Genomic DNA, 62,408 nt, shown 5'->3' on the forward strand with positions numbered 1-62,408 from the left:
ATAAATGTTACAGCAGAAAAATATCCTTTTTTCAGTTCTGTCTGACAAGGACCTAAAGAACCATATACTGATTTTATTGCTCAGCTCCATGAGGCTGTGAATAAGGCCATAACTGACAAAATAGCTCAAGATGTTGTAATACAGCTTCTTGCATATGAAAATGCTAATACAGAGTGTCAAAATGCTATTAGACCTATGAGAGGGAAGGCTCATTTGGCTGAATATATTAAGGCTTGTGATGGCATTGGGGGTAACTTACACAAGTCTACTCTTTTAGCTCAAGCTATGGCTGGACTAAAGGTGGAAAAAAAATGCCCCATCTTTCAGGCTTTTGCTTTAATTGTGGGCAATTTGGACACACAAAAAAGGAATGTAGAAAAGGAAATCAAAAGGCAAAAACTATTACCATCAATCAACAGAAAAGTCCCGATGTATACCCCCGGTATAAGAAAGGCAATCACTGGACAAAAGAGTGCCATTCTAAATTTAGTAAAGATGGACAACCTCTTTTGGGAAAAGGGAAGAGGGGCCCACCTCAGGTCCCTCAACAAACCAAGGCATATCCACACAGTCAGTGCCCTTACAAACATACAATTGTCCCCCACCACAGCAGGCAGTGCTGCCGTATATCTCTGCAGCACAATTCCCATCTGCCTACTTCCTGGGGAGCCACCAAAGAAAGTCCCCATGGGTGTTAGGGGCCCTTTACCCTCAGAAAAAGTTGGTTTATTGCTTGGAAGGTCTAGCTTAAATGTAAAAGGTGTCACTGTACATAGAGGAATAATTGATTCTGATTATGCCAGAGAGATTCAACTAGTTGTTAGTTCCTCAACACTGTGGTCTGTTTCCCCAGGAGAAAGAATTGCTCAGTTGTTGCTGTTACCTTATACAAAACTGGGAAACAGCACTGTAAAAAGAACAGGAGGCTTTGGTAGTACTAACCCAGCAGGAAAAGCTGTATATTGGGTTAATTGAATGTCTGATAACAGACCTATTTATACAGTAACCATCCAAGGAAAGGACTTTGAAGGGTTAGTAGATACTGGAGCTGATGTTTCTATTATTGCTTTAAATCAATGGCCCTGACACTGGCCCAAACAAAAGGCATCCATTGGTATTGTTGGAGTAGGAGCTGCTTCAGAAGTTTTTCAAAGTTCCTTAATTTTGCCATGTCTAGGGCCGGATGGCCAAGAAGGGACAATTCAACCTATTATTACACCTATTCCTGTCAATTTATGGGGAAAGGGCATATTGCAACAATGGGGTGCTGAAATATCTATTCCTATGGATCAGTATAGTAATAACAGTAAACAAATGATGAGAAAAGTGGGATATCTCCCAGGAAAAGGATTAGGAAAGAATGAAAGTGACCAACCAGAATCTTTAGAACTAAAAGGGCAAACAGATCGAGCAGCATTAGGGTATCATTTTTAGGAGTGGCTATTGCTGAGCCTCCAGCTCCCATTCCTCTTGTTTGGTTAACTGCCAAACCAGTTTGGGTGGAGCAATGGCTGCTGAAACAGGAAAAAAACTGGAGGCTTTAAAAGAATTAGTACAGGAACAATTGCAAAAGGGACACGTAGAGCCTACTTTCTCTCCTTGGAATTCTCCTGTTTGTTATTAAGAAAAAAATCAGCCTGATGCGGTGGCTCATGCCTGTAATCCCAGCACTTGGGAGGCTGAGGCGGGTGGATCACAAGGTCAGGAGATTGACCTGTTATCCTGGCTAACACAGTGAAACCCTGTCTCTACTAAAAATACAAACATTAGCCAGGTGTGGCGGCATGTGCCTGTAGTCCCAGCTGCTGGGGAGGCTGAGACAGCAGAATGGCTGACCCAGGGAGGCAGAGCTTACAGTGAGCTGAGATCATGCCACTGCACTCCAGCCTGGGTGACAGAGCGAGACTCTGTCTCAAAAAAAAGAAAATAAAAAAAGAAAAAAAGAAAAAATCAGGTAAAGGGAGAATGTTAACAGATTTAAGGGCTGTTAATGCTGTAATTCAACCCATGGGTGCACTGCAACAAGGGCTGCCCTCTCCAACAATGATCCCAAAATACTGGCCTCTAATATTGCTTATTTACCATTCCTTTAGCTACCCAAGATTATGAAAAATTTGCTTTTACTGTTCCCGCTATAAATAACAAAGAACCAGCAGATACCATTGGAAAGTACTCCCACAAGGCATGTTAAGTAGTCCAACTATTTGTCAAACTTATGTTGGAAAAGCTATTAAGCCAGTTAGAGAACAATTTTAAAAATGTTATATTATCCATTGCATGGGTGATATTTTATGTGCAGCTGAAACTAGGGAGGAATTAACACTATGCTACAAACAGAAAAGTCTATAACTGCAACAGGATTAGTCATAGCCCCCCATAAAATCCAAACTTCTACTCCCTTTCAATATTTAGGAATGAAGGTAGAACAAAGTGCTACTAAGCCTCAAAAGGTTCAAATTTGAAGAGATAATTTAAAAACTTTAAATGACTTTCAAAAATTATTAGGAGACATTAATTGGATTTGTCCAACTTTAGGCATTCCTACCTATGCTATGTCTCACCTTTTTTCTACCTTACAAGGTGATTCTAACTTAAACAGTAAATGCTCCCTGTCCAAAGAGGCATTAGAGGAACTTCAATTACTTGAAGAAAAAATTCAACAAGCACAAGTGAAATGAATTGACCCTATGCAGCCATTACAGTTTTTAGTTTTTCCTACTAAACATTCACCTACAGGAGTTATTGTTCAACAGAATGATCTGGTTGAGTGGCTTTTTCTACCTCACAATACAACCAAAACACTTACTCTGTATTCAAATCAAATTGCTGTACTAATAGGACAAGCAAGGCTGCGCACAATGAAGTTAATGGGATATGATCCAAATCAAATTACAGTTACATTAAACAAACAACAAATTCAGCAAACTTACATTAATTCCCAGGAATGGCAAGTTTATTTGGCAGGTTTTGTTGGCATTCTTGATAATCATTATCTTAAATCTAAGATATTTCCATTTCTAAAATTAACATCCTGGATATTGCCTTCTATTACTCAAAAGCCCCTAATGAAGGGGCCATTACTGTTTTACTGATGGGTCTAGTAATGGAAAAGCCTCATTTGTGGGACCTCAACAACAAGTTTTTCAAACTGACTTTGCTTCTGCTCAAAGGGCTGAACTTATTGCTGTAATTACAGTACTGAAAACTTTTAAATAGCCAGTTAATATTGTTTCTGATTCAGCTTATGTGGTGCAAACCACACAAAATATTAAATGTGCTTTAATTCACAATGTGACTGATGAACAACTTAATCTTTTATTTCATTCTTTACAACAAGCAGTACAACAAAGACATTCCCCTTTCTATATTACTCATATGAGAGCACATACTAACATCCCTAGTCCTTTTAACTTAATCAAAGGGCGGATGCACTGGTTTCTGCAGCTTTTGCCAATGCACAAACATTCCATTCCTTAATGCATCTTAATGCTGCAGGCCTCAGAAAAAGATACGGCTTATCCTGGAAGCAGGCTAAGGAGATTGTAAAACACTTCTCTGCATGTGAAGTCCTGCATCTGCCACATCAGGGAGCAGGAGTTAACCCTAGAGGTCTATCTCCAAATTCCATCTGTCAGATGGACATAACACACATTCCCACTTTTGGAAAACTGTCCTTTGTTCATGTTTCAGTAGATACTTATTCACATTTTATCTGGGCCACATACCAAACAGGGGAAGCTACAGCTCATGTTAAAAAACCTTTACCTTTTTTCTTGCTTTGCAGTTATGGGAATCCCAGAAAAAAACAAAACTGATAATGGCCCAGAGTACTGCAGCAAAGCCATGGCTGCAATTTTTTTTTTTTTTTTTTTTGAGACAGAGTCTTGCTCTGTCACCCAGGCTGGAGTCTTGCTCTGTCACCCAGGCTGGAGTGCAGTGGCCAACCTCGGTTCACTGCAAGCTCTGCCTCCTGGGTTCATGCCATTCTCCTGCCTCAGCCTCCCAAGTAGCTGGGACTACAGGCACCCGCCGCCGTGCCCGGCTAATTTTTTTTTGTATTTTTAGTAGAGACGGGGTTTCACAGTGGTCTCGATCTCCTGACCTTGTGATCCACCCACCTTGGCCTCCCAAAGTGCTGGGATTACAGGCATGAGCCACCGCACCCGGCAGCCATGGCTGCATTTTAGCAGCAGTGAAATATTACTCATACTACAGGTATTCCATATAATTCACAAGGACAAGAAATAGTTGAAAGAGCTCATTGGAACTTAAAAACTCAGTTACAAAAACAGAAAGAGGGAGACCAGGTATATAAAACCCTACATATACAATTACACCTCGCTTTATTAACACTAAATTTTTTAAATTTACAAAAGGATCAGCCCATGACAGCAGCTGAACAACACTTAACAGGACAAAAGGAAAATAAAAATGCCAGACAAGATATACGGTGGAGGGATGCACATACAAAGAGTTGGGAAAAAGGAAAAATAATTACATGGGGAAGAGAATTTGCTTGTGTCTCTCCAAGTGACAATCAGGTACCTGTGTTGGTGCCCACCAAACATCTGAAGATCTATCATGAGCCACACCAGGAAGAGAGGACTCTGGGAAGAGCCAGAACTCCCTATACGAGTGATGGCATGAATGAACATCTCAGAGACAAAGGAAAAGATCAAGAATACTCACCAAGCAGAACCTCCAACATGGGGACAAATCAAGAAACTGACACAGATAGCAGAGGACAATCTGAGAGCACAGAACAAATCAAAAACAACTAGTAACCTAATGGTGGCTATGATGGTGGTACTTACTGTGGCAGTAAGCCTCCCTACTGTAAGAGCAACTCAAAATTTTACTTATTGGACATATGTCCCATTTCCTCCTTTAATTAGGTCTGTGAGTTGGATGGACCCTATTATTGAGGTGAACAACAATGACAGAACCTCGATGCCTGAGCCCATGGATAACAGAGGGCCAATGCATCCTAATAAGGAAGGGATGAAAATGAATATATCAATAGGATATAAATATCCTCCAATATGCCTAGGACCTGCTGCTGGATGCTTACAAATTGGCACACAAGTATGGTTGGCAGTAATCCCTAGGAAAAATAAATCACAGGCTACTTTACATATGATTTCAGGGCAAAGTTTAAAATATAACCATTCCAGCCCTAAAACTCAGCAGTTCTGTCCAGACAAACTCGAATGTAAACAAAATAGAGTTTGGTTTGAAGGTGTGGATGCTTGGCATTGGGGAAATTGTGTAGCAAGTAAGGCTGGGGTGCTACAAAATAATTCCTATGGAATCGTCATTGATTGGTCCCCTAGGGGGATTTTTAAGAAAAATTGCACCGGAGGGCCTTCTTATAAAATAAGCTGATGGAATCATTGGAAAGAGAACCATATGCAGTATATTCAGATGGAAGCTGATGTCCCTATTATATGGAGCCCTGGTGGCATTGTCACCCCTATTCCAAAAATGATATCTCCTGCCATAGGACAGGAACATTCAGAATTATGGAAATTAGCTATGGCTAAAAGTTCAATCAAAATTTGGGAGGGTAAATATAATAAGTATAAAGGGGAGGGAGGTAAAGATAAATATGTTCTCTCTTTTCTTTCTAACAGGACCTTTTGGATTCAAAGTTGTGTCCGACCACCTTTTATGTTAGCAGTAGGAAATATTACTCTTTTTTTTTTTTTTTTTTTTTTTTTGAGACGGAGTCTCGCTCTGTCCCTCAGGCTGGAGTGCAGTGGTGGGATCTAGGCCCACTGCACGCTCCGCCTCCCTGGTTCACTCCTTTCTCCTGCCTCAGCCTCCCGAGTAGCTGGGACTACAGGCGCCCGCCACCATGCCTGGCTAATTTTTTGTGGTTTTTTATTTTTTATTTTTTTTAGTAGAGACGGGTTTTCACCGTGTTAGCCAGGATGGTCTTGATCTTCTGACCTCGTGATCCACCCACCTCGGCCTCCCAAAGTGCTGGGATTACAGGTGTAAGCCACCGCGCCCAGCCAGAAATATTACTCGACATAAATACCCGTTTTATCACCTGCCAGGAATGTCGCTTGTTTACTTGCATTAACACAATCTTGATAAAAATCAAACTATCTTGTTAATTAGAGCCAGAGAGGGATTTTGGATCCCTGTGTCTCTAAATAGACCATGGGAGGCATCACCATCCATTCACATTATAACTGAGATCCTTAAAAAACTCTTATCCCATTCAAAAAGATTTATAGTTGCTCTTATATTTGCTATAATTGGCCTCATTGCGGTTACCACTACTGCTGCAGTAACTAGTGTGGCTTTACACTCATCTGTGCAAACTGTTGAATTTGTTGATAAATGGAAAAAGAATTCTATGAAATTATGGAGCTCTCAAGCCCAAATAGATCAAAATATAGTTAGTCAAATTAATGATCTCCCTCAGACAGTAACTTGGATGGGGGATTGCATCATAAGTTTAGAAACTAGAATTCAAATGCAATGTGACTGGAATACATCTGATTTTTGCATTATTCCTCATAGTTAGAATGAAACAGAACAATGGGAAAGAATTAATGCCATCTAGTGGGCAGAGAGGAAAATCTCACCCTTGATATTGTAAAAGTAAAAGAGCAGGTTTTTGAAGCCTCTCAGGCTCACTTAGCCCTGCTCCCTGGAACTGGTATTTTAAGCAAGGCAGCCAATGGGTTGTCTGCAATCAATCCTCTTAAATGGATTAAGACCACTGGAAACTCTACACTTGTAAATTTTGTTCTAATAATTATGTGCTTGTGCTGTCTCCTTTTAGTCTACAGATGTGGAAACCGCTTCTGGAGAGAAAGCCGCTGCCGAGAACAAGCAATGATAGCTGTGGCGGTTTTGCAGGACAAAAAAGGGAGACATGTTGGCAGAAGAGCTGAGGCAGGGCTCGTTTTTCTGACATAATGTAAAAGAGTCTTGGAACATGTCCTGGGTCCAGGGTCTAAAACCCCTCATGACCTTTGGAACACCAAACTCTGTGCCAAAGGGTGGAAGGCTACCCTGCTGCACTACAATCTAAGCCCAGGGTATAAAACCCCTTGTGGCTTGGAAAGAACCCAGTGCTCAGGGCATAAAACCCCTTGTAGCCTTTGGAATGTGTCCAGACTCACTGGCCCCTTGCACTTTTTTCTCCCAATATCATAAATTGATTGTATCTTGAATTAGAAAAACCTATTCTCCCTTATCTCAAGTAGCAGAGTATATGCTAAGCCATCACAGCTACGCTTGATGCACCGCTACCTTTCCACCCCCACGTCCTCACCTGTCTACCCCCACATCCGCACATCCTCTCCGCCTGCTTCTTTGTTTGATTACCAATAAATAGTGTGGGCTCCCAGAGCTCAGGGCCTTCACAGACTCCATACTGGTGTTGGCCCCTGGGACCCACCCTATGTACTCTTGTCTTGTCTCATTCCTTTGATTCTGCCAGACTTCATAGCCCCAGTGACCTGGTGTTGGGTCTGATCACCCCAACACTTTGCCTCCACCAGTCCCACACCACCCTCGCTTTAAGCCCCTGCCTTTGAAAGCAGATCATGTTCACTTTGATGCTGGACACTGCCAGGTATCTGTCCCTGGGCCAGCAGGGACCTCTGAAGCTTCTTTGTGGCCTGGTTTATATTTTTTTCCATCTTGTGGTTTTTCTAATGGACTTTCAGGGATTTTGTAATCTCATAACTTTCCAAGCTCCATCACTTCCTAAATCTTAAGAACTTTAATTGACAGTTTAAATTGAAGGTGCTGTTTGTAGACTTAATACCCAATGAAAGCCCAGGAATCGCTGGGCATGGTGGCCCACGCCTGTAATCCCAGCACTTTGGGAGGTCAAGGCGGGCAGATCGCCTGAGGTCGGGCGTTCCTGACTAGCTTGATCAACATGGAGAAACCTCATCTCTACTAAAAATACAAAATTAGCCGGGTGTGATTGTGCATGCCTATAATCCCAGCTACTCGGGAGGCTGAGGCAGAATTACTTGAACTCGGGAGGCAGAAGTTGTGGTGAGCCAAGATTGTGCCATTGCACTCCAGCCTGGGCAACAAGAGTGAAACTCCATCTCAAAAAAAAAAAAAAAAAAAAAGAAGCCCAGCCATCATGAAGAATGCTCGAATGTTCTCTGAAGAAAATGATGCTGGGGGCTGGGTGCAGTGGCTCATGCCTGTAATCCCAGCACTTTGGGAGGCCAAGGCATGTGCGTCACCTGAGGTCAGGAGTTCGAGTCCAGCCTGACCAAAAGGGTGAAATCCTGTCACTACTAAAAATATAAAAAAGTAGCCAGGTGTGGTGGTGGGTGCCTGTAATCCCAGCTACTCTGGAGGCTGAGGCAGGAGAATCGTTGGAACCTGGGAGGTGGAGGTTGCGGTGAGCCAAGATTTCACCATTGCACTCCAGCCTGGGCAATAAGAGTGAAACTGCGTCTCACACTTGATCTTAGCCAAAAGGCTGAGAAGCGCTGAACCAAAGCCACCGCGCCCGGCTGGGAAAATTCTTTACAGATTTATAGTTCTTCTTTATAGATTCTTTCTTGCTAAGTGTTGAAAAGATAACTATAATCATCTAAAGAGGATTAATTCATCACTTAGGCAAAGTAGAGGTTAGCAAGAGGAAGTTACTTCTCTTAGAGTATGTGATTCAAAGGAAAAAACTGCTACATCAAATACACACCGACTGGCTAAACATTTCTAGGTACATATCAATTTCTATGCCACTTTCAGATTCAACACAATGAGGAAGTTACTGGTGTAATAAAAATAACAAACATTAGATTGATGAAGCATGGTAAAATAATTTCAAACAGGAAAGATGTATGAATCTTTTGTACAAAAAAAATTTCAACATATAAGTTGCATACAAGCAGGAAGATTTAACTTCATAAGAGAATTAACAAAAGTTGTATTAATTCAAGACAAGAGCCTGCAGAGACTAAAATTGCTTAGTACTGAAAGTTTTGCCTATATCAACTGTAGTTTATGAAGAAAAAAGTTTTGTTTTTTTTGAGGCAGGGTCTTGCTCTGTTGCCCAGGCTAGAGTGCAGTGATACCATCTCAGCTGATTGCAACCTCCATTTCCGAGGAAGGCTCCTTAATTTCCCAATTATAAAGGTTTTGTGGGAACATAATTGGGTGTAATGAAATAAAAATTTACACCACAAGAGACAGAAACACACTCTTCAGGGTGTATGGTCATAATTTGTTTGAACAAGCCCTTTTAAACTTCTAGATATCATTGAAACTCCTATGTTGATTAAAAATCATCAAAGATCTTTCCAGTGAGAAGGATGAAAAATATTACTGAGAATGAAGTATCACTACTTCATGTATGTGCCTATCTATATGTGCTTATATAACATGCTGTAATACAAGGTGACATTTAGGGGTTGAGACTGTTAACATCTGATTGTACCTTGCTATTTGTAACTTACAATCTTTTATTCACATTTCTCAAGTGCCATGCTTTTAGGTGCCTACACATCATGCTATCATAGGATTTCTAGGTATAAGCCGAGTGCGGTGGCAGATGCCTGTAATCCCAGCACTTTAGGAGGCTGAGGGGGGTAGATCATGAGGTCAGGAGTTTGAGACCACCCTGGCTAACATAGTGAAAGCCCATCTCTACTAAAAATACAAAAATTAGCTGGGCGTGGTGGAGGGAACCTATAGGCCCAGCTACTCGGGAGGCTGAGGCAAGAGAATCACTTGAACCTGGGAGGTGGAGGTTGCAATGAGCCAAAACCATGCCATTGCACTTCAGCCTGGGTGACAGAGTGAGACGGTCTCAAAAAAAAAAAAAATTTTTTTTTAGGGATAATATCTAAGCCCATATAACCTGCTGTTATAAAACTAACATTTAGGGATTGATTTTTTTTTTTTTTTTTTTTTGAGACGGAGTCTTGCTCTGTCACCAGGCTGGAGTGCAGTGGTGTGATCTCGGCTCACTGCAACCTCCACCTCCCAGGTTTAACGAATTCTCCTGCCTCAGCCTCCCAAGTAGCTGGGACTACAGGCACCCACCACTATGCTTGGGTAATATTTGTATTTTTAGTGGAGACAGGGTTTCACCATATTGGCCAGGGTGGTCTTGAACTCCTGACCTTGTAAGCCACCCACCTCAGCCTCCCAAAGTGCTAGGATTACAGGCCTGAGCCAAAACACCCAGCTGAGATTCTTCATATAGCTGATTATCTTGCCATTTCTAACTTACAAGCTTTATCCACATTTCTTAACCTTTTGTTTCACTAAATGGGACAGGAAGTTTTAACTCTTGTATCCATGAAGCACCTCAGTAAAATAACAGAGATTCCATTTGCAAATTATGCTCCCCAAAAAACACATATCTAAAAAATGTTATAAAGACATTAAGTGTCCACTCAATAACTTTGATTGAAACTGTCTTCATGTTCTTCACTTCACAAAGATAAAGCTCTTACAATGGACTTTGTGAGGTTCCATGTGTTTGGTCAGCCATGAGAGGAAGAATAATTCAGAGTGAGAGGAAACAGAGAGATTCTAGGCAGCCCTCAGGGAAGCTGAGGAGGTGGTACCCTGCCTCCGTGTCCCTCAGAATGTCCCATCTCCCTGTCAGTATCGGTGTCCCAGATAATCTTCTTCTGATTGGGACATTTCCCTGGGAAAAGTGATTACTTGACAAATTCACATTTACTGACAAAACAGTGGCTGCAGTGTCGACATTCATGCAAGTGGGGAAATGGGCATGTGGCCCCTGAGAAAAAATTCTGGATTCCATAATCTCACCTTGCTGGCAAGAAACTACCGTTTCAGCAGAAAGTGCAATGACAGTGTCTGCACAGGGACTGGAGATTATCTCTAGAAAAGAGCTTGGATTGAGGAAATTAGTTAATGTGGATGAATGACGTTACCCATGGAGAATGACATAAGTAGCTAGAAGACAAAAGCCTCAGAACACATAAATCTCAACGGGTATTGAGTAGAGGACTCAGAGCTCTGAGGTAATTGGAGCTCATGGCTAACCTAGAACTTGGATAACATAAAGTTCTTGTTTCTACAAAGTGTGTATCCTTTCCATACGTGAGAACTCTGAGGAAATACAAACTTGGAACAAAAGAAGTAGTAAGGTAACCTTAGAAAGATGTTGAATAGAAAGAAAGCTACGGTGGCATCTTAACTGTTTTACTGCCTGGTAATCTATATGTATTCTCACTTGGGGACACTTATGATTCCACATGAAGTGGACAACCAGCTCATAGCTCTTGTGGTACTGAAAACCAAGTATTTGGCCGGGCATGGTGTTGTATACTCATAATCTCAGCTCCTTGGGAGGCTGAGGTAGGAGAATCACTTGAACCTGGGAGGCCCAAGTTGCAGTGAGCCAAGATTGCACAACTACACTCCAGCCTGGGTGACAGAATGAGACTCCGTTCCAACGCAAAGTCTTTTAAGACCAAGGAGAGCAGACATTCTGATGTTTCCCACATTGACAGCACTCATAAGGCCTTTCTCCAGTATGAGCTCTCCCGTGTTTAATGAGATGGGATGTTTCAGCAAAAGATTTCCCATATTCACTGCACTCATAAGGCCTTTCTCCTGTGTGAACTCTGATGATGAAGGAGGGTAGAGCTTCGCTGAAATGTTTTTCCACATTTGGTACATTCATAAGGCCTTTCTCCAGTGTGAATTCTCCTGTGTTTAATGAGACTGGAACATTCAGAAAAGGATTTTCCACATTCACTGCACTTATAAGGCTTTTGTCCAGAATGAACTCTTTTATGAACATGAAGTGCAGAGCTGGAAAGAAATGATTTCCCACATTCACTGCATTCATACGGCCTTTCTCCAGTGTGAATCCTCTGATGTATAGTCACGCAGTTCTTATTACCAAATAATTTCCCACATACCTCACACGCATATGGCCTTTCTCCAGTGTGAACTCTCTCATGAACAAGAAGATGATACTTCCTGTTAAATAATTTCCCACATTCCCTGCAACTGTAAGGTCTTTCCCCAGTGTGAAGTCTCTGGTGTTCAGTGAGGTGGGATCTGTACCTAAATGATTTCCCACATTCCTTGCACTCATAAGGCCTTTCTCCAGTGTGACCTCGCTGATGTTGAACGAGGTTGCCCTTTTGACCAAAAGATTTCCCACATTCTCCACACTTGTAAGGCCTTTCTCCAGTGTGAACACGCTGATGGTTAATAAAGCAGAACTTCTGATGAAAAGATTTCCCACATTCCCCACAGTGATAAGCTGTCTCTCCAGTGTGACGTCGCTGATGTTGAATGAGGTTACCCTTTTGACCAAAAGATTTCCCATATTCTCTACACTCATAAGGCCCTTCTCCAGTGTGAACACGCTGATGGCTAATAAGGCTGCCCTTCTGACTAAAAGATTTCCCACATTCCTCACAGGGATAAGCTGTCTTTCCAGTGTGGACTTGTTGATGTTGAATAAGGCTGCTCTTTCGACTATAAGATTTCCCACACTCTCTGCAATCATAAGGTCCTTTTCCAGTGTGATCTCGCTGATGATTACCGAAGCTGACATATCTGCTAAAGGATTTTCCACAATCACTGCACACATAACATCCATCTCTAGTGAAAAGTTTCTGGTGTGGAATAACTGAGTGCTTGGTGCTGAAGGCTTTTGTGCATTTTCCACACTTGTAATTAGTTTTTCCCTCCTGAAAGGGTGGGCCATGCGTAGTTTCACTGTCTGTCTTCTCTACAGGGTAAGCGGCTTCTTCTTGGCACAATCCTGAACTGGGCAGAATGTCCTTCCCAAACTCGTGGAAGACAAATGGCTCCTGTGACACCCTGAGCTTACGTTTCTTTACAAATGACGTTTCTCTGACACTCTTTCTGTAGAATTTCTCTCCAATATGCTGTTTCTGGTGCTGATGAAGGTTTGCAGTGTCATCCAAGTTTTTTCCACATGCTCCACTCCTGTTCAGCTTCTGCTTGTGATGAGTTTCCTGGTGGTCAGCAAAGTGATAAACATCCTCCAAGATGAGGCCACACATTTCACAGGGGTGAGCCTTCTTAGGAGAAATAACTGTCCTAGGAGTCCTGCTCTGAGACTCTCTTTGTAGAGAAATTCTCTGCTTACATGGTGCCTCCTCATCTTTTGATCCACACCAACAACCTGAAAGCAAGAAAATGCTGGTCAAGTGCAAAGTACCTCTAATGGGAAGGCACAGCCCACCCACAAGTATGTCTCACAAATTGAGGAATTATTCTATAGAAATATTTGCAGGAACACAATGTTGGCTTCAAGTTGAAGATGGGGCTGCTGGCAGGGTGCGGTGGCTCACGCCTGTAATCCCAGCACTTTGGGAGGCTGAGGCAGGTGGATCACCTGAGGTCAGAAGTTCAAGACCAGCGTGACCAACATGGTGAAACCCCATCTCTACTAAAAATACAAAAATTAGCTGGATGTGGTGGTGGGCACCTGTAATCCCAGCTACTCAGGAGGCTGAGGCAGGAGAATCATTTGAACCCGGAAGGTGGAGGTTTGCATTGAGCCATGATCACACCACTGCACTGCAGCCTGGATAACAGAGAGACTCCATCTCAAAATAATAATAATAATAATAATAATAAAAAGAAGAATGAGCTGCCTAGCATTACTGGGCTATAAAGGTCACAGAATCCAGGAGGCCTCATAACGTAAAGAGCACAAGCATACATGCAACACAGGGAGTAGAGGCAGGGTCCACAGCTCCTTCCTCTAAACACAAGTTGTGTACGGGACCTTATCTCCTAATGACATGTAAGTGCTATGTAGAAGCATATGGACTGAGCGCAGTGGCTCATGCCTGTAATCCCAGCACTTTGCAAGGCCAAGGCAGGTGGATAACCTGAGTTCAGTAGTTGGAGACGAGCCTGGCTAACACGGTGAAACCCCGTGTCTACTAAAAACACAAAAAATTAGCCAGGTGTGGTGGCACAGGCCTGTAATCCCAGCTACTTGGGAGGCTGAGGCAGGAAAATCACTTCAACCTGGGAAGCAGAGGTTGCAGTGAGCCAAGATTGTGCCATTGCACTCCAGGTTGGGCAACAAGAGTGAAACTCCATCTCAAAAAGTAAAAATAAAAATAAAAATATATATAGAAGCATATGTCAAGACCAAGAAAACATGAGTACAACACAGCAGAGGGTGGTCATGGATGGTTTAACATAGGGCATATACTTCCTAATACGTAATCGATACACCAATATCAGAGATAACTGCAGATGAAAGCACAAGAAAAATGGGTGAGATGTGGAGTCTAGAGATGTGAGTATTAGTGCTGGGGTGGATATCACAGTAGAAGTGAAAAGGTAGAGAACTAACAAGTGTGAAACTCTCAACAATGGGGAGAAAAGGACAAATAGTGTGTGCCTTACTCATATTGCCACAAAAATACTTGGCAAATATAAATGGTTTCTGGTATGATTTGGATAAACCCCTGAAGTCATGCCTTCCCCCAGCATGGCACTCCTGAAGGACAGGTTCCCTTTGAGCCTATCGTGATGAGCCTGAATTGAACCACATCTTGTCAAACACGGAGGACTCTCCATCTCACCCCCGGTACATATGACTGGATGATATAAGTATGAAGGGAGAGACAGCAGAGATGAACAGCCAACACTAGCTCAGGACAACTAAGCACCTGACAGCCCACAGGAGAGTAAGCTAAGTATTACAAGAGAATTCCTAAGCAGGGTCTTGCAAGAAGAGTCTATGGTCTATGTAGGTAGTGACAATGTCAATGAAGGTAATTCTTGGCACAGGGAGGCACGAAGGATTGTCAGATAGAGGAAGGAAGTGTTAATAGAACCTGGGCACACAAGAGCTACCGATTTGGACAGTCACCTGATAGCCAGAGAGCAGGCAAAGTGGATACACTTAGGTGCCTATAAGACTCCTGACACTGACTCCTTCCCTGGGAGCCTGGAGCAGAGGTGTTGGAAGTGCTTAAGGAGAGGAAAAGGCAATACGCACACCTTACTCCTACCAACCACACAACTTACACAGAGAAGTATAGAAGGAACCTGTGTCCAGGCTCCTTAAGTGAGAAAGACAGTCCTGTCAATGAAAAACAGGGGAACAGTAACACTAGCTCAGGTCACAAAGGTGAGCATGAGCAACTTACCCAGCGAGGATATGAGAGCCAGGTTCTCTAGCATCACATCACGGTACAAACACCTCTGAGCCTCACTAAGAAGACACCACTCCTCCTGGGAAAAGTTCACAGCCACATCTTCAAAGGTCACAGTGCCCTGCCATGATAGTGACAGATGAAACCACAAACAGCCCCTCTGCTGAGGTACCACAACCCACCTCCCCCACATACCTACCGTTGCCCATCCTCCTCCCAAGGTCCCCAACGCAGAGCTGAAACCATGTCCACTGGTGCCTTTGTCTCTTCATGGGCCCACTGGTCAATTGCCATCAGCAATAAGCAGTAAGTGGACAAATAGGTATCCATGCTGAGGTCCTGACATAAAAAGGTCAATTTCCTTCTGAATAGCGATATCCAAGCTCATGTAAAGCCCAGGGCAGCTGCCTGAGCCCACTGGACAAACTCGCTCTCTAAACATACATCATTCTTTATACTGCACAGACACATGCCCATGGTCACCCCTACCTGAGTTTTCCCCACCATCAGCCTCTCTCTGGCATCCCCACAAATAGAACTTTGTTTTTTGGGGTCTTTTTTGAGGCATAGTCTAGCTCTGTCACCCAGGCTGGAATGCAGTGGCATGATCTTGGCTCTCTGCAGCCTCCGCCTCCTGGGTTCAAGTGATTCTCATGCCTCAGCCTCCCAAGTAGCCGGGATTACAGCCATGCACCACTATAGCCAGCTAATTTTTGTATTTTTTTTTTTAGTAGAGACAGGGTTTCACCATGTTGGCAAGGCTGGTCTTGAACTCCTGGTCTCAAGTGATCCACCCGCCTTGGCCTCCAAAAGTGAGATTACAGGGGTGGGCCACTGTACCCAGCCCCCACAAATAAAATTATTTCACAAGATGAAGAGGGTATAACAGCCCATGATTCCCTTGGGAATATGCAATGGTTTGTTTCCATAACTCTGGTGGTAGGGATGGAATTGAAACCCACCACAAAATATAAAAACCTGGAACCCTGCCTTATCACCTTTATAAAACCTGCTGTTAGGCTAGGATACGTTATTCAAGAGAGCAGAGTGGGAATGAGATTTGTATTCACACCTTTTAAGGTTGTCCCACTATCACAAGATGTCAAAGTGACACATCATATTGGGCCTTCAATTCTGGCCTTATACCAAAATGTGGATAAGCATCCAGACTATGCTTGACAAATACAAATAGAATCCAATATTAACACAGTATTTCCATGGTTTACAATAGCAGTGGTAATCCCAAATCATCCTGTGAATGTCTCCCAGAATGACTCCATAGCCACACAGAACCACATGTGGCTTCAGATATCCATGGCCCTATTTCACTTTTGTGCTGCACCAGCTGAGACCTCAGCTGTAGCAACCCTCCTCTGTCCATCTAATGCTGTTTAAAGCCCAGCCCCTGGATTTGTGAACCAAACCAAATCTACTATCACAGATGAGCATATTTTTCACTGCCCATATGCACCGGGCTGAACGAAACTCCCCAGGCACTCCCAAAGTCATCTCGAAACTTTTATGAGTCCAGACAGTGATAAATAGTTACAACTTGGCACCAACTCAGGCATAAGTGTCATCTTCCTTACTCCTATGCTTGTGCATGCATCTATCTCTTGTCTATTCTCTCCTCAGATGTCTATGTCCCCTTCCAAACTCTACTGTCTGATACACCTGCCATGATGGTCACTCACACCCTCTCAGGTGTTTAGGAAGCTCAATAACATCACTCAGGGACGTAAGTAAGAGATCCACTCCTCAGCCTGTAGTCACACCTTCCTGGCCCCTGAAAAGATTTACCACCAAAATCTGAAGCATGTCTTCCTAAGTGGACCCATAACTAACTTACTGTAGTTCACCTATTAGTTTTCATATATTGGATGTCTCCAGTATCAACACCCTCCCAGATACCCCATCCTGTATGTCTAGTTATCCATTTGATGCCACCATTTATTGGTCACTGACTCTTCATATGCCAAAACAACACTATTGATATCCACAGTCAATATTATGTCAATACCAACTTCATATCAGCTGATGCAGCGTCCATGGTTACAGGTGCTAAGATCAAAAACCTTGGGCTCATGCCTGATTCCTCTTTCATGCCCTTATCATCCACATTAGAAAACCTAGCTGTCTGCCAGGCGTGATGGCTCATGTCTGTAATCCCAGCACTTTGGGAGGCTGAGGCAGGCAAATCACCTGAGGTCAGGAGTTCGAGACCAGTCTGGCCAACATGATGAAACCCCGTCTCTACTAAAAATACAAAAACTAGCTGGGTGTGGTGGCAAGCTACCTTGGAGGCTGAGGCAGGAGAATCGCTTGAACCTGGGAGGCAGAAGTTCCAGTGAGCCGAGATTGCACCATTGCACTCCAGCGTGGGCGACAAGACCGAAATTCCACAAAAAAGAAAGAAAGAAAAAGGAAGGAAGGAAAGAAAACCTAGCTGTCTCTTTACAAAAAGTGAATCCTGAATCCAGACTCATGTGATTTGCCACGTATCTGATCCACTAACCCTCACCTGGATTATGGCAGGAACCTTATCTCTGACCTTTCTTTCTCTTCCCTCAACCCATAGTGTGTGCACCAAGGTCCAACCAGATGAAGCCTGTAGCCAGATAGAACTGTGGTAATATCACCTCCTGACTTTGATCTGTTTTATCTCTAAGCATTTCACAACCTGGTAGCAAATCCTGGGTTAATCTTACAAGAGTGTTTACATTGGTTGACAGAAATGGGCACACTTGCATATAACCTGCCATGGCCTTAGTATCCTGGCTTTAGAGATTCTCCAGGGTCCTTGGATCAAAGGACTGAAAAAATGGCACTTAAGAGTCCCAGGGCACCACAAGCTAGAGAACCTGTGGATGGGGTCAGGACCAATGAGGGGATTGAACACCCTCCACTTTACTGTGTGGGTTCCCTAAGTGCTTCTGTAGCCAGGAGTGCCTGAGGGGAGAGGCAGACATTACAAACATGTCACGGGATTTGATAAGCTCAGGCCTCCCTGAATCCTTTCTTGTCCCCGGAACCAGGTAACCCTACGGCTGGTTGTCTGACCTGCCTGTCTCAGTGCAAAATGTCATCTCTACCACCTATGTGAGCTACAAAAAGGATTCAACCTCCCAAGACCCCAAAGTCTTCATCCTCTCTATGATGTTCTTCCTTTGAATGTCCTTTGGGAAACCTTAAAAGCCTGGATTTGGATCATGTCCCTCCTTTCTTCAAAACTCTCCATGGCTTCTAGCATCCTCACGATGAATGCACAGCCCTCGGTCTGCTTACTCTTCCAGGGAGAGCTCCACCTCACACTTTGTTCCAGACAGATTCCATTCGCCCGGCTCCGTCCATCTCCAGGCCATTGCCTGCGCCCCTCCCTGTGCTTGTTGCTCTCCCCACCACATCCCACGGGTGTCAGAAACAGGTGAAACCGGCTTCATAAAATTATAACTGAGGAAATTATGACAGTGAAAGAAATCAGACCTAACTGACTCCATCTTGCTTCCACCTTTCAGCTGTCCTTGTTCATTCCTGGGTATAGGCTGAATTAACTTAGGGAAGGAATTCAGTTCATGGTTTCACTCTGAAACAAAATTGATAATAGCCCTTTCCTGAAAAAAACCCCTTCTTGCCTGGAGACCAGCCTGCCTTTGCAGGACTAACAAATTAGCTACAAGATAAGAAATTACCATTTAGGGGTCATGCAGCTTCTGGCTCCAAGTCTGAACCTCTCCAAGTTGCTCCCGAAGATAAATCACTATTGTAAAACCTAAGAGCAGTGCTTGAGGTATTTTGCAGATCCTGCACTGGATGGATCAGCTGACAACACACAGACCGGTAATCTGGGTCAATCAGTTCTGCCATCCCACCCAGAACAGAAAACAGCATGAAAAACTCACTTTTAACTCCCTATGAATCCATCTCCAACCTGATGGATCAGCACTCCCCAGTTCCCAACCCTTACCGCCAAATTAATTTTGAAAACTCTGATCCCGGAATGTTAATGGAGACTAATTTGAATAATAATAAAACTCCTGTCTCCAGAATAGCCGGACGGCTCCGCGTCAATTACTATTTCTCCATCGCAATTCCCCAGTCTTCATAAATCGGCTCTGTCTAGGCAGCTTGCAAGGTGAACCCACTGGACAGTTACACAGGGACCCCTCCTGCGAGCGCCTCAGTGTCCCTACGCTGGATACCGTCTACAGACCCGTGAGCAGGAGCCGCTCCCTCGCTGGTTTAGGACCTGGGTGACGATGGGGTGACCTGAGGGCACAGAAGGCGCCACAATTACCTGAGTCGGGTGCCTCCGCGCAGCCGCTGCCATCGGACTACTTGGGGGAGCACAGCCCGGGAGCAGTGGTCGCCGTCACGGGGCTGCAGAGCCGCCTCTGGGCACCGAGGACGATTCCTCTCCACCTTCTAGGTTCAGTCACCGCGGTCCCACCCAGCACTCAGGGGCCACAAACTGGGGAAACACCCACATCACCGATACACAACCGCTACTAGAGACCCAGGAAGTCTCAGCCTTAGACGTTACGTGTACACGTGGAAATGCCTTCTTTCCGAGTGCTCATTGGCTCTGACCGGCTGTCGTTTAACGCAGAGCTTTCTGGGTAATGTAGTTCCCTACTTTCCAGGGCGCTAAAAAGGGTGATACCCAGAGTCCGCCTGCAGGAAAAGCCCGCCATCAGGTCAGCGGCTCTCCTTAAAAAGCGCACCCTTCTGGCCGGGCGCAGTGGCTCAAGCCTGTAATCTCAGCACTTTGGGAGGCGGAGGTGGGCGGATCACAAGGTCAGGAGATGGAGACCATCCTGGCTAACAGGGTGAAACCCCGTGTCTACTAAAAATTCAAAAAAAAAAACAAAACAGTTAGCTGGGCGTGGTGGTGGGCACCTAGAGTCACAGCTACTCCGGAGGCTGAGGCTGGAGAATGGCGTGAACCTGGGAGGCGGACCTTGCAGTGAGCTGAGATCGCGCCACTGCACTCCAGCCTGGGCGACAGAGCAAGACTCTTTCTCAAACAAAAAAAACAAAACAAAACAAAACAAAAAAAAAGGCGCCTTTCTAGGGCAGAGGACGGGTCTCACCTAGCCTTAGAAGCCGTACTGAGATTCCTGGAGACTAGTGTCTGTAACTAATCACTCAAGAATTTGGAAAAATACTACTTCAGATTTCGGGGAGCTCAAGGTAAATAATAGGGAGCTCAAGCTAAAACTATTATTTAGGATTCTCCCAAAGGCTAAAAATCCAAATTACCACACCGTTTGAAACAGTCGTTCAGTCGCAAAATACCTGCACTGGAAGCAGAGGCTGATAAACGTTATTATGTTATAATGTTTCTGAAGGCCCTCAGAAGCATTAGAGTGCCTAAGGCAAATGAAGGAAGTTAGAGATGTGCTCCCCTAAAGCAGGAGTGCAAAGCTGAATCTCTGTGATTCCTACAGAAAACAATCCTCCTGCTGATAGAATCTGTGAAAGGAAAATCTTGTGGCCTCAAAATTACTAAGCTAAAGGGAAAGTCAATCTGGGAACTGCTCAGGGCAAACTTGCCTCCCATTCTATTCAAAGTCTTCCCTCTCCTCACTGAGATAGACGCCTATTCTGATTGCCTCCTTTGGAAGGACTTATCAGAAATTAAAAGAATGCAACTATTTGTCTCTCTACCTGTCTACCTGTGACCTGGAAATCCCCTCCCTGCTTTGAGTTGTTCCCGCCTTTCTGGTCGGAACCAATGTACTTCTTACATATATTCACTGATGTCTCATGTCTCCCTAAAAAGTATAAAACCAACCTGTACCCCAACCACCATGGGCACATGTCGGCAGGACTTCCTGAGGCTGTGTCACGGGCATGTGTCCTCAACCTTGGCAAAATAAACTTTTTTTTTTTATGAGACAGAGTCTCGCTCTTTGGTCAGGCTCAAGTGCAGTGGCACGATCTCGGCTCACTGCAACCTCTGCCTCCCGGGTTCAAGTGATTCTCCTGCCTCAGCCTCCCGAGTAGCTGGGAGTACAGGCACGTGGCACCACGCCAATTTTTGTAGTTTTAGTACAGACGGGGGTTTCACTTTGTTTAGGATAGTCTCGATCTCCCTCGTGATCCGCCTGCCTCACCCTCCAATGTGTTGGGGTTACAGGCGTGAGCCACCACGCCTAGCCAGCAAAATAAACTTTTTAAATTAACTGAGACTTGTCTCAAATTTGGGGGGTTCACCAATCATTGTAGCATTCAAATTAATTGAACAACACTTTTTCCCACTTAGTATCCTTTACTTGATATTCTAACTTACATTCAACTGCTTTTAGTAATTTGACATCAGTCTTATAAAGAACAATAAGGCTGGGCATGGCGGCTCACGCCTGTAATCCTCAAACTTTGGGAGGCCAAGGCAGGCGGATCACCAGGTCAGGAGATTGAGACCATCCTGGCTAACATGGTGAAACCCCGTCTCTACTAAAAATACAAAAAAAAATTAGCCGGGTGTGGTGGCACACGCCTGTAGTCCCAGCTACTCGGGAGGCTGAGGCAGGAGAATCGCTTGAACCCAGGAGGCAGAGGTTGCTGTGAGCTGAGATCGCGCCATTGCACTGCAGCCTGGTGACACAGCGAGACTCTCTGTCAAACAAAGAAACAAAAAACAATAAAATAAATGGTATCTTGGTAGTGGTGATGGCTACAGTCTGTAAAAAGTAAAGCAGAGGTTCCTCTTCAAAGACTTTCCTCCCATGTAATTAGGAATAAATAATAACTTCTCTTAGAAGCAAAATTTATTCAAAGACCTGTGCTAACATTCTTAAGTATCTGCTAGCCGTAATAAAAGAAATTTATGTACTTTATGTTCTTAGCTCCCACAATTTAGCCTAAATATTTGCCCTGGCATGTTTATACTGGTCCAAGAAAGCATTGTCATAGCCTGTTCATCTTCCTTATTTGAAGGTGTTTTTGCCTTTCTTAGCATTCCACAAGTTAATTCCTCCTTCGTTTTCCTCTTGTTTTTGCCTCTTAAAAAAGTTCTGAGTTGCTAGTCAATCAGGACAAATACAGAATGTGAATTTGTATTTAGCCAGTGGAAACCGGACAAAGGAGTCCCTGTCTCCTTTGTTCAGTGTACTCTCACAGCAAAACTGCTGGCGAGTGTACTGTTTCTGCAGAAAGTAAAAATGGCATTGCTGAGGAAATTAAATTTATGTTCAAGTGCTATTTCTTTTCTTTTTTGTTGAGACAGAGTTTCGCTCTTGTTGCCCAGGCTGGAGTGCAATGGCGCGATCTTGGCTCACCACAACCTCCGTCTCCCTGGTTCAAGTCATTCTCCTGCCTCAGCCTCCTGAGTAGCTGGGATTACAGGCATGCGCCACCATGCCCAGCTAATTTTGTATTTTTAGTACAGATGGGGTTTCTCCATGTTGGTCAGGCTGGTCTCGAACTCCCGACCTCAGGTGATCCTCCCACCTCGGCCTCCCAAAGTGCTGGGATTATAGGCGTGAGCCACCGCACCCAGCCAAGTGCTATTTCTTTATGGCACTAAGGAACAAGCATTTCAAACAGTACTTAAAGTTGGTGCTCTCCATCTCTTCATACTGGGCATTTGTAAAAGCCATGAGTTCATGTCATTGATGGGAAGTGATTATCATTGATTTAAGAGAGGAGGGAGTGCTCTGCATGAAAAATTAATATTACATGAGAGAAACAGTTGTAAATTAGAAGATACAAAAGCCTATTAATACTGACTAGGTAGGCTGGGCGTGGTGGCTCACGCCTGTAATCCCAGCACTTTGGGAGGCCAAGGTGGGCAGATCACGAGGTCAGGAGATCGAGACCATCCTGGCTAAGACAGTGAAACCCCGTCTCTACTAAAAATACAAAAAATTAGCCAGGCGTGGTAGTGGGTGCCTGTAGTCCCGCTACTTGGGAGGCTGAGGCAGGAGAAACACGTGAACCCAGGAGGCAGAGATTGGAGTGAGCAGAGATCACGCCACTGCACTCCAGCCTAGACATCTCAAAAAAAAAAAAAAATTAGCCAGGCGTGGTGGCACGTGCCTGTAGTCCCAGCTACTTGGGAGGCTGAGACAGAAGAACTGCTTGAACCCAGGAGGCAGAGGTTGTAGTAAGCCTAGATCGTGCAATTGCACTACAGCCTGGGAGACAGAGCGAGACTCCGTCTCCCCCCGCCCCCCAAAAAATATAAAAAGCAAAAAACAAGAAAACACTGACTAGGTAATTATTAAACAGTTTTGACAGAAGTGGGTCTATGGAAACATCAGTAGATGGTGAAAAAGCTTAGGACCTCAGAGAAATGTTAGCACCAATGTCCAAGAGATTAAATTATGCTCAGCACATAATTGGAATGGTCAGTCTGATGGTTTTGGCTTCAAAATGAGATTCTTCTTCTTCTTTTTTTTTTTTTTTTTTGAGACAGAGTCTCACTCTGTCGCCCAGGCTGGAGTGCAGTGGTGCGATCTCAGCTCACTGCAAACTCCGCCTCCCGGGTTCAAGCGATTCTCCTGCTGGGTGTGGTGGCTCATGCCTGTAATTCTAGCACTTTGGGAGGCTGAGGCAGGTGGCTCGCCTGAGGTCAGGAGTTCAAGACCAGCCTGGCCAACATGGTGAAACCCTGTCTCTACTAAAAATACAAAAATTAGCCAGGTATGGTGGCACATGCCTGTAATCCCAGCTACTTGGGAGGTTGAGGCAAGAGAATCACTTGGACCCAGGAGTCAGAGGTTGCAGTGAGCGGAGGTTGCACCACTGCACTCCAGCCTGGGTGACAAGAGTGAGACTATGTCTCAAAAACATAAATAAATACATAAAAAGATGCCTCAGCCTCTAGAGTAGATGGGAATACAGACACCTACCACCATGCCCAGCTAATTTTTGGATTTTTAGAAGAGACGAGGTTTCACCATGTTGGCAAGGCTGGTATCGAACTCCTGACCTCAGGCAATCCACCTGCTTCAGCCTACCAAAATGCTGGGATTACAGGCGTGAGCCACCATGCCTGGTCAATCCCCTTTGAATTAAGTTAGTTCATACAATCCTCCATCCAACCTCATGGGCTGATAGGTAATTTTCTCACAAGGGAATACTTGTTTTCTGAAAGGAGTTTTTTATAGGTTAAGCAAAACCAATTTAAGAGCCTTCAGCAAAGTAATATGAAAAGCTTCTGTTAATTTCACCAGGTGAGAGACAGGGTCTTACTCTGCTGTCTAGGCTAGAGTGCAATGGGGCAATCATGGCCCACTGTAACCTCAAATCCCTGGGCTCAAATGATCCTCCCGCCTCAGTCTCCCACACAGCTAGGACTATAGGCATGTGCCACCATGCCCAGCTGTTTTGGTAGAGACAGGGTCATGCTCTGTTGCCCAGCTGGTCTCCATCATGCTTGATCCCTACCCTACTGACTTCAACAAGGATGGCACCATGTTCGAGAACTGAATGAGAGCCAGAGCTAGAAAATGAGACACAGGGCTAGGCGCGTGGCTCACGCCTGTAATCCCAGCACTTTGGGAGGCCAAGGCAGGCGGATCACCTGAGGTTGGGAGTTCGAGACCACCATGATCAAAATGCAGAAACCCCGTCTCTACTAAAAATACAAAATTAGCCAGGTGTAGTGGCACATGCCTGTAATCCCAGCTACTTGGGAGGCAGAGGCAGGAGAATTGCTTGAACCGGGAGGTGGAGGTTGCAGTGAGCCGAGATCACGCCATTGCACTTCAGCCTGGGCAACAGAAGCAAAACTCCATCTCAAAAAAAAAAAAAAAGAAAAAAGAAAATGAGACATAGGGTTTATTGAGGACTTAGATACAGGGCAGTCCAGGAGCAGCAGGCTGGACAAGAAAACCACTATCATTTGTAAGAAGCATGCAGTTTATATAGTATTTTCACTTATCACTCTCCACCTAGCTCAAAACAAAGGGCCTCATTCCAAGGAACAGGCCAGGGGTTTAGAAACCTCCAGGTTGGCCACTCCTGGATTTCTTCATTTGGAACGCTGAACCAACACTCTTCTTAGACCACAGGGTCATTCTTAGGGTGTGCTTGAGTTACTGCTGTCAGATATATCTGTTATACAGTGTCGAACTCCTGGCCTCAAGGATGTTCTTGCCTTAGTCTCCCAAAACACTGGAATTAAAGGCATGAGTCCCTGTACATGACAAGATGGGTTTTTATTAATCTCTTTGTTAGTTTCATCAATCCAGAAGACAGCAGAGGGTATGCAAAATAAAAATGTTAGAAAATGGGCCACACTTTACAAATTGAGATTATGTCTCCAGTTAAATGAGTTCCCCTACTGCTGTGTAATTCACAAGAAATTCTCCAAGAGGGAGTTACCAATTCAATACATATTTACCCATGACTTCCACGGTGGCTCTTCTGTAAGGAAATGCTTGAACCCAATGAGAGAACATACAGATCACAATCAGTTCATATTTATAATCTTGGGCTGGAGGCAAATGCATACAGTTTACCAAATATGAAAAGGTGAGGTGGGCAAAGGGAAATGCCCTTGAGATCCCTGAAAAGAAAGAAAATTCAGTTATACATTTGATACTTAAATATATGGGACACCACTTTGTTAAATTTCAAGATAAAAACCAAAAGCATGCCAGGCACATTGGCTCAACCTGTAATCTTAGCATTTTGAGAGGCCAAGGTGGAAAGATCCCTTGAGCTCGGGAGTTTTGAGAGCAGCCTGGCCAACATGGTGAGACCTAATCTCTACAGAAAAATTTTACAAATTAGCTGTGCATGGTGGCACATGCCTGTCCTGGCAACTTGGGAGGCTGAGGTGAGAGGACGACCTGAGTCCAGCAGGTCAAGGCTGCAGTGAATTGTGATTGTGTCACTGTACTCCAGCCTGGGCAACAGAGTGAGACTGTCTCCAAAAAAAAAAAAAAAAGAAAAAGAAAAAGGAAAAAAAAAGGGCCAGGCACTATGGCTTATGCCTGAAATCCCAGCACTTTGGGAGGCCGAGGCGGGCAGATCATCACAAGGTCAGTAGTTCGAGACCAGCTTGAACGACATGGTAAAACCCCATCTCTACTAAAAATACAAAAATTAGCCGGGTATGGTGGTGCATGCCTGTAATCCCAGCTACTCGGGAGGCTGAGGCAGGAGAATCACTTGAACCCTGGAGGCGGAGGCTGCAGTGAGCTGAGATCGTGCCACTCCAGCCTGGGCAGATAGACGGAGACTCTGTCTCAAAAAAATAAAAAAAAAATAAAGAATCAAAAGCAACTTTCTAATTCATTGCAGACAGGAGTATTTTTCTATTTAGTGACACACTTACTTAACCCATTTATGCCAAGGGAAGCAAAAAAAAAAAAATATATATATATATATATATACACACACACACACACATACATATGTATACACATACATATATATATACACATACATATATATACATATATATACACATACATATATATACACACATACATATATATACATATATATACACACATATATATATATATTTTTGGAACCGAGTCTTGCTCTGTCGCCCAGGCTGGAGTACAGTGGTGCGATCTTGGCTCACGGCAAGCTCCACCTCCCGGGTTCATGCTATTCTCCTGCCTCAGCCTCCTGAGTAGCTGGGATTACAGGCGCCTGCCACCACGCCTGGCTAATTTTTTGTATTTTTTTTAGTAGAGACGGGGTTTCACTGTGTTAGCCAGAATGGTCTCGATCTCCTGACCTCGTGATCCGCCTGCCTGGGCCTCCCAAAGTGCTGGGATTACAGGCGTGAGCCACCGCGCCCGGCAATTTTTTTTTTTTAAGACGGAGTTTTGCTCTTGTCACCCAGCTGGCGTGCAATGGCATGATCTTGGCTTACTGCAACCTCTACCTCCTGGGTTCAAGCGATTCTCCTGCCTCAACCTCTCAAGTAGCTGGGATTACAGGTGCCCACAACCACCTCCTGCTAGTTTTTGTATTTTTAGTAGACAGGGGTTTCAGGTTGGCCAGGCTAGTCTTGAATTCCTGACCTCAGGGGATCCGCCCATCTTGGCCTCCCAAAGTGCTAGGATTACAGGCAAGAGCCACCGCGTCCGACGTAATTTTTTCTTTTTTTCAGACAAGGTCTTGCTCTGTCACCCAGGCTGGAGTACGGTGGTGTGATCATAGCTCACAGCAGCCTTGATCTCCCAGGCTCATGTGATCTTTTGGCCGCAGCCTCTTGAGTAGATAGGACTACAGGCGCACACCAGCACACTCCACCATTTTTTTTTCTTGAGTTTCGCTCTTGTTGCCCAGGCTACAGTGCAATGGCGCAATCTTGGCTCACCACAACCCTGCCTCCCAGGTTCAAGTGAGTCTCCTGCCTCAGTCTCCCCAGTAGCTGGGATTACAGGCATGCGCCACCACACCAGGCTAATTTTGCTTTTTTTTTGAGACAAAGTCCCGCTGTCGCCCAGGTTGGAGTGCAGTGGCGCGATCTCGGCTCACTGCAGGCTCCGCCCTCCGGGGTTCACGCCATTCTCCTGCCTCAGCCTCCCGAGTAGCTGGGACTACATACAGGCGCCCGCCACCTCACCCAGCTAATTTTTTGTATTTTTAGTAGAGATGGGGTTTCACCGTGTTAGCCAGGATGGTCTCGATCTCCTGACCTCATGATCCGCCCGCCTCGGCCTCCCAAAGTGCTGGGATTACAGGCGTGAGCCACCGCGCCCGGCCTAATTTTGTATTTTTAGTAGAGACAGGGTTTCTCCATGTTGGTCAGGCTAGTCTCAAACTCCTGACCTCAGGTGATCTGCCGCCTTGCCCTCCCAAAGTGCTGGGATTACAGGCGTTAAGCCACCATGTCTGGCCTATTTTCTTATTTCTTTTTTTTTTTTTTTTTTTTTTTTTGCTGTCCCAGATTTATTGAAAATAATACAGCACTACAGAAAAAATTCAAACAGGTCCCCGAGGCGTTTTGAAATTCATCCCAACTGTAGGCTGAGTGACCTGAAGGTTGGACAGACTGCCGAAGTCCAAAAGCTTCAGCATTTCCTTAGTGTCAGGATCTACTTCAATTATCTCCTGATCCAAGGCTGAGACCTCAGGAACATAATTGTCTCTCCTTTCTCTCTCCTCCTCCTGCAGCTTGATGGAGATACCTCTTACTGGGCCTCTCTGAATCCGCTTCATCAGATGCGTGACATAGCCTGCTATCTTGTTGCGGAGCTTTTTGCTGGGGATAATGGCGATCTCCTCGCACACGCGCTTGTTCGTGTGGAAGTCGTTGCCCAGGCGCGTGTAGTACTTTTCTATGATGACCCGGGCCGCCTTCTTCACGGTTTTGGTGCGAACGCGGCCCATGTTGGCGGGTCCTTGGTAAAAGAGGAAATCTATTTTCTTATTTCTTAATGTAATGGAAAATAAAATTCATTTTTGTTAAATTTTTTCACAAAAGCTCACTTTTGTGAAGCAACAGACATGAATAGACACTTTATCTAAAAAGAAATACCCATGTATTTAAAAAATGAATTTTTTTTTTTTTTTTTTTGAGACGGAGTCTCACTCCGTCGCCCAGGATCGAGTGCAGTGGTGCGATCTTGGCTCACCGCAAGCTCCGCCTCCCGGGTTCACGCCATTCTCCTGCCTCAGCATCCTGAGTAGCTGGGACTACAGGTGCCAGCCACCACGCCTGGCTATTTTTTTGTTTGTTTTTTGTATTTTTAGTAGAGACGGGGTTTCACCATGTCAGCCACGATGGTCTCGATCTCCTGGCCTCGTGATTTGCCCACCTTGCTCTCCCAAAGTGCTGGAATTACATGCGTGAGCCACCGGGCGCCTGGCCTATTTTCTTATTTCTCAATGTAATGGAAAATAAAATTCATTTTTGTGAATTTTTTTCACAAAAGCTCATTTTTTGTGAAGCAACAGACATGAATAGACACTTTACCTAAAAAGAAATACCCATGTATTTAAAAAATGAATTTTTTTTTTTTTTTTTTGAGGTGGAGTCTCGCTCTGTTGCCCAGATCTAGTGCAGTGGTGCGATCTTGGCTCACCCCAAGCTCCGCCTCGCGAGTGGCACACCCCACCACGCCCGGGTAATTTTTTGTATTTTTAGTAGAGATGGGGTTTCACTGTGTTAGCCAGGATGGTCTCAATCTCCTGACCTTGTGACCCGCCCGCCTCAGCCTCCCAAAGTTCTGGGACTACAGGCACCAGCCACCATGCCTAGCTATTTATTTATTTTATTTTATTTTTTGTATTTTTAGTAGACGGGGTTTTACCATGAGGATGGTCTTGATCTCCTGACCTCGTGATTCGCCTGCCTTGGCCTCCCAAAGTGCTGGGATTACAGGCGTGAGCCACTGCACCTGGCCTAAAAAATGAAAATTTAAAAGGCTAACCATACTCTCTCCGTAAGAATTCTCAGACACTGGTGGTAGGAATACAAAAGGAAGGAATCATTTTAATTTAGATCAGTTTGGTTTTTTTTTTTTTTTTTTTCAGACAGAGTTTCGCTCTTGTGGCCTGGGCTGGAGCGTAGTGGTGTGATCTCGGCTCCCTGCAACCTCCACCTCCTGGGTTCAATAAATTCTCCTGCCTCAGCCTCCTGAGTACCTGGGACTACAGGTGCATGCCACCATACTCGGCTAATTTTTTATTTTTAGTAGAGATGGGGTTTCACCATGTTGGTCAGGCTGGTCTCGAACTCCTGACCTCAGGTAATCCACCCACCTCGACCTCCCAAAGTGCTGGGATTACAGGTGTGAGCCACTGTGCCCGGCCCAGTTTGGTATTTCTTTTCTTTTTTTTTTTTTTTTGAGACGGAGTTTCACTCTTGTTGCCCAGGCTGGAGTGCAATGGTGCAATCTCGGCCCACTGCCACCTCCGCCTCCCAGTTTCAAGTGATTCTCCTGCCTCAGCCTCCAAAGTAGCTGGGATTACAGGCATACCTCAGTTGATCCGCCCACCTCGGCCTCCCAAAGCGCTGGGATTACAGGACTTAAGCCACCACGCCCAGCCTGGTATTTCTTAAAAAGTTTTACCTACCATGTGACTCAGACACTGCACATGGAGATATTAATATAAGAGAAGTGAAATATATGGATATGAAGAATTATATTCAAATATCTGTATCAGTATTATTTATAACAGACAAAAGTGAGAAGCAACTCAAATATAAAGATGGATTAATATACAAACACCGATGTTTCACAGCATGTCATACTTCTCAGGAATATAAAAGGAATGAACTAGTGATATATTATCACTAATAGCAAAATAAATGACACAGTAGAGAACCCAAAATTGGAAAGAGGAAATACTTTAAGATATCATTCATATAAAATTCCAGAAAATACAAACTAATTTGTTTTAAAGCACACTAATTCAATGGTTGTCTGGAAAGCAGAGAGAAACACCCTGTTAAAAGGCTCAGCCATGCACGATGGCTCACACCTGTAATCCCAGCACTTTGGGAGGGCGAGACAGGCGGATCACTTGAGGGCAGGAGTTCAAGACCAGCCTGACCAACACAGTAATACCATCTCTACAAAAATACAAAAAAAAATTAGCCAGGTGTGGTGGTGCACGCCTGTAATCCTAGCTAATAGGGAGGCTGAGGTGGGAGAATTTCTTGAACCTGGGAGATGGAGGTTGCAGTGAGCCTAGATGGCGACACTACATTCCAGCCTGGGTGAAAAGGCTCTAGGTAGGACAATATAGGGAGGCCTCATCTCTTTAAAAAAAATAGTAATAATGCCAGATGCAGTGGCTCACACCTGTAATCCCAGCACTTTGGGAAGCCAAGACACGCGGATCACTTGAGGTCAGGAGTTCAAGACCAGCCTGGACAACATGTTGAAACTCCGTATCTACTAAAAATACAAACATTATCCGGGTGTGCTGGTGCACGCCTGAAGTCCCAGCTACTCTGGAGGCTGAGGCAGGAGAATCACTTGAACCCAGGAGATGGAGGTTGCAGTGAGCCAAGATCACGCCACTTTACTCCAAGCTGGGTGACAGAGTTAGAGTCTGTCTCAAAAACAAAACAAAAAAAAAAAAAAAGCAGGCATGGTGGCTCAAGCCTATGATTCCAGCTACTCAGGAGACTGAGGTGGGAGGATTGCCTGAGCCCAGGAATTTCAGATTACAGTGAGCTATGATGATGTCACTGCACTCCAGTCAGGTAACAGTGAGACCCCGACTGCAAAAAGGAAATAAAAAACAATAGGCTCCAGGTAAATATGAAGGCGATGGATAAGTTATACGTTCAAGGGTTTTTTGTTTGTTTTTTTTTTTGAGATGGAGTCTCACTCTGTCACCCAGGCTGGAGTGCAGTGGCGCGATCTTGGCTCACTGCAAGCTCCGCCTCCTGGGTTCACGTCATTCTCCTGCCTCAGCCTCCCGAGTAGCCGAGACTACAGGTGCCTGCCACCACCATGCCTGGCTAATTTTTTTGTATTTTTAGTAGAGACGGTGTTTCACCGTGTTAGCCAGGATGGTCTCGATCTCCTGACCTTGTGATCTGTGCACCTCAGCCTCCCAAAGTGTGGGGATTACAGGCATGAGCCACTGTGCCCAGCCACTTTCATGGGTTTCTACGAAAGTCTAAACTTACCACATGGTATAGTTTAAATATGTATAGTTTATAGAATGTCATTTATTCCTTATTATGGCTTTAAAGAATTGGTTCAAAAGAAAAATGTGGGCTGGACATGATGGCTGAGGCCTGTAATCCCAGCACTTTGGGAGGCTGAGGGAAAAGGATTGCTTGAGGAGTCTGAGGCTGCAGTGAACTATGATCTCGCCACTGTACTCCAGCCTGGGTCACAGAGCAACACCTTGTCTTAGAAAAAAAAAAAGGAAAACATGGATTTTCTATTATTTTTGACAAAAATGCCTGATAACTATACAAAATCTCCTCATGCCCTAAGTACGGCAATGAGTCTCTGCGGCAGCAAATACTGATAAGCCAGGAAGCCCATTTTCACCTGATTAAATTGGAACACTGGTTGGTCACAAAGATCACATCACTGGACTAAGAGATCTCCCTTCTCCCTATCCTCTTCCTCCTGCCAATGCAGGAATTGCCTTGAGGTGAACAGCCAAGAAAGGGTACAGGAATCCACAAATCCTTTATATTATTTCCTTTGACAATGGCCTCAGCTACACAAGATTCATAATTATGGAGGTTCTGAGAATTTCTGTACCTGACAGTCCACCACATACATAGTAACTGAATCAACGTGGATGACATGCATTCCAACTCTGTTCTTGCAGTGTCCTCCACTGCCTATAAATGCAGAAATTCTACAAATTATGATTTCCTGTTATAATCTCATAACCTGGGACACCACCCTACGAAACTTTGGATATCAGGGCACATGGCTGCATTGCAGGACCTAGGGAACAGATTTCCCTCAGCAGTACTGAGCAGAATGCAATATCCCTTATAAAAGAGAGAAAATTTTCGTGTTGATCTCAGAAGCATCAGAGGATGTCACAAACACTGTTCCCTTCTCAGGTTGATCTATAAACCCAGAAATTACTGGAGTATCTAGTCAACAAATAAGGACCACAAAGTTCTAGAGTCTTTGGAGGCCTTGGGCAGCCATGAAAACTATGCCACAAGTGAAGAGACGGTATATTCTGTCATCATACTGTCCCCTCTGAGGCACACAAAGTCCAGTGATCCCAACAAAAGCTGTTTGCCCCTTTATGACACCAGAACCCAGTTGTTTCCAAACCACCCCAAAGAGTAAATACAACTCTTAAGATTGAAGGAAGCTTAAACAATAAGGCCTTGTTCATTGCGCGAATCAGAGCAATGGGAAGCAGAATGTTCTTTGGTTGGAACTTAAGAGCCTGAAGAATCACATGAGACCCGCTGGGCGCAGTGGCTCATGCCTGTAATCTCAGCACTTTGGGAGGCTGAGGAGGGTGGATCACGAGGTTAAGAGATCGAGACCACCCTGGCTAACATGGAGAAACCCCGTTTCTACTAAAAATACAAAAGATTAGCCAGGCATGGTGGCGGGCGCCTGTATTCCCAGCTACTCGGGAGGCTGAGGCAGGCGAATGGCATGAACCCAGGAGGCAGAGCTTGCAGTGAGCTGAGATCACGCCACTGTACTCCAGCTTGGGCGACAGATGAGACTCCGTCTCAAAAAAAAAAAAAAAAAAAAATCACATGAGACCCATAAGGTCCCTGAAAAAGGTAGTCCATCTTTTCAAGCTGACAGAAGACCACTCTGGACCAGTACTGAGACAGATCCATGGTCTCGCTCATCAGAAAGAAATGAGAAAGGAATGACAGCTGAGACTACTCACCAATTCCTCTGGCCAACGAAAGACAACCAAGGTTTACTTCCAGAACATCATGGGGTGAATGAATGATGCACGGTGAACACCTGCCTCGTGGTCAACATAAAATGGCTTTTGCCAGATAACTGACAGTCATAAGTCTGGCAAGGGAACCTGGCAGGGTGAAAAATGCCACACAGCTCCAACATAATTGAGTTTATGCAGATGCTGAAGGTATGTCAATTTAGGCAGATGGCTCCCTCATAAGGCATCTCCTCCAGTGTTATGTTTTACAAGAAATAATATTTCCTGTATGTGTACAGTGTTTTCCTTATGAGAACAATCTGTTATCCAACGACAGAAGGCGGAAGGCTTTCTCACATTCATCGCACTCAAGAGGCCCTTCTGCAGTGGGAGCTCTTCTGTATGTAATAAAACAATACTTCTGCATAAAGAATATCCCATGTTTGTCACACTCATAAGGTCCTGATCCAGTAAGAACCCTCTGATCAAGAAGATGCACAGAGGTTTAGCTGAAGAATTTCCTGAATTTCTTTTCACTTGTAAGGACTTCTTTCTGTGTGAACTCTCTGATGTCGAAAGAGAGAAGAGCTTCGATGAAATGATTTTCCACATTCACTGCACTCATAAGGTCTTTCTCCAGTGTGAACTCTCCTGTGTTCAGTAAGACTGAAGGTTTCAGCAAAGGATTTCCCACATTCGCTGCACTCATAAGGCTTTCCTCGAGTATGAAGTCTCTGATGTTTAAAATGTGCAGACCTTCGAGTAAATGTTTTTCCACATTCACTGCATTCATAAGGCCTTTCTCCAGTGTGAACTCTCCTGTGTTCAAGGAGACTGGAGAAGAATTTCCCACATTCTCTGCACTCATAAGGTCTTTCTGCAGTGTGAGTTTTCTGATGTCGAAGGAGGGAAGAGCTCTGATGAAATGACTTTCCACATTCTCCACATTCATAAGGCCTTTCTCCAGTATGAACTCTCTGATGTCGAAGGAGGGAACAGCTTTGAGGAAATGACTTCCCACATTCACTGCACTCAAACGGTTTTTCTCCAGTGTGAACTCTCTGATGAATACGAAACCCAGAGCTGTCTTGAAATTACATTCATATGGCCTTTCTCCAGTGTGAACTCTCTGGTGTTCAATGAGGTGGGACTTGCCCCTAAATAATTTCCTACACTCCCTGCACTCATAAGGCCTTTCTCCAGTGTGGCTTCGCTGATGCTGAATGAGGTTGCCCTTTCGACTAAAAGATTTTCCACATTCTCCACACTCGTAAGGTCTTTCTCCAGTGTGACTTCGCTGATGGTTCCTAAGGTGTCCCTTTCGACTAAAAGATTTCCCACATTCTCCACACTCATAAGGTCTTTCTCTAGTGTGAACTCGATGATGTTCAGTGAGGGTGCCCTTTTGACTAAAACATTTTCCACATTCTTCACACTCATAAGGTCTTTCACTAGTGTGACCTCGTTGATGTTGAATGAGATTGCCCTTCTGAGTAAAACATTTCCCACATTCTTCACACTCATAAGGTCTTTCTCCAGTGTGAACTCGTTGATGTTTAATGAGGGTACCATTTTGACTAAAAGATTTTCCACATTCTCCACACTCATAAGGTCTTTCTCCAGTATGAACTCGCTGATGCTGAACAAGGCTGCCCTTATGACTAAAAGATTTCCCACATTCTCCACATTCATAAGGTCTTTTCCCAGTGTGAACTCTCTGATGATTACTGACGCTATCGTATTTGCTAAAGGATTTCCCACATTCGCAGCAATAACATTCATCTCTAGGGGGAAGTCTCTGCTGTTGAACAAATATGTGTTTGGTGCTAGAATGTTTCATGCATTCTCCACAGCTGTAATGAGTATCTCCCCGCTGAAAGGAAGACTCACACTCAGGTTTGCTGTTTGACTTCTCCCCAGTGTGGGTGGCCTCCTGCTGCAGTAATCCTGAGCTGGGCAAAAAGTCCTTTCCACTCTGAATGAAGACAGATGACTCCTCTGACACATGGAACTTACACCTCTTCACAAACAATGCTTCCTCAACACTGCTTCTATAGGGTTTCTCTCCAAGGTACTGATTCTGGTGCGGATGGTTTGAACTATCATACAATTTATTCCCCCATGCCTCACACCTGTGCAGTTTCTGCTTGTGATGTGTCCCCTGATGATCTGCCAAGTGCAAAATGTCTCCCAAGATTGCGCCACACATTTCACAAGAGTGGGCCTTCTTGGGAGACACACCTGCCCCAGGAGTGCTGACCTGAGACACTCTTTGTATAGAAATGCTCTTCTTAGAAGGTGCCTCCTCATCTTCTGATCCACACCAACAACCTGAAAGCAAGAAAATGCTGATGAATTCAAGTTAACTCTGGTGGGAAGGCACAGCCCACCCACAAGCGTGTCTGACAAACCAATTACTCCACGGAAATATTGCAGGAACAGAAAGTTGGCTTCACGTGGAAGATGAGGCTATCATTACTGGGCTATAAAGGTCACAGAATGTCGGCCTCATGATATGAAGGGCATTAGCATACATGCAACACAGAGAATTGAGCCAGGGTCTACAATTTTTTTTTTTCTTCTTGAGGGACAGGATCTCACTCTGTCACCCAGCACAGAGTGCAGTGGCATAATCTCTGTCTCCTGGGCTCAGGTGATCCTCCCACCTCAGCCTCCACAGTAGCTGGGACCACAGGCACAGGCCAATATGCCCAGCTACTTTTTGTAGAGGTGGGGTTTCACCTTGTTGCCCAGGCTGGTCTCAAACTCCCAGGTTCAAGAAATCTACCCACATCGGCCTCCCAAAGTGCTGGGATTACAGGTGTAAGCCAATGCACCTGGTGTATAACTCTTTCCTTTGCAAACCACTTGTCTGCAGGAAATTACCTGATGACAGGTATATAATGCTATATATAATAATTTATATATATAAATTATTATATTTATATTATAAATATATAATGCTATCTATATTAATGCTATATAGAAGGCTATGTACAGGCCTAAGAAAATGATTTACAAGACAACAGCTCTTGGTCAGAACAGTTTAACAATTTGCACACACTTGGCCGGGTGCGGTGGCTCACGCCTGTAATCCCAGCACTTTGGGAGGCCAAGGCGGGTGGATCACAAGGTCAGGAGATCGAGACCATCCTGGCTAACACAGTGAAACCCCATCTCTACTTAAAATACAAAAAAATTAGTCGGGCGTGGTGGCGGGCACCTGTAGTCTCAGCTACTCGGGAGGCTGAGCAGGAGAATGGCATAAACCCAGGAAGCGGAGCTTGCAGTGAGCCGAGATCACGCAACTGCACTCCAGCCTGGGCGACAAAGAGAGACTCAGTCTCAAAAAAAAAAAAAAAAAAAACACACACACAATTTGTACACACTTGCTAATACACAATGTTTATGCCAGTATCAGACAGCACTCTAGAAGTAAACATGAGAAAATAAATGGGTGAGATGTGGAGTCCAGAGACTGGAAGATTCATTGGGGGATGGACATCAGAGTACAAGTGACAAGGTGTACAACTGACAAATTTGATGCTCTCAAGAATGGAGAGGAAAAGACAGAAATAGTGCCTACTGGCCACAAAAATACTAGTCAAATAGAATAGGTTTCTGATACGATTTGAATAAAATCTCGAACTCATGCCCTCCCACCAGGTGCCACTCCTCAGTGACAGGCTCTCTCTGAGCACATCAGGCTGAGCCTGGATTCAATTGCCTCTTCTGCAGCACTGAGGACTCTCCATCCCACCATCACGATGATGAAGTACATGGAACCTGGATGACATAAGTACTAAGGCAAAGATAGGGCAGAACTGGGGCAACTAGCCTCTGTGGCAGCAAACAGTGATGAGCCAGGAAGGCCATTTCCACCTGATTAAATTGAAATGCTGGCTGGTCACAAAGGCCACATCACTGGACTCCCTATCCTCTTCCTCCTGCCAATATGTGCTGGGTAGTTTTCAGCAACAGTGGTTCAAAACATAACACACAGGAAAGGAAACTAATTACTAAAAACAGAATTTCTTTTTTTTTTTTTTTTTTGAGACGGAGTCTTGCTCTGTTGCTCAGGCTGCAGTGCAGTGGTGCGATCTCAGCTCACTGCAAGCTCCGCCTCCCAGGTTCACGCCATTCTCCTACCTCAGCCTCCCTAGTAGCTGGGACTACAGGCGCCCACCACCACGCCCAGCTAATTTTTTTGTATTTTTTAGTGGAGAGAGGGTTTCACCTTGTTAGCCAGGATGGTCTCCATCTCCTGATCTCGTGATCCACCCGCCTCAGCCTCCCAAAGTGCTGGGATTACAGGTGTGAGCCACCGCAACTGGCCTAAAAACAGAATTTCTAAGGAGGGTCTTGCCTTTGGGTCTATGTAGGCAGTGACAACATGAGTGATGGCAATTCCTGCCACAGGCAGGCATCAAGTAATGTCAGCTAAAGGAAGGAAGTAGAACCTGGACACACAGGCGTCTCAGATCTGGACAAAGTCAAACAGCAACGCGGGGACATGCAAGGTGAAATGCATTAGATTGACTACGAGACACCTGACTCTGACTCCTTCCCTGAGAGTCTGCAGCAAAGCAGGTATTGGGGCTGCTCAAGGAGAAAAGGCAGTACACAAACCTCAGACCTACCAACCACAAAACCTACCCAGAGAAGTGGGGAAGGAAGCTGTGCTCATGGTCCTGACATGATAAAGACAGTCTTGCCAATGGGAAAAAAGGGGAGGGGCAGAGATCTATTCAGGAAATAGGGTAGGGTGTAAGGAACTTACCCAGGGAGGATATAAGTACCCAGTTCTCCAGCATCACGTCATGGTAAAGGCATCTCTGAACCTCACTAAGGAGACTCCATTCCTCCTGGGAAAAGTTCACAGCCACATCTTCAAATGCCACAGTGCCCTGCTATGATGGTGACAGATGAAACCACAAACAGCTCCTATGCTGAGGTACCACAATCCACCTCTCCCACACCCCCACCCCCTCGCCCATCCTCCTCCCAAGATCCTCAGCACAGAGGAGAAACTAGTCCACTGGTGCCTTTGTCTCTTCGTGGGCCCACTGGTCACTCAGTATAGCCATCAGCAATTAAGAAGCAGGGGAAAAGTAGGGATCTATGCTGTGCTTGTTTTTTTTTTTTTTTTTTTGAGACACAGTCTCGCTCTGTCACCCAGGCTGGAGTGCAGTGGCATGACCTCAGCTCACTGCAACCTCTGCCTTCTGGGTTCAAGCAATTCTCTGCCTCAGCCTTCCGAGTAGCTGGGATTATAGGCACCCACCACCACTTCTGGCTCATTTTTGTATTTTTAGTATAGACAGGGTTTCACCATCTTGGCCAGGCTGGTCTTGAACTCCTGACCTCATGATCCAACCGCCTCAGTCTCCCAAAGTGTTGGGATTATAGGCGTGAGCCACCGCGCCCGGCTATGCTGTGCTCTTAACATAAAAGGGTCCACCCCCTCCTGACAGCTAATGCCTGTGGTATATCCAAGCTCACATAAAGCCCAGTGCAGTTGCCTGGGTCCATTAGACATATTCCGTCTCTAAATACACATCCTTCTTTTTTTTCTGAGATGGAGTCTCACTCTTGTTGCCCAGGCTAGAGTGCAGTTTAGCTCACTGCAACCTCCACCTCCCAGGTTCAAGCAATTTTCCTGCCTCAGCCTCCCAAGTAACTGGGATTACAGGCACCCACCAACACACCTGGCTAATTTTTGTATTTTTAGTAGAAATGGGGCTTCACCATGTTGGCTAGGGTGAACTCAAACTCCTGATCTCAGGTGATCCACCCACCTCGGCCTCCCATAGTGCTGGGATTATAGGCATAAGCCATCACGCCCGGCCTTACACATCATTCTTTAGACAGCATAGGCACATGTCATGGCCACCCCAACGTGACATCCCCCAACCATCAGCTTCTTTTGAGCCTTAACACAAATTACAGTTTTGGTTTCTTTTAGTCAGGTTCTCCTCTGGTCGCCCAAGCTGGAGGGGAGTAGTGTGATCACGGCTCATGGAAACTTCAAACCCTTTACCCCCAAGGCCTCAGCCTTCTATGGAGATGGGATCTTACCCATGTGCAACATCAACCACTTTCTTTTAAGAGATGGGGTGTTGCTAAGTTGCCCAGGCTGATCTCAAACTCCTGGCCTCAAGTAATCCTCCCACCTCAGCCTCCCAAAGTGCTGGGATTACAGCATGAGCCTTCAAGCCTGGCCAACAACTTAAAGTATTTTAATCCCCTTCTTTTCCTTCTACTGCTCTGAGTGAGATTCTCCCCTTAGGGTTATAGTGTTGGGGAAACAATTGACACCTGAGACTGTACAGATGCCATCCACAGCAATTTCAAAATCAAATAACTCACAGCCTGGCAGAGAGGACCACATGGGGGTTGCACTGTGGACAACAAAGGGAAACCAGGGACAGTGTTATGCACACTTTGTAGGATGAAGAGGGTGTGATAGCCCCTGATTTCTCAGGAGGGTGCCACTGACTTCCTTAAATAATCCTGAGTAGAAATGGAATTGAAACCCAGTACAAAGTATAATAACCAGAAACTGTGCCTGATCCCTTAATGAAAAGGGTTGTTAGGCCAGGATACATTATCCAATAGAACAGAGTGGGAAGGGGATTTGTGCTCAGGCCATTTGAGGTCATACAGTATCACCACACACCAAGGTTGCACATCACATTGGGCTTTCATTTTCGGCCTTATGCCACAGTGTGGCTGACAGAACGCAGAGTATGCTTGGCAAATTCAAACAGGATCCAATATTACCACAGAATTCTCATGGCTCCCAATAGCAATGCAGTCCCAAGTCATTCTATGAAGTCCTTCTTGCATGGCTCCACACTCCCACAGAACCAGGTGGGGCTTTAGATATCCATGGCCTTATTCCACTTGTGTTGCACTTGGTGACCCCTCTACAATGACGACTTTCCTCTGTCCACCTAGTCATTTAAATCCCACTCCCTTGTTATGGAGAATGATCTAAGAAAAGTGGAAAACAAAAGAAAAAAATAAATAAAATCCCAGCCCATCAGCTGTCCACGTCAGGCCTAATGTCTGTCACAGATAACCAAATTTACCCTGAGCATATATCCACCAGGCCGAATGAAAACCCCCAAGCACCAACAAAGTTTTCTCAAAATCTTGGTGAGTCCACAGAGTGGTGAATAAGTACCAGCCTTGGCGCAAGTGTCATCTTCCTTCAATTATTTCTGTGCTTCTGCTTACATCTCTTATCTATTCTACCCTTGGAAGTCTATGCCCCCTGACAAACCATGTTGTCTGACATACCCTATCTTCATGAGCCCTTGCCTCCTTCTCCTGTGGCAATGTCAGCCAGGGCCCCAAGCAAGAAATTCAGCCCTCAGCCTGCAACCACCCCTTCCTGGCCCCCACAAAAGATTTACCATGAAAATTTGAAGTGTGTCAATGTCATAATGGAGGCTAAACTACCTCAGACTCTTAACATGGTCAAAACAACACTCTTCATATCCCCAATGAATATTATACCTACTAACTATGTGCTCATCTCAGTCAATGCAGCTTCCATCACTGCAGATGATAAGACCAAAAACCTTGTGGTCATACCTGATTCCCCTTTCATGCCCTCACAGTCCATTAGAAAATCTAGTTGCCGGCCGGGCTTGGTGGCTCACGCCTGTAATCCCAGCACTTTGGTAGGCCGAGACGGGTAGATAATGAGGTCAGGAGATCGAGACCATCTGGCTAACACGGTGAAACCCCATCTCTACCAAAAATATTAAAAATTAGCCGGGCATGGCAGGGCGCGGTGGCTCACACCTGTAATCCCAGCACTTTGGGAGGCTGAGGCGGGTGGATCACGAGGTCAGGAGATTGAGACTATCCTGGCTAACACGGTGAAACCCCGTCTCTACTAAGAAAACACAAAAATTTAGCTGGGCATGGTGGCGGGCGCCTTTAGTCCCAGCTACTCGGGAGGTTGAGGCAGGAGAATGGCATAAACCCGGGAGGCAGAGCTTGCAATGAGCCAAGATCGCGCCACTGCACTCCAGCCTGGGCGATAGAGCAAGACTCCCGCTCAAAATAAAAAAGGAAAATCTAGTTGCCACTTTACAAACTGTGAATCTTGAATCCAGCCACAGCTCCTTACTCATTAATATGGTCCAGTAACCCTCACCTGCATTATGGCAGGAGCTTAAACTCCGATCCTCCTTCCTCCTCCCTCAAACACAGTGTGTTCTCTTCTTTGCAGCCAGATGATGCCTGCAGACAAATGGGACTGTGGTAACATCATCTCCTCGCCGCCCTCTTGCCTCCCCACCGAATTTTTACCTCTAAGCATTTCATGACCTGGTACCAACTCTGTAGTTAACCTTCAAAGTATGTTTACATGGGTTGACAGAAATGGGAATACCTCCATACATCCTGTGTCATGGACTTAGGATTCTGGGTTTAGGGTTTCTCCAGTGTTCTCAGATCAAAGGACTGAAAAAATGGCATGTAAGAGTCCCAGGACATCACAAGCTAGAGAACATGTGAATGGGGAATAAGGCCAGTGAGGGAATGGAACACCCTCCAATTCCCTCTGTGGGTTCTTTTTTTTTTTTTTTTTTTGAGCCAGAGTTTCGCTCTTGTTGCCCAGGCTGGAGTGCAATGGCTCACCGCAACCTCTGCCTCCCAAGTTCAAGCAATTCTCCTGCCTTAGCCTCTGAGTAGCTGGGATTACAGGCATGCGGCGCCACCACGCCTGGCTAATTTTGTATTTTTGTTAGAGACGGGGTTTCTCCATGTTGGTCAGGCTGGTCTCGAACTCCCGACCTCAGGTGATCCGCCCGCCTCGGCCTCCCAAAGTGCTGGGATTACAGGTGGGAGCCACCTTGCCCGGTCCCCTCAGTGGGTTCTTTACATGCTTTTGTAGCCAGGAGTGTCTGAGGGGAAAGCAGACGTTACAAAGCGGATCTGATAAGCTCAGGTCTCCTTGAACCTTTTCTTATCGCTGGAGCTAGGTGACCTCGGACTGGTTGTCCGACCTGCGTGTCTCAGTGCAAAATGTCATCTCTACCACCTATGTGATCTATCAATAAAGGAGTCAACCTCCCAGAACCCCAAGGTCCTCATCCCCTCTACTATGTTCTTCCTTTGGCCTTTGGGAAACCTTAAAAGCCTGGACTTGGATCGCATCCCTCCTTTCTTCGAAACTCTCCATGGCTTCTAGCGTCTTCACAGTGAATACACAGCCCCCAGCCTGCTCTTCCAGGAGAAGCTTCGCCTCACACGTTGTTCCCTACAGGCGCCTGTGGAACCCAGTTCCATCCTCCCGGGTCTGTCCTTCTCCAGGCCATAGCCCGCGCCGGTCCCTGTGCCTGTCGCTCTCCCCCCAGCATCCCACAGGTGTCAGAAACAGGGACCTCTCCCGCGAACGCCTCAGTGTCCCGACGCCGGGTCCGGGCTGCAGACCTGTGAACAGCCGCCGCTCTCTCGCTGCTTCAGGATTCGGGTTAGGATGAGGTGACCTGAGGGCAGGGAAGGCACAATTACCTGAGCCGGGAGCCTCAGCGCGGCGCCCGCCGCCATCCGAGTAAGCAGGGAAAGCACGGCCGGGAGCGACGGGCGCCGTTACGGGGCCTAAGATCTGCCTCTGTGCAGCAAGGACTCTTCACCTTCTGGGTTCACACACCGCGGTTCGGACCCATAGCTCCAGCGCCTTTCACCTCACAAACCGCAGAAATACACCCAACATTAATCAAAATGGTCGCTATCAGAGAACGCTGAGAATCCCGCCACTAGGTTATGTGGGCACACAGAAACGCCTTTATTCTGAGCCCTTACTGGTTCTGCCGCGCTGTCATTCAATGTAGAGCTTTCTGGGTAATGTAGTTCCCCCGGTTCCAAGGTAGTAAAGCTGCCGCTTCCCAAAGGCGCTTCTGCAGGGAAGTCCCAGCTCCACCTCAGGGGGTTCATTAAAGCTCGCATCCTTTTAGGGCAGAGGATGGTCTGGCCCCTCCTTAGAGGCCATATTGAGATTCCTGGGGAATCCCTGTTTGTAACTGACCACCCAAGTGTTTGCAAAAATATTAATTCACATTTTTGTAAATTCAAGCTCCCAGGCGCTAAAAATATTGTGAATGCCCCCAAAGGCTACAAATCCAAATTCGTGTATCACTTTATACAATCGTTTAGACACAAAATGCCTGCACTGGAAGCAGAGGCTGATAAACATTACTGTGTTATAATTCACATGAATGCATTCTTGTTACCGGATAGAATGTCTTGACTGTGAGTTGTCCAGTTGTTGACGCATTGAACAAAGAAGTGAACAAAACACACAAAAAAAGCAACGAAAGAACGGACCAATGAAAGCGCAGATTTATTGAAGTGAAAGTACACTCCACAGAAGTGGAATGTAGGTGTGGGAGCAGGCGACCAAGCGGCTCAAGAACCCCAATTACAATGTTTTTTAGGGTTTTATTAGGTTGGTGCAAAAGTAATTGCCGGTTTTGCCATTAATAAGCTAGAATTTTATAATACCCCAAGAGCTCTTTAAAGGCCTCCCATCCTATGAAGGGTTGGTGCACAACCAATCAGGGGCTGAAGTGGAGACTTCTGTCTTGTTACCACAGGAGTGAGGATGTGGCCTGTGTGCTGCCTCATCCTGCCTAGAACTAGCTGCACCTGCTGTTCTTTTGCTTCTGCCTTCATCCTTGGTTACCCTAATTCCCTATTCTCCTGCCTCACTCTGAGGCATTAGAGTTGGTTTTTCAGTCTGCCAGGGACAAGAGCACTAATCCAGATAGGACCATGTCAAGGAAGATAGAGGAGAGGCTAAAGCAAGAGTACAAAGGTGAATCAGTCATTCCCACGGAAAAACAACTCTCCTGCTTATATAGTCAATTATTGTGTCCAGTTCATTGAGCAAAACATTTATTCATGTAATATCCCTTACTTGGTATTCTAACTTATATTTTCAACTCATTTTAGGAACTTGAAGTCAGTCTCAGGTAAAGAATGATGAGAGAAATCTCAGCTTGGTATTGGTAATGGTGGTGATAATCTCCACCCGGAGACACTGGGCGTATGTTAAATAATCAAGCTTGTATCTTTCCTGGGAAGTGATTATCATTCGTTTCTCTTGTGACAGCGGGGAGTGTTCTGCATGAGGAACTAATATGACACCAGAAAAAGAGGTGAAATGCCAGTTACAGAAACTTATTACCAACGACTATCTAATAAATGCGATGACAGAAATAGCTCTATTGAAACATGAGTGGATGGTGAAAAAAATTTACACTTCACAGAAGTTTTCTTTTTCTTTCTTTTTTTTTTTTTTTTTTGAGACAAAGTCTCGTTCTGTCCCAGAGTGGAGTGCAGTGGCGCCATCTCGGCTCACTGCAACCTCCACCTCCCGGGTTCAAGCGATTCTCCTGCCTTAGTCTCCCAAGTAGCTGGGATAGCAGATGCCTGCCACCACGCCCAGCTGTTTGTATTTTTAGTAGAGACAAGGTTTCACCATGTTGGCCAGACTGGTCTCGAACTCTTGACCTCTGATCTGCCTGCCTCGTTCTCCCAAAATGCTGACATTATAGGCATAAGTCACTGCTCCCAGCTGACTTTACAGGGTTTTTTTTTTTGTTTTTTGTTTTGAGAAGGAGTTTCACTCTTGTTGCCCAGGCTGGAGTACAATGGCGCAGTTTCAGCTCACTGCAACCTCCTCCTCCTGGGTCAAGCAATTCATTCTCCTGCCTCAGCCTCTCAAGTAGCTGGGATTACAGGTGCCCGCCACCACACTCAGCTAATTTTTGTATTTTTAGTAGAGACAAGGTTTCACCATTTTGGCCAGGCTGGCCGCAAACTCCTCACCTCAGGTGATCCACCCGAGGTGGCCTCTCGAAGTGCTGGGACTACAGGCGTGAGCCACCTCGCCCGGCCCAGAAGTTTTAACAGTGATGTCTAAGAAGAGATGGAATTAAGGTCAGCATGTGATTATAAACGGCCCCCTTGTTGGTTTTGTCATTAAAATGAGATTTTTTTTTCTTTATTAAAAACATTGAACAATACCAAGGTGGAGAAAAGTTGTGCCTGTTCACCTACCTACTTGGGAGGCTTAGAGGGAGGATCACTTCAGCAAAGGAGTTTGAGGCCAGCCTGGGCAGCAGAGCAAGACTCTGTCTCTAAATAAATAATTTAATGAATAAGTAAAAACAGAAGGTGAAACCTGCAGTATAGTATTATCCTTATAGAATTGTGTCTCCCTTTGCTCATTATTCTGTGTGTCAATTATGTTACAAGTTTTTCATCTTATAGGAAAAAAAAGTCATAGATTCTATACAGATCTGTACTTTTTCTCACTTAGCAATATGGTTTGAACAATGAAAAGCTTCTTTTTCACCTCCCATTTGAAATCTGCTTATTTCCACATTCTATTTTTTTCCCCTTTTTGAGACAGCGTCTCAGTCTGTTGCCAAGGCTGAAGTGCAGTGGCATGATCAAGGCTCACTGCAGTCTCAACCTCTCAGGTTCAAGTGATCCTCCCATCTCAGCCTTCAAGAGTAATTGGGACTATAGGCATGCACCACCACAACCGGCTAATTTTTGTATTTTTTGTAGAGATGTGGTTTTGCTATGTTGCCCAGGCTGGTATCAAACTCCTCAGTTCAAGCAATCCTCCCGCCTCGGCCTCCCTAAGTGCTGGCATTATAGGATTCGGCCACTACACCTGGTCTATTCTTCTTTTTCTGATGTAGAACCCACTCAGTGACAGTGTAAGGAAAATGTCAAGAATCAGAAAGAGGCCAGATGCAGTGGCCATGCCTGTAATCCCAGCACTTTGGGAGCCTAAGGTGGGCAGATCACTTGAGGTCAGGAGTTTGAGACCAGCCTAGCCAACATGGCAAAAACCCGTCTCTACTAAAAATACAAAAATTAGCTGGGTGTGGTGGCACACATCTGTAATCCCAGCTACTCGGGATGCTGAGGCAGGAGAATTGCTTGAAGCCGGGAGGCAGAGGTTGCAGTGAGCTGAAATCGTGCTACTGCACCCCAGTGTGGACAACAGAGCAACTCCGTTTCAAAAAAAAATAAAGCCAGAATACAATACACAAGCAACTGAAGTATTTCAACAGCAAAGAAACCCTCAAACAATCCAATTTAAAAATGTCAAACGACCTGAATAGGCATTTTTCAAAAGACAACATACAAACGGTCAAAAAATATATTAAAACACACTCATCACTATCTGGGAAATGCAAATCAAAATCGCAATGAGGTATCACTCTCCCCGTTTAGGATAATTATTATCAAAAAGACAAAAACAGATGCTGGCAAGGATGGAGAGAAAAGGGAACTCATGGCCAGGCGTGGTGGCTCACACCTGTAATCCCAGCACTTTGGGATGCCGAGCTGGGTGGATCACGAGCTCAGGAGTTCGAGACTGCCTGACCAACGTGGTGAAACCCTGTCTCTACTAAAAATGCAAAAATTAGCCAGGCATGGCGGTGCGTGCCTATAATCCCAGCTACTCAGGAGACTGAGGGAGAAGAGCTTGAACCTGGGAGATGGAGGTTGCAGTGAGCCAAGATCACGCCACTGTACTCCAGCCTGGGCGACAGAGAAAGACTCCATCTCAAAAAAAAAAAAAAACCCCCAACAAAATACAAGAAAAGGGAACTCAGACACTGGTGGTGCAAATGCAAACTAGTATAGCCATTATGGAGAACAGTATTGAGGTCCCTCTAAAAACTACAAATATGCCGGGCGCGATGGCTCAGGCCTGTAATCCCAGCACTTTGGGAGGCTGAGGCAGGCGGATCACGAGGTCAGGAGTTCAAGAACAGCCTGACCAACATGGTGAAACCCCGTCTCTTCTAAAAATACAAAAATTAGCCGGGGTGGTAGCACGCACCTGTAATCCCAGCTACTCAGGAGGCTGAGGCAGGAGAATCGCTTGAACCCAGGAGGCGGAGGTTGCAGTGAGCCGAGATCACAGCACTGCACTCCAGCCTGGACAACAGAATGAGACTCTGTCTCAAAAAACAAAACAAAACAAAAAAAACTACAAACACAACTACCATATCATCCAGCAATCCCCCTACTGGGAATTTATCCAAAGGAAAGAAAATCAGCACATTGGAGACTCATCTACACCCCCATTTACTGCAGCACTATTCACAATAGCCAAAATATGGAATCAACCTAGATGTCCAACAACAGATAAATGGATAAAGAAAATGTGGTTTATACACACAAAGGAATACTATTCAAAGAACAGAATGAAATCCTGTCACCTGAGGCAACATGGATGGAAATGGAGGACATTATTTAAGTGAAATAAGCCAGGAACATAAACATGCACATTCCCACTCATATGCGGAAGCTTTAAAAAAAAAAAAAAAAAAAGCCGGGTGCGGTGGCTCACGCCTGTAATCCCAGCACTTCGGGAGGCCAAGGCGGGTGGATCACCTGAGGTCGGGAGTTCAAGACTAGCCTGACCAACATGGAGAAACCCTGTCTCTACTAAAAATACAAAATTAGCCGGGGTGGTGGTGCATGCCTGTAATCCCAGCTACTCAGGAGGCTGAGGCAGGAGAATCTCTTGAACCTGGGAGGCAGAGGCTGCGGTGGGCCAAGATCATGCCATTGCACTCCAGCCTGGGCAAAAAGAGTGAAACTCCATCTCAAAAAAAAAAAAAAAAAAAAAAAAAGCCTGGGAGACAAAGCAAGACTGTCCCCCACCCCCACACCCCCACACACAAAAAAAGTTGATCTCTTAGAAGTAAAAAGTAGAACAGAGGATACTAGAGGCTGGGAAGGGTAGTGGGTAGGCAGGAATAGACAAAGATTGGTTAAAAGCTACAAAATTACAACTAGACAGGAGGAATAAGTTCTCGTGTTCTATACCACTACAGGAGAACTAAAGTTAATAATATATAATTTCAAGTTGTTAGGAGGAGAATGGCAATTGAGACTGACTGTTCCCAATATAAAGGAATGATGAATGTTTGAGGTGATGGATGTGCTAATTACTCTGATCACTCTAAATTATAGGTATGAAAACATCACTATGTACTCCAGGAACATGTACAATTATAACTTGTCCATTTAAAAACAAATAACTTTTTTAAAAAAGAAACCATTTGGTTTTATGTGTGGATATGAGAGACAAAGTAGTATGTACACATATAAACTTATTTGTATAAAACAAAATTCAGAGAACATATACTAAATATAAAGCATGGTTATTGAAAATACATATTTATTTATTTATGTCTATGAATTTTGCAGGGACATTTCTCAGTCCATAACAGCCCTATGTGTGTTACCTAACCTTTATCCCTTGTGAACATTCTGATGTTTTAGGAGGTTGGAGTTGAAGGTAAAAAATTTTCCACAGTCACTACACTCATAAGGCCTTTCCCCACTGTGAATTCGCTGGTGATTAGTGAGGTTAGAGCTCTGGCTAAAGGATTTTCCACATTCACTGCATTCATAAGGCCTTTCTCCGGTATGAACTCTTCGGTGTTTAACAAGGCTAGAGTGGTTACTAAAGGATTTCCAACACTCACTGCACTCATAAGGCCTTTCTCCAGTGTGACTTCTCCTATGTCTAATGAGGCTGGAACTCTGGCTAAAAAACTTCCCACATTCACTGCACTCATAAGGCCTTTCTCCAGTGTGAACTCTCTGGTGTTGAAGGAGTGTAGAGCTATGGGTAAATGATTTCCCACATTCCCCACATTCATAAGGCCTTGCTCCAGTATGAACTTTCCAGTGTGAGATGAGGTAGGATTTACAGGTAAAGGATTTTCCACATTCACTGCACTCATACGGCCTTTCTCCTGTGTGAACTCTCTCATGTACAATGAGGTCAAATTTCCTGCTAAATAATTTTCCACATTCATGACATTCATGAGATCTTACTCCAGTATGAACTCTCTGGTGTTGGAAGAAACGAGATCTATAAGTAAACAATTTCCCACATTCACTACACTCATAAGGCCCTTCTCCAATGTGAAGTCTCCGGTGTTTAACGAGGTGACAGCTCTGGCTAAAGGATTTCCCACATTCACTGCACATATAAGGCCTTGTACCAGTGTGAACTCTCTGGTGTGTAATAAGGCTAGAACTATGGATAAAAGATTTCCCACATTCATTGCACTCATAAGGCCTCATTCCAGTATGAATTCTCTGGTGTGTAATGAGGCTAGAGCTATGGCTAAAGGATTTCCCACATTCACTGCACTTGTAAGGCCTTTCTCCAGTATGAACTCTCTGATGTATAAGAAGGTCATACTTCCTGTTAAATAATTTTCCACATTCATCACATTGATGAGGTCTTACTCCAGTGTGAATTCTTCGGTGCGTAATAAGGCTAGAGCTTTGCCTATAGGATTTCCCACATTCCCCACATGTATAAGGTTTTTCTGAAGTGTGAACTCTCAAATGATCACTGAGGCTACAGCTTGTGCTAAAAGATTTCCCACATTCACTGCACATGTAAGATCTTTCCCTAATGAGGTCTCCCTGGTGCTGAACTCGTACATGTTTGTAGCTGAAAGCTTTCACACATTCTCCCCAGTTGTAATGATTTTTTACACTGTGAAAGGCCACTGCACTCTTGGTTCTGTTTGACTTCTTTCTGGTGTGGGCAGCCTGTTGCTGAAGAAATCTTGATCTCACCAGGAAATCCTTCCCAACCTCCTTACAAGTGAAGGGCTTCCCAGATACTTCAAATGTGCAGCTGCTCAAAAACATGTCTCTGCCCCCATTGCTTCTGAAGTGTTTCTGTCCAACATGCTGCTTCTGGTGCTGATGAAGGTATGCAGTAAATTGTAATTGTTTCCTACATGCCCCGTCTGTATACAGTTTCTGACCATGGTGTGTTCCCTGGTGTTCAACCAAGTGCAAAATCTCTCTCAAGACTGGGCCACATATCTCACACGGGCTGGTCTTCTGGGGAGAAGGAAGGGCCTTAGGAATCCTAACCTGTGACATCCGCTGTGGAGAAGTGCTCTGCTGATAACATGCCTCCTCATCCCCTGCTCCAGAACCACCTGAAAGAAAGAAAATGCTGGTGAGGAGCATGCTGACTTTAGTGGAGTGGAGGTAGCCCATAGACAAATGTGCATCCAATGAACCCAGGAACTGAGTCCATGGGGTTGTTTTCAGGACAAAGGTGTTGGGTTCAAGCTGAAGATAGGGCTGCCTAGCAGAACTGGGCCTCTAAAGATCACAGAACTGGGAAGGGCTCATGAGTTAAAAAACACAGCCATGGGATGAGAAACATGGAGAAGAGGCAGGATATACAACTCATTCCTCTAGAACAATTTTCAGTGAGATCTGCTCTCCTGCTAACACATGCATTGTGTACAGGCATGTGTCCAGGCCCAAGAAAATGTGACAACAAAATAGCAGCTGACATACGTGGACACCTCATAACATATTATGTAGAGGCCAACACTGGAGAGCACTGCAGATAAGGCAGTGAGAAAAATGGGTGAGACATGGAGTCCAGAGATGTGGGGATTAACCCCAGGCTGGAAGTAAGAGACGTAGTAACCAGGTGGAGAGCTGACAAGCAGGCTAAGTATCAAGAATGGGAAAGAAAAGACAGTAATGAGGTTTGGCCCCAAATGTCATTAGCACCAAAATATTAGTCAAACAGGATATGTTTCTGGTATGATGTGAACATAACCCTGATAGAATGTCCTCCTTTAGGTGTTAGTCCCTAGGGCCAGGCTCCCTCTGAGTCTATCTTGCTGTGGGGAATCACAGCCATCCTCAGAACCACAGGGCCTGTCCATCTGACCCCTATGATCAAGAACATGGAACTTGGAATATGCAAGCACCCAAGACCAGCCCAGAATGACTCTGCACATGATAGCCTACAGGAAAAAAAAATAATACAAGGAGAAATTCAGAGGAGGATTTTGTAAGAGCCACTCGTAGTCCACATAAGTGGTGACAATGTCAGTGATAATAATTGCTGGCAGAGGCAGGCATGAGGAAGTGTCCCCTAGAGGAAGGAAGTAGAACCTGGGTCTTGAGGAGCCTCAGATCTGGACAATGTCACCTGGCCAGGGAGAGGCAAACAAGGTGAGATCCATGAGGCCGACTATAAGAAGCCTGACTCTGAATCTTTCCACATGAAAGGGAAGCAGGTGTTGCTTGCTCAAGGAGAAAAGCAGGCAACATACAACCTTAGCCCTACCAACCGCAGCACCTACCCAGGAACAGGAAGCTGTGTCAATAGTCCTCTTGTGAAGACACATCTGACCCTGGGGAAAGGGTAAGAGCAAAGACTAGCTCGGGGCATAGAGGTGGGTGTGAGGACCTTACCCAGGGAGGTTGTAAGTGTCAAGTTCTCCAGCATCACATCGTGGTATAGGCATTTCTGAGCCTCATCAAGAAGACCCCATTCCTTCCAGGAGAAGTACACAGCCACGTCCTCAAAGGTCACAATGCCCTGCCAGGATGGGGACAGATGAAACCACAAATGGTTTCTCCTCTCAGGATCCATAATCCTTCCCCTCACACATTTACCCCATGCTCATCCTCTTTCCAAGCTCCCCAACTCAGAGGAGAAAGCAGTCAACTGATGCTGTTGTCTCCTAATGGGGCTCTTGGTCACCGGTTGCAGCCATCAGTAACAAGAGGCAGGTGACCAAATACATGTATCTAAGCTGTGGGTGTGGCATAAGGGCAACCACTCCTTCCTGACAAGCATTCCTCTCATATGACCAAGGTCATGTAAGTCTCAACCAGGACACTGGGGCCATCAGGCACACTCCCTCTCCAAGTGCATATCTTTCATTACACTGCACATACCTCAGGTCTCCAGATCCCACTGCCACATGACCATGACGACCACTACGTCCTATACCACAGGCAAATCCTGGCCTCCCCACATGCTACCTGCGTGAAAGAGTGGATAACCTGGGCCGGGCGCAGTGGCTCATGCCTGCAATCCCAGCACTTTGGGAGGCCAAGGTGGGCGGATCACAAGGTCAGGAGATCGAGACCATCCTGGCTAACAGGGTGAAATCCCATCTCTACTAAAAATACAAAAGATTAGCCAGGCGTGGTGGCACGCGGCTATAGTACCAGCTACTCGGGAGGCTGAGGCAGGAGAATCACTAGAACCCAGGAGGTGGAGAGGTGGAGAGGTGGAGGCTGCAATGAGCCGAGATCACGCCACTGCACTCCAGCGTGGGTGACACAGCAAGACTGCGTCTCAAAGGAAAAAAAAAAAAAAAAAAAAAAGAATGGATAACCAACAGCCAAATACAAGACACGTGACATTGGACAAATGAGATCAACAGTTTATTAATTTTTTTTTTTTTGAGACGGAGTCTTGCTTTGTTGCCCAGGCTGGAGTGCAGTGGGGCAAGCTCTACCTCCCGGGTTCATGCTATTCTCCTGCCTTAGCCTCCCAAGTAGCTGGGACTACAGGCACCCACCATCACACCTGGCTAATTTTTTATATTTTTAGTAGAGAAGGGGTTTCACCATGTTAGCCAGGATGGTCTTGATCTCCTGACCTTGTGAGCTCCCCGCCTCGGCCTCCCAAAGTGCTGGGATTACACGCATGAGCCACCACGCCTGGCTGAACAGTTTATTAATTAAAGACAAATACTCATAGCCTGTGAAAGAATACCACACTCCACACAGGGCCATACGGAGGTAGTACTCCAGAAAAGAGTAACAACCAGGTGCTGTAGAATGTAAGTTTTGTAGCATCAAGATGGAGAAGCTCCACTGGTCCCCAGAGGAGGGGACTGGCTTGTTTGAATAACTCAAAAAATTGATAGGGAACTGGAACCCACTACAAAGTAATAAGCAGGAACTGTTCTGGTTCCCTGGATAAGAAGGGTTCATTTGGCTAAGACAGCTTATTCATGGGAGCAAAGTGGGAAGGGGAATTTGTTCTCAGGCCATCTAAGGCTGTATTGTTTTCATCAGATGTCAAGGCGACATATCATACTGGGCCTTAATTTCTGGCCTTATACCACAACTTGGCAGGCAGCATCCAGAGTGTGGATATAAACAGGATCCAAAATCCCAGACTTCCCATGGCTTACACTAGTGGAAGCAGCCTCAAAAATTTCTTTGAAGACCTCCCTGCCAGGCTGTATTCCTTGCCTCAAACGTAGCCACACAGAACCACAGGTGAATCACAGATAACCATGGCCCTATTCCACTTCTGTGCTGCACTTACCATCCCCTTGGCAGTCATATATCCACCTAAAGCTCATTTAAATCCCAGCCTCACTGGTCGCTCATCTCACACACAATGACTCTCACAAATGACCACATGACACTAACTTAATCTTCCAGCCTGAATGAAACACCCAGGCCCCATCAAGTTATCACAAAATCCTGGATACCTACAAAGTGGTGAATAAGCACGAGTTTTGGCCTGAGTGTCCTATGCGTTTGCATCCATCTCATGTCCATTCTTCTCTTGGGAGCCCTGGCCACTGCCAAACTACACTGTCTTGTACATACCTTGCCTTCATGACCACTTACTCTATCATCCTCCTCCCCGTCTTGGCCCACTAACAGCTTTACAACCAAAACCTGGAGCTTGCCCCACCTGACTGTGACCCACAGCTCACTCACTTGGTGCACACAACAGCCACATCTTGAATATCTGCACCCTGAACCACTCCCTAGATTTCAAGACCTGCACGTTCATCTGCCCACTTAACGCCTCCATTTAGTAGGCTCTGAAAGATCTGACTCTTAGCATGGCATAAACAAACCTGATATCCCTAGTAAATATTACTCCTATTGCCAATATGTTCATCTTAGTTGATGAAACTTCTTTCCCTACAGCTGCTAATACCAAAAACCCTGGGGTCTTCTCTGAACCCTCTGTTTCACTCCCTCACCACCTACATTATGTAATTTAGTTGTCCCTTTTGAAACCACACATCCGGAATCTAACCACGTCTCCTAAACCACGATCCTGGGCCAGTAACCCTCACTTGGACTAGTCTACCCTGATTTTCCTTCCTCCTCCCTCAACCCCCCAGTTTGTGCCCCACTGTGCACACAGATGAAGCCTGTGAAGACCTTGGCAAATTACCTCTTTTTTTCTGATTCAAACTTGCTATTACCTCCTGAAAACACACTCAACTTCTCAGGCAGCCACTGCATCCCTGACGCCTATCCTCCTGTTCTTTGTTTCCCACCAGAAAGCAAGGAGACTTGTGGCTTCATAAATGCTCCCAGCTCCGTACTGCACCTAAGCATTTGCACATCTTGTACCTTTCTGGAAAAACTTTCCACACCTGTTCACATTGGCTGCCAGAAATTGGAACAACTCTATATACCGGCTAACATGGACATAGGACCCTGGGCTTGGGGTTCACCCAAGGTCTTCAGAACTAAGGGCTGGGGGAACGGCACTCCACAACCCAGAGAACCTGTGGGTGGGAGTTAGGGCTAGTGAGGAGACTGGGAAACCCTCCCCTTCCTGGCGTAGGTTTCATAACCCTTTACAGCCAAGGGAAACGTGGAAAGAGCCAGGCCTCAGAGAAGAGCATCTATGGCGGTATTAGATGGGCTCAAGCCACCCTGTAGCCCCATGCCTGGCCTTGGAGCCGGGTGCCATCGCACTGGCTGTGTCACCTCTGTGCCCCAGGGCTCGGTGGCGCCTCTCATCAGGGGCTCCTTGCCAGTCGCGCCCTCCCTTCCCTAGCACACCAGGTGTTGGAAACGGGAGCCCCTCCGGCGAGCCCCCATGTCCTGTCCTGGGCTGCAGGGCCGCGAGCAGGCGCCCTCGGGGGTGCTAGGACTCCCGTGGGGAGGGCGGGGAAGGCCCAGAGGACGCGGCACATACCTGGGCCGGAGCCGTCAGCTCGGCCGCCGCCATCTGACTCTGTGGGCGGAGCGGGGCCAGAGAGGATGTCCTTATTCCGGGCTGGGCCGGGCCGGGCCGGAGTGCCCTGGGCGCCGCCGAGCCTCAGCCACGCCTCTGTGCAGCGGGGAAGACTCCTCTCGCAACTTCTCAGTCAGTCACGGATGATGCTGACCCAGCGCTCCGGGGCTTTCTACCAAGTAAACAGTCCAGACAAATGCCAAAACGACCGCCACAAGGAGGACAACGGAAGTCCCGCCGCGACCGCGCGTGCGCTTACGGAAACACCACCTTTCGGAGGCCTCATTGGCTGAAGGTCGCCGTCGCCCAACGCAGGCCATTCTGGGTAATGTTGTAGTTCCCACAGGCGCACGGCGGGAGAGTGAGGGTCGCCTCCACCGCCTTCCGGAAGTAAAGGCCAAATCCCTGTAGGGGGCGCTGGGAAATGGACACTCCAGGTTGGGGCGGAGGCGGGTCTTCGCTCTTTCTTAGAGGAGACGTACCCAGGTTTCTACCGATTGCTGTCTGCGAGTGTTTATTTGTTTGGAGACGTGTCATTTCATGTGTTCCCAGGGGCACATATCCAGATGCACATATTATTACATACAGTCAATCAGTCACAAAATATATCCACTGGTTGAGAAAGCAAATAAAAATGACTATGTTGCGGCCGGGCGCGGTGGCTCACGCCTGTAATCCCAGCACTTTGGGAGGCCGAGGCGGGCGGATCACGAGGTCAGGAGATCGAGACCATCCTGGCTAACCCAGCGAAACCCCGTCTCTAAAGTACAAAAAATACCAAAAAAAAAAAAAAAAATTAGCTGGGTGTGGTGGCGGGCGCCTGTAGTCCCCAGCTACTCCGGAGGCTGAGGCAGGAGAATGGCTTGAACCTGGGAGGCGGAGCTTGCAGTGAGCCGAGATCGCGCCACTGCACTCCAGCCTGGGGGACAGAGCGAGCCACCGTCTCAAAAAAAAAAAAAGATTATGTTGCAATTCAAACGCATACACTCAAGCACTGGAGTCAGTTTTCTCAGTCTCTGTATGTTTGATTAGGGACAAGAAAAAAAACACTCCACACAGGTTCATGACAAAGAGGATGAAGGTGGGATGCGGAGGCACCCTGTAGCAGCAGGACATAAGTAGATCCCTGTCTCTGGGTCCCTCTCGTGCCTGTATAGTCAAACATTGTGTCCAATTCACTAAGCAACACTTGTATGTGTCTAATCTCACTTTCTCCATGCCTTTATATTCACTTCCTTTTAATAATTTGACATCAAGAGAACAACAAAAGGAATGGTATTTTGAAAAGGTACGATGGCTAGCTAGAGCATTAACAGGTGGAACAAAGGGTGTTCTGAATCCCAAATGTAGGGAGTATCTTAAATTCAAGATCTCTTCTCATCCCTGAAATGATTATCTTTGCCCCCAGGAGTGCAATGGTGCGATCTCGGCTCACCACAACCTCCGTCTCCCGTGTTCAAGCGATTCTCCTGCCTCAGCTTCCCAAGTAGCTGGAATTACAGGCGCCCGCCACCATGCACGGCTAATTTTTTTTTTTTTTTTTTTTGTATTTGTATTTCTAGTAGAGATAGAGTTTCGCCATATTGGCCAGGCTGGTCTCGAACTCCTGACCTCAGGTGATCCACCCGCCTCGGCCTCCCAAAGTGCTGGGATTACAGGCGTGAATCACTGTGCCCGGCCCTTTGCCCTATTATTATAGGGCTGTTCTGCATAAAAAATTGATACGATATCAGAAAAAGAATTGTAAAATACAAATTACAGAAAGCTACTAATAATGGGTGTCGCTTCGCCAGCCAGAAACCTCTGTGGTCGCGCCTCTGCTTGAGTTTTGCTCACACCCGCTGGGCTTGTTCCACCCACTCGGCCCAGCAGGCTGCACCTGGATCCCACACCTACCAAGGGCGAGCCAGGCGCGGAGCCGAAAGGGGTGTGTGAGCGAGCAAGTGAAGGGTCCGGCCGGTGCACACAGCCAGGCACGCTGGCTGCTGCGGCGGGGCAGGCAGCTCCAGGCGCTGGCACAGGCGCCAGCTCCTTGCAAGGCTGCGACTGGACCAGACATACTGCAGGCGGCTTCTGCTGCAGGCACCAGCATCTAGACGAGGGAAAAGTGGTGGCGCCGGAAAGCTCGGAGACACCAAGAACAGCAGAGCCCCAAAGAGGATGCTGCAGCGTGTCACAGCCCTGGCTCCGGAGTCTCGAGGTCTGGGCTCCCGGAAGAGCCACAGCTCTTCTCTCCTTCCCGTTGCTTGCAGCCTGGCAAGCAGGGAGGTGTGTTTTGGGTGGGGTGTGTTTTCAGCTTGTTTGTGATATAGCTCTTTGAGTCCCGCTGCTCTGCTCTGACCCGCTGCTGCTTCCCATCGTGGGGGGCGGCCACCCAGTGCTGGCTGAGGGCAGGAGGGCTATAGTGTTACAGCTCTGGCTCGGGGAATCCCAAAGTCTGGGCCTCCAGAAGAGTAGCCATTTTTCACGCATGCAGCCCAGGAGCATGGCTACTCAGCCAGGAATGTGTTACAGCCCCTTTCTCTCCTGCTGTTCGTTAGGTCCCAAGTTCTTGTCCCCCAAGTTCTTATCCCACGTCCAGGAAGAATGAGGTTATGCAGACAACTGGAGGGTGAGCAAGGCAGAGAAGGGTTTTATTGGACAACCCAACAGCCCTCAGTGGAGAGGAAACCTGAAGCGAGTAGCTCACACCTGCATACAGATAGTCTCCAGTGTCTGAGTCTGGCTGAGTCTACAGATTTTTTATGGGCTCAGAATGGAGAAAATGTGTGCTCATTGGTCCATGGGTGGGAGGAAGTGCATGCTGATTGGCCCATGGGCAGTCATGGGCGGGCCTGGGAAAAACACCATACCATTGGCCGAAAGGCATCAAGGAATTTCTCTCTCTGTGTCACAGACTCCACCTGGAACTGGCAGCGTGGCTTCCAGGCTTCAGGCCATCCGTGGCTTGAAGGTGGGGTTTCACAGAAAACCCACCCCTTCCCACCCAGGAACCTGTCTGCCTCTCATGGCCATCAACATGCTGTCCATGACGCCCAGGCTGTCCATGCTGAAGGTTGCCCGCAGGCCTGCCCCGAGCCACCCTCAGCCGCCCCCCTCCCTCCACCCGGCCTCCTTCCCATGCTTCTTGGTGCCCAAAGTTTCAGTCTCAGAAGCAGTTTCTGGAGGAGGTCAAGATGGTGGGGGGCTGGCATGTCATCACTGCCCCGAGTGCACACACATTTGGCTGGGTTGTGATAGCTCCCAGGTTTGGCTATCTTGACACGTCCACAACTTTGCTCTGCCGTGGAGCAGGTGCTGAGAGTGGGGAGAGGCCAGGAAGTGGGAGCAGGCACTTCTGGGCCTGTGGGAAAAGGGTGCTTCCCAGGTCCCCAAGAGTGCAGAGATGCCCTGTCTGGAGCCACGACTAGGTGGCTGCAGCTGCGCCTGGGAGCACAGGGCTCCCGTCCTGACAACTCGGTATGGCTCGAGGCTCCCACTGGGATCACCTGTTCCCAGCCCCCATGGGCTCCACGGAGCATGCAGCCCTGGCCTTGCCTCCCCATTTGCAGCCGGCATCATCACAGCGGCCCCTCCAGATCAGCCACTGCTGCCATTATAATGACTATGTAGTCATTCAAAAATGGTGGCAGAATCGTGTTTGGGAAATATCGGATGGTAAAAAAAGTGCAGGTCTCACAGAACTCCTTTGTTTTGGTTTTTGTCTGTTTTTTGAGACGGAGTTTCGCTCAAAACGGAGCTTTTGAGTCCAAGGATGTGAACTTGGACTGGGAGGTGCGCAGGAGGGGTGCTGAGTACTAGGTCTGCGTGTCTTGTTCTGGTGGCTGTCTCAAGCCATGGTCCACCTGGAGTGTGGGCTAGCTGCATCTCAATAACGGCCTGGTGGTTGACTAACTGCCTTGAAGTAATCTCTGGAATTTTGCAGATAGGTCCCTATGCCTACCAAGTCTGTTTCAAGATTATCCCCAGGAACTTCTAAGTAAGCACATAATTAGATACTAGCATACAATTAGACAAATGTGCATGGTCTAAGGGAGTGTATGGTGAGAAGCGGTGGACATGGTGTTTCAAAGAAAGTAACTTTCATGGCTGTATTTTAAGACTAACGAGAAGAAAAGATTCTGCAGTAAGGTTCAAGGTTATATCACAAGACTAGGGAAAAATGAGAAAAAGCAAAAAAACTTTTAAAGTGCATTTTCAGGCTAGGCTGTTCAGTTACAAAACTAGTTTTAGAGTTGCAGTGTGTCCTTTCAGCAGCCATTAAATAAAACTTGTTTCAAGTTACAGCAGAGAGTTTCAGCAGCCAGGCTTCCAGAGAATTACATTTTTGGATCAGTGTTATATGCCCTGAGTGCTTTTTTTTCCACAGCTCTTTCAACTCTGTTTTAGGTGGGTATGACAAGAATGACCCAATTCATATGATTAACTTTCACACAATTAATAGGGATCCCTTCTGAATCTGCTAAATCTGCAGGATTTTTGAGTTTCGACTGGGGGAAAAAACCCACCAAATCTCAAATCAGTACATGTTTATTTTCCTAATACAAAACAAAATGTTGTTTTCCATTATTTATGTACTATCATAAAGTAGGATGTGAAAAATCTTTGTCAGAGACATGGAGGAAATTTCAATGTGTATTAATAAGCAAAGAAGCCATTCTGAAAAGGCTACATAGTGTGATTCCAGCTCTATGACTTTCTTTGCTTTTCTTTTTTTTTTTTTTTTTTTTTTTTTTTTTTTTTGAGACAGGGTCTCACTCTGTCACTCAGGCTGGAGTGCAGTGGTGCAGTCAAAGCTCAGTACAACCTCAACCACCCGAGCTCAAGCGATCCTTCCATCTCAGCCTCCAGAGTAGCTGGGACTACAGGTGCACACTATGCCTGGCTAAGTTTTGTATTTTTTTTGTAGAGATGGGGGTCTATGTTGCCCAGGCTGGTCTCAAACTCCTGAGTTCAAGTGATCTGCCCACCTCAGCCTCCCAAAGTGCTGGGATTACAGGTGTGAGCCACTGTGCCTGACCAAGCAGGTGTATTAGTTTTCTACTCTTGTGTAATAAGTTACCGCAAAGCTATTGGTTTAAAACAATACCCACTTATTATCTCACAATTGCCTAAAGATAGCTTAGCCAAGTCTCTTGGTCTTCTGAGAGCCTGACTCTCACAAGGCTGTAATCAAGGTGTTGACCAAGCCTGCAATTTCTTCCAAGGCTCGGAGCCTTCTTTCAAACTCACATAGTTGTTGGCAAAATTCAGTGTCTTGTTGCAAGAATGAGGTTCCTGCTTTTTTTTTTTTTTTTTTTTTGAGATGGAGTTTTGCTCTTGTTGCCCAGGCTGGAGTGCAATGGCGCGATCTCGGCTCACCGCAACCTCCGCCTCCTGGGTTCAAGACATTCTCCTGTCTCAGCCACCTGAGTAGCTGGGATTACAGGCATGCACCACCAAGCCTGGCTAATTTTTGTGTTTTTAATAGAGATGGGGTTCCTCAGTGTTGGTCAGGCTGGTCTCAAACTCCTGACCTCGTGATCCGCCCGCCTCGGCTTTCCAAAGTGCTGGGATCATAGGCATAAGACACTGTGCCCGGCCGTCTTGTTTTATTTTAATGGCTGATCTATGTAATCACGGAGGCCAGTATGTACAGACAAGAAAGGGGGAGCTTTTATTGCCTCTCTCTTCCGCCTTGGACAAAGTCTTGATATCACCTCCTTCTTGGCCTGGGTGTGCTCTTCAGCCACTTGTGTGCTTGCTTGTTCTCAGACCTGTGGGCCTCAGCCTGGGCAGCCAGGAGCTTCTTTTGGGCCTTTTCTGCCTTCAGCTCGTGGATGTGCTCCATGAGAATCTGTTTTGAACACATTTCCTTTCACCTTCAGGTACAAGCTAGGATACATTTGGTGGTCAATCTTCTTAACTTCATGGGATCTTCCGAGCAGCCCGTGCAGAATCCTCATTCTCCTCATCCAGGTTACCTTCTCTGGCATTCAGGCATTGGCCATACCCTTTAGCTTACCTATGTCCATGTACTCACCCTTCCAGCAGGCCAAGGCGTTTTTCCAGCAACAAGCCCAGGAATGGACAGTCACAGGCTTGTGGATGTTCAGCTTATCTTTGATCAGCTTCTGGATCTGCTGATGGGAGTTGGCATTGGTGATTTCATTGGTCTCCTTGGGGTGCAATTAGACCTTCTCCTTGCTACAGCAAAGGACATGAGAGGTGAGCCTCTTCTGAAGCCTGAGCATACTCATGGCTTCTGCCGCAGTGGCAGCTAAAGGAAAGAGCTCTGAGGTTCCCAGTTTCTTGTCGGCTGTTGCTGGGGGCCATCTCAGCTGCTAGGGGCCCGTGGCGTGGCCCTCTCACAGCAGGAGGATCTCCCTCCCGTGTGCTGAGGCAGTCTTATAGAACAGTGAAGTGGGGGAGTATCTTATCGCCTTTGCCTAATCACAAGAGTGACGTCTGTCAGATTCACAGCCCCCACTCAATGGAAGGAAATTAGGCAACTGAGTGCACCGAGGGGTGAGAATCTTGGGGCCATTTTATAATTCTGCCTCCCATTGCAGTTTTTGCTAATAGACATCTGCCCACAAAGATCCATGTTCTTCCCTTCCTTGTTCACTTGATACTTGCTACAAAGCAGCCCAGTCTGTTCACGCTGGAGGCTAGGTATAGCATGGCATGTTCCCAGCAGAACTAGAACTGGAGCATGAACCATGCTGGCTACCATCGCCTAGAGGACCACACACAGTCTATAGTCCCTGGTGGATTCCAGAAGCACCAAGGCATGCAGGAGCCTCCTCCCTGTTTTCCCTCTCTCTGGGCTGCTCATCCAGAACTCCTGACCTCAGGTGATCCACCCGCCTCTGCCTCCCAAAGTGCTGGGATTACAGGCATGAGCCACCGCGCCCGGCTTGGGCACCTCATCTGATTTAGGACCCTGGAATAGAATTGCTCTGAGAATTATCAGTGAAGGAATAGATTTTACCCCTGCCTCTGCTGGTTCCATTGCCCCTCACCCAGCTCCCAGGAAAGCTTTGAATTGTGGGCAAAACCAGGTGGCACTGGCAGAGATATTCTTGGGGTTGGTGTCTCCCCTAAAGCACACTGTGCCTTCTAGAGAGGTT

The 62,408-nt window shown here is 46.0% G+C and overlaps 4 protein-coding genes across 12 annotated transcripts; all 4 read right to left on the reverse strand.

The window, feature by feature from the left end:
- Positions 1 to 7,462: 7,462 nt before the first annotated feature.
- Positions 7,463 to 19,789, reverse strand: LOC129020306 (zinc finger protein 417). Its single transcript, XM_054464449.2, has 3 exons — positions 19,441 to 19,789; positions 15,141 to 15,267; positions 7,463 to 13,147 (listed from the first exon to the last, which is right to left on the reverse strand). Exons 1-3 carry the CDS (start codon positions 19,471 to 19,473, stop codon positions 11,577 to 11,579), a joined length of 1,731 nt encoding a protein of 576 aa, XP_054320424.1. The 5' UTR covers positions 19,474 to 19,789; the 3' UTR covers positions 7,463 to 11,576.
- On the reverse strand, positions 15,145 to 50,464 carry LOC129020304 (zinc finger protein 418-like). 9 transcript variants are annotated; one of them, XM_063658569.1, is made up of 8 exons: positions 42,957 to 43,252; positions 41,596 to 41,681; positions 40,206 to 40,418; positions 38,203 to 38,332; positions 33,426 to 35,753; positions 25,498 to 25,662; positions 15,346 to 15,485; positions 15,145 to 15,267 (listed from the first exon to the last, which is right to left on the reverse strand). In XM_063658569.1, the coding sequence occupies exons 3-5, from the start codon at positions 40,269 to 40,271 to the stop codon at positions 33,928 to 33,930; spliced, it is 2,022 nt and encodes a 673-aa protein (XP_063514639.1). In that variant the 5' UTR covers positions 40,272 to 40,418; positions 41,596 to 41,681; positions 42,957 to 43,252; the 3' UTR covers positions 15,145 to 15,267; positions 15,346 to 15,485; positions 25,498 to 25,662; positions 33,426 to 33,927. The 9 variants fall into 9 exon arrangements, with proteins under 9 accessions (XP_063514639.1, XP_063514640.1, XP_054320417.1 ...); XM_063658570.1 differs by lacking the exons at positions 15,145 to 15,267; positions 15,346 to 15,485 and adding an exon at positions 25,022 to 25,290; XM_063658571.1 differs by lacking the exons at positions 15,145 to 15,267; positions 15,346 to 15,485; positions 42,957 to 43,252 and adding exons at positions 42,876 to 42,931; positions 50,397 to 50,464 and having other exon boundaries at positions 25,305 to 25,662.
- LOC134738861 (small ribosomal subunit protein eS17) lies at positions 27,965 to 29,293 on the reverse strand. The gene has a single exon (XM_063658585.1). It carries the CDS (start codon positions 28,452 to 28,454, stop codon positions 28,047 to 28,049), a length of 408 nt encoding a protein of 135 aa, XP_063514655.1. The 5' UTR covers positions 28,455 to 29,293; the 3' UTR covers positions 27,965 to 28,046.
- ZNF256 (zinc finger protein 256) lies at positions 43,770 to 55,537 on the reverse strand. The gene is made up of 3 exons (XM_054464448.2): positions 55,258 to 55,537; positions 51,750 to 51,876; positions 43,770 to 50,464 (listed from the first exon to the last, which is right to left on the reverse strand). The coding sequence occupies exons 1-3, from the start codon at positions 55,288 to 55,290 to the stop codon at positions 48,741 to 48,743; spliced, it is 1,884 nt and encodes a 627-aa protein (XP_054320423.1). The 5' UTR covers positions 55,291 to 55,537; the 3' UTR covers positions 43,770 to 48,740.
- Positions 55,538 to 62,408: the final 6,871 nt, after the last annotated feature.

Source organism: Pongo pygmaeus, chromosome 20, assembly GCF_028885625.2.
Source record: "Pongo pygmaeus isolate AG05252 chromosome 20, NHGRI_mPonPyg2-v2.0_pri, whole genome shotgun sequence".
Taxonomy (NCBI): Eukaryota; Metazoa; Chordata; class Mammalia; order Primates; family Hominidae; genus Pongo; species Pongo pygmaeus.

What these genes read in the sequence shown, in the direction of transcription:
- LOC129020306 (XM_054464449.2), bottom strand. Translation starts at nt 19,473, where the DNA reads ATGGCAGCGGCTGCGCGGAGGCACCCGACTCAG. An exon ending in CGCGGAGGCACCCGACTCAG is followed by an intron (nt 15,268 to 19,440) that starts GTAATTGTGGCG and finishes CTATCATGGCAG; the next exon opens with GGCACTGTGACCTTTGAAGA. An exon ending in GGCTCTCATATCCTCGCTGG is followed by an intron (nt 13,148 to 15,140) that starts GTAAGTTGCTCA and finishes TCTTGCTTTCAG; the next exon opens with GTTGTTGGTGTGGATCAAAA.
- LOC134738861 (XM_063658585.1), bottom strand. Translation starts at nt 28,454, where the DNA reads ATGGGCCGCGTTCGCACCAAAACCGTGAAGAAGGCGGCCCGGGTCATC.
- LOC129020304 (XM_063658569.1), bottom strand. Translation starts at nt 40,271, where the DNA reads ATGCAAGAAGGACTTCATAGAATGACTTGGGACTGCATTGCTATTGGG. An exon ending in GGAGCCATGAGAATTCTGTG is followed by an intron (nt 38,333 to 40,205) that starts GTAATATTGGAT and finishes TCACCATCATAG; the next exon opens with CAGGGCACTGTGGCATTTGA. An exon ending in GGTACTTATATCCTCCCTGG is followed by an intron (nt 35,754 to 38,202) that starts GTAAGTTCCTTA and finishes TCTTGCTTTCAG; the next exon opens with GTTGTTGGTGTGGATCAGAA.
- ZNF256 (XM_054464448.2), bottom strand. Translation starts at nt 55,290, where the DNA reads ATGGCGGCGGCCGAGCTGACGGCTCCGGCCCAG. An exon ending in AGCTGACGGCTCCGGCCCAG is followed by an intron (nt 51,877 to 55,257) that starts GTATGTGCCGCG and finishes CCATCCTGGCAG; the next exon opens with GGCATTGTGACCTTTGAGGA. An exon ending in GACACTTACAACCTCCCTGG is followed by an intron (nt 50,465 to 51,749) that starts GTAAGGTCCTCA and finishes TCTTTCTTTCAG; the next exon opens with GTGGTTCTGGAGCAGGGGAT.